The sequence below is a fragment of the Ictidomys tridecemlineatus genome, chromosome 8, assembly GCF_052094955.1.
Source record: "Ictidomys tridecemlineatus isolate mIctTri1 chromosome 8, mIctTri1.hap1, whole genome shotgun sequence".
NCBI lineage: Eukaryota > Metazoa > Chordata > Mammalia > Rodentia > Sciuridae > Ictidomys > Ictidomys tridecemlineatus.
In genome coordinates, this window is record NC_135484.1 from 126,610,389 (window position 1) to 126,682,477 (window position 72,089).

A 72,089-nucleotide genomic window follows, 5' to 3' on the forward strand; every position below is an offset into this window, starting at 1 on the left:
TCATTTAAGAACTCTGAACCAACCTCAAGCTGATAGACTATCCGGGCAAAACTCCAATTGACAGTACTTCCTATCTGTCCTACTTTAAACTAGTGAGAATGGAAGCCAAGACCATTCAGCCATTTTATGTTCAGGGCACTCCAGCATGCATGTTGATGAGCAACAGAAAAGGAGAAAGAGTTTGACAATCCCCAGTCCTTTGTCTTTCTAAGGGATACATAGCCCAGAAAATTTGGAAAGCAGAACAGTCTGGCACAGTCAGTGAACATCCATCCTGGTGAACAGTTTTGACAGCAGCAGTTTTGTTGTTAATTGCTGAACTCACCATTCCTGTTTCTTTGTTAAGTAGTATATTTGATTTCATAGTAGGCACCTGGTGTTTATTTGAATCTTGGATATTGTTTTTTCCCCTTCTTTTCACTGTTGTTGCTTCTGTTTATTTCCCCCTTTCTGTGTGGTGCTGGGAATTTACTGTTAATACTGAGTTCATAGAGTAGAAACTTTGCTGCTGAGCTACACTCATAACCAGATAAAACCACACCCCAGCCAAGTGACAGCACATCTTGATCTAGAAAAAACTAACCCCACTAAAATTTTAGCAATATTTCAACATGAACAATAGGGGAGAGAAAAACTCCAAACTTATGACCAGTTCTCAAGTTGGAATGGCTAGGGGGCCTTCATGTCCCACACTCATGGATACCCCATACTCCTAGAGCAAATAGAAAAAATTAACCTGAAGTCTGAGGGCACCACACTGATGAAGGGGACCCAGTCTAGATTGTTCCTATACCCTTTTGGAGTATACAGAGTTGTGCAGTCTAGAAGAATTGCAGAGTGTGCATCTCATATACCCTGCTGTATAGAACACAATTGCCTGATCTATAGGAAGGCCCCAATACTTGTGAGACATTAAAAAAAAGATCCCCAAGCTCTGACACAATACATACTGTATCAAGGTAAACTAATCATGAACTAGACTAAATTTGGGGCCCCTCTAAATGAAGAGAAACTTGTTCCTATTGAGAGTGAAACCAAGCCCCAAAGACCTGATGGATGCCAAGAAGCTGGGAGTGGAGATTGCACTCTGCCCCCACCCATCTACCACATGCTAATCATATCTCCATATGCATGCTGCCTACCTTCTCTCTCACTTTGCTGTAACTACTGCCTCTTCTCCTCTAAAAGTTCTGCTCATCTTTAAGGATTTTGAAGATGAAACCTTTAAAATAATAGTTTTATTTTGTCTTCTTTCAAAACTGGCTTTGAATAAAATCATTTTTCTACCAATTTAATTTCAAATATTTCTGGAGCAGTGAGCAATATATAGGTCCCTCACAAAGTCCATGCAAGGTTCAAGGACCACACCACTCACCAGAAACCCATGCAAGAGATTTATTGTCAGCAGATGGAGCAAACGGACAAACCTCTGGGGGGGTCGTTCTGAGGGGAGTAGCAGCCTGTTGGCACTCACAGAGCAGCTTGATAGCCCCCAAGAGGAATTTCACAAGCATGCCTAGGGGTTGTGTCATGAGCTGGGTGGGATTAACCTTTTAGCAGGCACATTCAGAAAAACAAACAGAAAGAAATAACCTGAAGGCTGAGGACACCACAGCCTGGGATCCCTGAACAAATGACTCTTAAATCAAAACTTAGTAGTTTCTACATAAAAATGGCTCCCAATCTAAAAATGGCAGATCTGATGAGAATATTGATCTGATGCTAATATTGATCTGAAGCCAATAATGGTAACCTAGCCTTTTCTTCCTCAGGCTGGTACTGATGCCACCCAGTAACAACCATTGCCTCAGAAAGAAGTAGAAATAAATTAAACTAAAGAGGCAAAAGACCTCTACAATAAAAATTATAGAACACATTCCCCTCACAACAACTTATATGTAGTTTTGTATAACAATGAGGGTCTCCCTCCATTTTCATGCAATTTCCCTTTTTTCTCCCTTGAGGGGAATGGGATAATAAACAAGGAGGGAAATGAATTACAGTAGATGGGATAGAGAGAGGAGATGGGAGGGGAGGGGAGGGGGGATAGTAGAGGATAGAAAAGGTAGCAGAATACAATAGTCACTAATATGGCAGTATATAAAAATGTGGATGTGTGACCGATGGGATACTGCAATCTCTATTTGGGGTAAAAATGGGAGTTCATAACACACTTGATTCTAATGTATGAAATATGATATGTCAAGAGATTTGTAATGTTGTGAACAACCAATAAAAAAATATAGAATACTGAAGAAACAAATGGAAAGACTTTTCATGTTTATGGATAGGTACAACTAATAATGCTAAAATGACCCAAATTTCGAAAATCGTCTACAGATTTAATGCAATCTCCATCAAGGTACCAATGACATTGTTCATAGAACTAGCAAAAACAGCCCTAAAATTCATGCTCAAGAATAAAAGACCAAGGTGATTCTAAGCAAAAAAAAAGCAATGCTGGAGGCATCACAACAGCTGATTTCAAATTATACTACAGAGTAATAGAAACAACAACTGCATGGAATGAAAAAAAAAAAACTTGGATCAATGGAATAGAACAGAAGACACAGAGACACACCCACACAAATACAGTAATCTGGCCCACAAAGCCACCAAAAATATACACTGGAGAAAAGGCAGGCTTTCTAACAAGTGGTGCTAGAGAAATTGGTTATCCATAGTAGAAGAATGAGTCCTATCTCTCACCCTGTATAAAAGTTAACTCAAGATGGATCAAAGACTTAGAAACTATGCAACTTTGGACAGGGTCAACACTCAATAGGCACAGGCCTACAGTTAAGGAAATAATGTCAAGAGTTAATCAATGGGAGGACATCAAATTAACAAGTTTCTAAATAGCAAAAAAGAAAAAAATCTTTACTAAGTACTATTCCAATGCAAATTAATATCCTTCATATAAACAAAACACCACACAAACCTCCAAATAACCTAATCAATAAATGGACAAAGGAACTACACTGACACTTCTTAAAAGAGGAAATACAAATGGTCAACAAATATATGAACAATGTTCAACATCTTTAGCAATCACAGAAGTGTAAATCAAAACTACACTGTGATTTTATCTCATCCCAATAGAATGGCAACCATCAAGAATACAAATGATAATAAATGCTGGAAAGGATGTGGAGAAAAAATACACTTACACATTGTTAGTGGAGTTGTAAATCACTTTGGAAATCCGTATGGTGACTCCTTGGAAGGGAAACACGGTATCCAGTTATACCTCTCCTCAGTATTTATTCTAAAGAATTAAAGTCAGCATCTGAACACAATTCTCAATAGCTAGGCATGCTTGTGTGTTTTATTCAGTCCTAAAGAACAATAAAATTATGCTATTTTCAGGAAAATGAATGGAATTTGAGAGCATTGTATTAAGCAAAGTAATCCATACCCAGAAAGTCATGGATCATATGCTTCCTTTCTCTCATAAGTGAAAGCCCGAGAGAAAAAAGAAAAGAGGAAAAAAAAAAAGGGTCAAGGGAAGAGCTCATAATAATAGAAATGACACAATTAGAGTAAAAGAAGAGGAGCAAGGGGTGTGAATGGAAAGGAGAGCACTGGGAAATGGAATTGACACGGTTATTTTGTTCTACTGTGTGCACATTTGAATATATAACAACAAATCTCACTATTGTATATATTTACATCAATAAAATAATATGTATAAATTGATAAAAGGGTATATGATTCTGGTCTCACATCTCATATAAAAATAAATTGTGGAATATTGTATGGCTGAATGAGTGAAAGCATTATAAAGGTCTTTTAAAAGTGACACAGGAAAATATCCTCATCATATTCTTTTAGGAAAATATTTCTTACTGAGGCCACAGAAAATACTGGTAGCCACTTTCCATTTATGAATTTTTCTTCACCAAGAGTTGTCACTAAGAAAGTGAAGAAATAAGCCAAATGGTGGGAGAAAGTATTTGCAGCATATATAATCAACAAAGAATAACGAAAATAAAGTCTAAAGAAATCCACATTACTCATCTCTAGAAGATCTGGAATCATAAATTCTGACAAAATTCAAGTGTTGACAAAGAGGTGGAGCACCAGCTAGCCTTACATAGTGCTATGAAAATTTAAGTGTAGCAAAGCAGCTTGGAAAAAAGTTCTTACTGGACACACACCTTTATTGTAAACTATTCTCTAAACACTCAGTTTGTACTATGAGCACAACATATATTGTAGAACATATAATATATATTACCTCTTTTTTGTTCATTACTATGACTTCCCTTAATTATAGATTTTCAGATTAAATATTTTAAAGACCTTGTATTTAATTGCTGTGTAACAAATTCTCCCCAAGTTTTACAGTTTAAAACAATAAATGTTTATTATCTCAAAATATCTAGGGATCAGAAATCTGAGTGCAACTTAGCTGTAAGCTTCTGACTCAGAGTTTTCTCACAAGCCTCAAAGGTTTTGGCTTTGTCTACATCATGTCAAAACTCAGTGGTGGAATACATTAGTGTCACTGGGCCTCAGACTCTCTGTTGATCAGAGACTCAGTTCCTTGTCATTTGTACCTCTCCAGAGGAAGGCCCACGACATAACAACTGAGTTCCTTCAGAATGATTGAGCAGGAAAATGTGCCCAAGATTGAAGCCATAGTCTTTGTAACTAACCTTTGAAATGACATTTCACTACTTCTGTCATATTCTATTTGCTAGAAGTTAAATAATAATAGTATCTTCTTGGCCTTTTGGCTAAGATCAAGTGTAGCATGTATTCTTATCAATTTAAAATATGATATGATAGTAATTGGAGTTTTAGAGCAGTAGGCACTTGCTTTGTGCACTCCATGCATAGACGTGATATTGCAGTACCTCCAGGAATGGTGCAACACACCCCACAAAAGAAGTTAAATTACAAATCCAGTCTATACTCAAAGTTTATACATTATAAAAAGTGATGAATGCTAGGAGGTGGGGATCATTGGGGAACAACTTAAAGTCTGTCTACCATACTACTTTTATGAGGAAAAGAAATACTATTGAGCTGAAATTATTTTTTAAGAATAAATTCATTTGATCAAATTATATGTATCTATAAATCTACCAGAGTGAAATCCACTATTCTGAATAATTAATGTGTACCTATATAAAATAATAAAAAACTTCTGTAAAGGAATCAGTCTTAGTTAAATTTATTTGCCATTCATAATAATTTATCATACATTTACTTAGTTTTTTCTAAACATATCAATTTATAAAAGGATATTTGATATTACTGATGTAGTATCAGAGGTAATTTATATGATGAATTATAATAGGAAAATTTTCTAGTTCACTAAAAATCAATTACATGAAAAATCAAATTTTCTCTCATATCCATAGTTTTCAAATGTATGTAAACAAATCTATGCAGAGATCCCTAAATTTGTAAACTATTTTTTTTTGTATCTGGCTATTTAATTTGTATACAATTACACAGTGTTTCATAAGTTCTTTTCCTAGACAAGTTGCTCTCTGCCTTTGTATTTTGTCATCTCATAACTATTCAAAATTCTGTGACTTCTCTTGTTTTGGATCATCTATTGCCCACCCAGTAATTAGATTAGGCTTTGCCCAAGGAGGAGTATTATTTTAATATCATTAGAATATGGTTATACCACATGCCAAGAAGGACAAAATGGGGATTATAAACCTGTAAAGGAGGATCAACATAAGTTGAGAGGCTTAGGGGAGATTTTGTACTGCTAATTCTCAACCTAGGGTAAGAATAAAGTTGAGGTTTCTGAAATTTATTCTTAGCCTTAGATAAAAGATCACTACTACTTTCGGTTAGTTTGCATTAAGAGGATCTTAAGGGCAATTTTTGGAAAAATGTTGTATTTGGGCAGCATTCTTGGCAGAAGTGAAACGAGGAAGGGAGGACAGTGAAGAAGAAATGATGTTGAGCAAGAATGGAGACTAACTTTGGTCTCACCCTATGGGAGTCCTGGAGCATACTGCATCTCAGAATTGGTTTCACCTTGAGGTACAGGAACTAGCCTTTATCACCCTCTCAGTCAGTCAGTCAGTCATTGGTCTCTCATTTATTGCCCTGGAGAAAGGGAAAAGCTCATTTTTTGAAAGTCCAGAGGAGGAGCAGCTATGATCAACATTTAAAAAAAATCTATCAACATACTAGTAGACTGCAAGGAAGAAGTCATAATTGATTTAATTGTCATAAAAAAGAATTGATAAAAATCAACACACGTTTAATATGACAAAAATTTTAGTAGAATAGAAAAGGAAACTTAACTATGATATTAAGTGTTTTATACCAAAGAAACTGAGCAACCATATGTAATGAGAAACCACAGAGACATGCCTTTGGACCAGTGAGAGTGAGAGGGTAAGAATGTCCACCACCATCGTTACCACTTCATGTACTTTGCAAGTATTACTCTGTTCTATAAGAAAGAACACAGAAATATACAATGTATGAATTAAAAAGAAATATATAAAATTCCTTTGTACATGCCATGAGGCTTTATGTAGAAAACAAAATAGAATTGGCAATAAACTATTCAAGTAAAAGGTGTTCACCAAAGTTGCTAGATAGTGATATAATAAATAAGATAAAATTTATAATAGCAACAAAAGTTATATACTATTCAGAATAAATTTAACAAAGATACATAGACCTCTGTTGTGAAATATTAAGTATTTTAAAGGCATAAAGGAAGATTTGAATAAATTAAGAGTAATGCCACAATTTTGGTCAGAAAGAAATTTAAATGTGTGAAATTCTCTTCCAAATAATTTATAAATTCCATGAAATAAGCTTTTAAAAATTTTATAAAAGCAATAGTTTTCATAATTTTCAACACTAATTTTGAAAAAAAATTTAAAATGATAAAATTTTTGATTATGATATTAACATTTTAAAAGCTATTAATATAAAGTCATGTTCAAGAAAAATAGATTTTAGAAAAGTGTAGAAATCATTGTTTAATAAGAAGGATATTACAATGAATGGTCAATGTTTAGGAGTAGCTAGGAGCAACCAGATCACTAAATACAGAAAAATAAAATTAGATTCTTGAGGGTTACGAATTAATCTTCATTCACTTAAAATAAACTCTAAAAGGATGAAGAAAAAAAGATCTTGAAATTTAAAACTATAAAGTTAAAATAAGACCAAAAAAGTATATATTTTAAATCTATTGTTAGGGATAATCTTTTAAACAAATTTTGAAGTATCACTCATAACCTGAGAAATTATGGATCTTATTATGACAAAATTAAGATTTTCTTTTTTATGAAAGACATTCTAGATAATACTCCTGCAAAAGAACAAGAAAAAACAGGGAATCCAAATAACTGAAAAAAAAATCTTCTGGATATATTCAAAATGTCTGGTAATCTGAACAAAGCAATAATGAGTCACTACTTCATATTCATTAGATTGACAAAAATTAGAAAATTAGATAATGCCAAGTAACTTTAGTAAACTTGTACATTACTGGGGATGCTACAGATACAGTTGAAGAAGATGATTAAATTTTCAAGATTAAATTTATATAAATCATCATTTGCTGAAAGCCAAATTTGATTTTTTCTGACTTTGTATCTGCTTTTGAAAAAGTGTCCTCTGACTCTGAGGCACTTCCAGGCCAGAAGATAGTTACAAAAATCCTAATATTATCTTTATCTTCATGTCATCTTTGGAGAAAAAGAGGACAATAAAATACCATATCCCAGGCTGGGGTTGTGGCTCAGAGGAAAAGTGCTCGCCCAGCATGATTGAGGAACTAGTTTTGATCCTCAGCCCACATAAAAATTTAAAGGTATTGTATCCACCTACAACTAAAGAATAAATGTTTTTAAAAAATACCATATCCCTGAAGTGCTCTTCTCTGGCTTTAAGAACCTAGCCAAATTAAGAAAGCCATAAGAATGAGCCTAGGCCACAATTTCTGGATAAATATTACCTTAAAGGACACTGGCTTTCCCTCAAGTATGCTAGAAATTAGGGCCAGTTGTGCTGTCTGGAGAAAGCTACATTCTTGCATATATTCCAAGTTCCTTGGGATGCTGGTCATAAAACTGGACAAAGCAATCAAACTGATTATATTACTGCTTCTGTAACCTAATAATTTAATGCATAACCTCCCTCCCCACCCCTGTGATAACTGGTGTGGAAAGGCACTGCGGACAGGAAAGCACTTGTCCAGTTAGCCATCGGATAATTGAGAGAGATTGGGACACTATTTTCAGGTGAAACACTGTGTGAAATGGAGATGCACCTGTCTAGCCTTTCACCTCTGGACTTTATGGAAAAGCTCCTGTCTAGCCCTTCACCAATGAATCTTCCTGGTGAGTATTTTTTGATAAATTTTATGTTTCACATCCCATTTCCTGTTGTCTTCCTTGGTCTCTTGGTAAGCTATTTCACTGCCCTAGCACAACTGAGCTGTAGATGGTGTAGCTTCCCAAGATAATAAACTTTCCCCAGTATATGCACTCAGATATAACAGAATTATATTCTAAAGCCATAAAGGTGGCATTAGAAGTTAAATTGTTCTGAAATGGCTTAAAATCATAGCAAGAAGATGGAGAGGGGAATTGATAGTGATGATGGAAGGATAAATGTCCAACAAACATTATGCTTCAGAATAACTTTTAGTTACATTTTTGCACCCCTTATCAATAAATTGAAAGTCTTACATGATGTTAAAAATATCACACCTCCATTTCAAGTGAGATTTCAAGAGATAGACATACTAGAAATTGTATCCAAAGGAAAGGTATTAGTTCACCAACCTACATGTAACTCATAAAGAGGTGGATATTTAGGAGTCCAATTTGGTTTCTGAAATACATCTCTCTCTCTCTCTCTCTCTCTCTCTCTCTATATATATATATATATATATATATATATATATATATATAATTAAATAAACTAGTGTGCTGTGTAATCTCTTCCCACTTCCAGAAGGAAATGAAAGTGATTCCAAAATAAAAAAGGAATGGGGATATAATTTAAGGTGGGAATAAAAAAAAACAGAGGTCTTGGCATCTATCCCTGGAAATTGAGAGTCCAAAGGTGAGTGCATTGTGTGAGTGCAAAGTAGCAAGAAGCCAGAGAACTGCCTTTGCTCTGTTGATGGAAAAAGGATGCAGGTTGCTTATCATTGGGCAGATATGGCCCAAAGAGGTGTGATCAACCTGGAATAGTTTTGATTTCACAGACTTCCTGAAACAGACCTATTTTAGTGAGGCTGAGTGTGTGAGCTATGTGGATTTGAGCTTAGTAAGGGACCGCTTTGACAGTGTGCTGCAAATGTGCCTTTCCTCTTCTCTGCTTGTGATCCCACACAGCACCTGAGATGGGTGTGACTTGCCAAGATGTCAATCAATCTGCTGACCACATGACATCACAAAGCAAGACTCCATCTTTGAAACCTTATTCCCTGCCTTATTTGGTGAAGAACATTCCATTGAACCTCCCTTGTGTTTGTCTCCCCCATAAAATAAAAAGAATACAGGGGCACACTCCTTTTCCAGCGCTGCCCAGCTGACCCTTGGTGTCACTGCGCACTTAGAAACTTAGAAACTCAGGTTCATGTGCTGCATGGTTTCTTCACCAACTTCTTAGTTATTGATATAGCCAGCTCCTTTGAACCCAGCTCATCCCACCAGCCTGGCCAGCTGCTGACAATCTATAATAGCAGCAAAGTGGCTGGTGATAAAATAAATTCTCAGGACTCAGCAGGAATCAGAGTTATCAGTTTCAGGACCTCTGTGCTCAGAGTTCCCAGAAGTGTGTCTTTAGGGTCTTTGAAAGATTCCCACAAGATATGGAGATCTTTCACATATATATGGCCTTGTCGTTGCTCAGCTCTAGTCCCACCCACTGGCATGCAGGGATTGAGAAGACTCTCTGTATTCAGATGGAAGTCAGCTGACAGAGACTCTGCAGAGAAAGTTATTATGTGCCACTCCTTGTATTCATAAAAGCAGTTCCACATCAGGCTCTAGGTCGCTGAATGGTAATCTTTGCTATGTAGTTTTGATCATAGGTAAGTAGTTTTTAATTCCTTAGTTATAGTTCATTGCTTTCAGAAATAATGTTTTGCCTTCCTTTTTGGATGACATACTAAGTATGTGTGTGGAGGGGAGATGGACATGTAATGATCCTTCCCAGGGAGGGAAAATTCAAACTTTATGTCCTATGCTCTGAATGACAGAAGTAGATTGAGAGTGTGGGAACCAGGGAGCTTCCTCCCTTTAGGGCAATTTCTGTATCTCAGAGTGGACATGTGCTAACTTACTGATTCTTTACTGGATAAAGGACAGTATTTATATATATATATATGAGATAAAATGCCACTGTATTTCAGAAAATAGTGTTAGGAAAACACTGTGTGGTTTTCTCACAAGAAAAAATCTTTCATAGGGATCTAAAATCATTGCATGCTTGCTATGCCTATTTTACGTGCTTACTATGTGATTTCAGATGTAAGTAAGGGATTGGACAATATACTTTTAGGAAATCCTTGCAATTTAAAGATTCTACATTTTTTATTATTTATTATTTTTTAATGAAGGGCACTGAGCTTTGATAGAGTGACTCATGCCTGTGACCCCAGGTACTTGGGAGGCTAAAGCTGGAGGATCACAAGTTCAATGTCAGTCTTAGCAACTTATCGAGATCTTTAGCAACTTATTAGTCCCTGTCTCATTGTAGAAAAAGGAGTAGGGATATAGCTCAGTGGTAAAGTGCCCCTGGATAAACATACTGCAAACAGTCAATAATTAAAAAAAAAAAACAGATGCACTTAGTCTCTTAGAAGTGAAAACATCAAGACTGAGACACTTCATGAATTTTCTGGGAATCTTTTCCTATGGGTCCTGAGTAGCCATCCTTGAGATCTTACGATGATGTAAACCCCTGAAAATATCCCCCCCATCATCCATTTGGCCTCAAATCCTATGATTTGTGGCAAAATAAATAAAATAATATAAGTTACAAAAATCAATATGTTTTGTTTAAGTGCCATAGTTGAGATCTAAACAAAAGCCTCAGAATTCCCCAAGGGAGAAACATCATTTTCAACTGATGAGAAAGGTAGATTTTAAGGTGAACTTTGAAAAAATACATGAAGATTGGAAGACAGAAATGGGGGCAGAAAGAAAAACTTGAAGGTTGAATGTAAAATTAAAAGGAATATTCTGAAAACAATGTATTTTGTCTCAAGGCAAATAACCTTAGAGAATTAATATATTAGTTGTTTTAATTATTCCATCTGGTCACTTTACAATGTGACAGCTCTCTAATAGATTAGGACACAGAAAAAAACATGTTTTGAACTGAGAAGGAATTATCTCAGGGCACAGTAGGCTTGGGAAGTATCCTAAATGGTAAAACAAAAGAATCAGGATATCCCTTGGAGAAAACAGTTCTTTCTCTGAATATGTAATACATGCAAAGAGGAAGGCAAACAGCTGGATCAGTGTTTCCTCTGTCTCTCACCTGACAGCTCATAATGACTGTGTTGGTGACAGAGGATTGTCATCAGCAGGATGTCTTCTTGTGAGTAACAAAGTAAGAAATTTTTTTTATATTTTTATATTTTGAACCATTATTCATATACTAACTGTGATTTGATGCTTCTTTGGATTTCTTCATATTATTATTTTACTTATCCATCTTCTTTTCTGGCATCTCCACATAGCAAATTAATTCTACAGAACTTAAGAATGTTCAATGTGTTCCCTTATTTCTTACTTTATTCACTCCCATCTACATGATAGTTTGAAACACCTTTTATTTACAGATGTGTTACAAATGTCTGTCTCTAGTATATACCTCTCTCCTGAGGTCCAAATTGCAACTGCTTTTTGAGACATTTTATTAGACATCTCAAATATGCCTCCAGTTAACTGAGATCACCAATGAACCTCTCTGATCCACCTCTAGATCTCTGCTGTTTTCTGCTTTCCTTATTTCAGTGACTCCACTAAGCATTTACTCATTCAAACTAGGACTCAGATTAGCACAGTGCACCAATTAGAGTTAAAATCTCTTTATTTAGTTTTGTTCTTGTAGTATGAGTATAATATTTGTACTTCATATTTGCTGTGTTTGTGTGTGTGTGTGTGTGTGTGTGTGTGTGTGTGTGTGTGAGAGAGAGAGAGAGAGAGAGAGAGAGAGAGAGAGAGAGAGAGAGAGAGAGAGAGAATTGGAAGAAATAAGATTTTTTCATAACAAGCATTTAATATATGTCAGTAATAATGATTATCCTTAATTCATCCCTCTTTCTCATTTCATACCAGAACTTTAAAGATTGTATCTCTTAACATCTCCTAATGCCTCTGATTATTTCCAACCCAGGTCTCACCACTCTGATGTGAAGTTCCATGACCATTTGTCTGACTGAAATAGAGAATTCAATGAGCTTGTCTTGCTCATTTTTGCTTCCTTCTATTTTATTGCCCACATATTTTCCAGAAAGACAATTTTTAGAACATGGACATCTTCCATTCTTGAAATATATTCCAATTACTCTTAGAGTCTAATAGAATATTTCACACTCTTGAGATAGATTCCAGTTGTTCTAGATGATTCTAACCTTATCAGAGCAGCCTCCTGCCCTTGCTCCTTTTCTTCCAGGCTTCTTGGATTTCCTTTAGGTCTCACATTACTCCAACCTCAGGACCTGTGCATATGTTCTTAATTGTGTATGGAAAGTTTTCTACATTCACCTTGCCTTAACTACTTAACTCCTGTTCATTATTGAGATTGCAAGGCACATTTTCTCTTGGAAATTTTTGGTAACTAGGTTCCATACTATTCTATCCCTTCTGTTTTCTACTTTAAAATAATTATTATAGTTTTTATTAGATATTTTAAAAATTATACATAATAGTCAATGTGCATATTCCTAGAGATAAAGTTAAATTCTGTTTATTTTATTTTGTCTTCAGTATACTTTGTCTTTAGCCATATAATTTGTACATTATATGGCTAAAATGTAAAGCATATAAATTTTATATACATCACATACATTATATGTAATTTATACATTAATACTTATTATTTTATTTTTGTAGCATACTGCCATATAATTGAATAAAATGAGCAGAAAGGGTTTCCTAGGAGTAGAAAGAAAAGTTAAAAAAATGAGAAAGGGGAGGAAGATATTAGGAAAAGAAAAGGAGATAGATTAGGGAACAGGAATTTTGGATTGAGAGAAAATTATACTAGAAAATTTATTTGGTTCTAGTAACAATGTGAGATACTATATTATGAAAATTTAAACCTTCATCTAATTTGTCATCTACTTCCACTGAAAATGTCCACAGTAGTTCACAAGCAGTGAGGACATCAATTAAAACAAAAGTACAAATGTACTACATTCCAAACTTGAAATTAAATGTATATTTTTTTCTGTAGGCCAGGATAATCAATAAAGCATATATTTTAATAAATATACAATATGTACTTTTATTTTTAAACATAGTATTTTATTTATGTTTTTGTTTTCTATAATTTGTATGAGAGCACAAACTACAAAATTAACTTTTTTCCTTGAGCTTGAAATTGAATATTTTTTTGTGTGTATTTTACTGGATATCAAACTCAGGGTTTTATGCATGCTAGGCAAGTGCTCAACCACTGAGCTATATTCCCAGCCAATAACTTGAACATTTTTTTAAAAATATTTTTCAATTATTATACATATTGATAGAATACAGTGTGGCAATTAGATACATTTACATAATAATTTTCCCCACAATTTTACCAAACATTTTAATTAACTGTCTTAAGCTAAACTGTGGAATAGCATCCTTAGTAACAAAAACACAAACATTTAATGTTCATTTGGGCAGGAAGGTGAACAACTGCACTGGATCTTTATTATTTAAACAAACACATTAAAGTAAAAGACGAAATATTTGGTAACAATTAGATTTAACCATCAAGATGGTGTGGCATAAATTATTAACATCTGGGAGCACAAGTCATAAAAGTTTGTGACTACATAGTTAAAATAATTTAATTGTATGAACTTAAGTTTCATTAAAACCAGAAAAGTATTTTTAAAGAGGATTCTGTTGTCATTAAAGGGAATCAAATTTTCTAACACTCAATGTATGTATATTAAGGTAAAAATGTATTTTCACCTAACTAGCTGCATAAACTCTGCCATATATCTTTCTTGCTGAAACTCTGTTTTCATCTGGAAAATGGCAATGATGATATTACTTATCTCACTGGATATTGTAGAGTAAATGAGAGGACATGTAGAAAGTGCTGAGAGATTATTGGTAACCTTCTCCACTCAGCACTTAAAATGATTTGTCTAAACAGCAACAGAATCTTGAATAAACCTAATGGCTCTTGAATTTTCCAGACAGATGACCTGCACCAGTGGGTCTCTTTGAAAATTTGTAGAAATGCAAGTAACCTGACCCCAAATTCAGAGAACCTAATTCAGCATGCTTATTATTGAAATTTATTATTACAGAAATAAGCAAATAAAAAATACAAATGTTCACCACTAATAACAGTGGCTTTTCTTAAACTACTTGTAACATTGAGCAATCTTGTTGATTATAATCTGAGATGTAGGTAACAAACAGGTAAAAATGATCCATAGTTGCATGTTAACTTATACTTTTAGACTACTGAAGATTTTCTGTTATACCTAATGTCAGACCAACTTTCCTGACTTATTTCAAAGTCAGGATGCTGTCACTCTAAAGATCATTAATCCCTTATCATTTATGTAAATTCTAAAGAATTAAGATAAATTATTTACAACTCAAAGGTCATGTTTCATAGGGTTTATTGCCCTAAAAATCTATTACAATGCAGTGCTTAAGGAAAAAGCAGGTTAAAATACATACTTTTCTGATCCTCATTTTGAATATTTACATATGGAAAACTGATCTGAAACACAGACAGAAAACATTTCTGTGAACATTAAGTATTATATTTATTAAAAATTACTTTTTGGGCTGGGGTTGTAGCTCAGTGGTAGAGCATTTGCCTAGCATGTCTAAGATCCTGGGTTCAATCCCTGGCACCATATAAAACTAAATAAACAAAATAAAGGTATCATGTCCATCTACAACTAAAAATATTTTTTTAAATTATTTTCTATATTTTCAACATATTCTAAAACAAACACATTAATTTGAATCAGAAGAAAAACAAGTTTTGTTCTGCATTTAAGGATGGAAAGGAGGAGCAGAGATAGCTTTGCAGAAGGTAATGAAGGCCAAAGAGGTTCTTCTGTAACTATTTCTGCTACACATGTCTACACATCACCAAGAAAATGTAAATAGGGTTGACAGAGGTATTATTAACAGAGAATCTTAGGATGTAATTTGCATTTTTGTGATTTGCTTTTATTTAAAGAGAAAGAGAGAGACAGAGAGAGAGAGAGAGAGAGAATTTTTTATTATTTTTTTTTTTAGTTTTTGGTGGACACAACATCTTTGTTTGTATGTGGTGCTGAGGATCTAACCCCGGCCACACGCAAGCCAGGCGAGCACGCTACCACTTGAGCCACATCCCCAGCCTGATTTGCTTTTTTTTTTAGGTGTTGATGGACCTTTATTTTATTTATTTATATGTGATGCTGAGAATCAAACCCATTACATGATGTGTGCTAGGTAAGTGCTCTACAAATGAGTTACAACACCAGCCCTTGTGATTTACTTTTAGTTAAAAATGTTCAGTACTGTTACACCTAAAATCTTATACAGGGAGATGATTTTCAAGTAAAACACTGTGTTGGGTGGCTGGTATGAGTCATAGTATATGAGTGTTGCTCCTGTGGTTTACTACCAGATATAGGTAGTAATATTTTATCTGTAACATTTTGCTTTCCTGTTTTTCAGGCCATTGCTACTGTAGCATATGATTATTGTAATCTATGCTTCTCTTTGCCCAACTCCTCAGAGGAAACCAGACAACATTATGGAAGGAAAGAATCAAACAGCTATATCTGAATTCATCATCTTGGGATTCTCTGAGCTGAATGAATTGCAGTTTTTACTATTTACCATCTTTTTTCTGACCTATATATGTACTTTGGGAGGAAATATATTCATCATCTTGGTGACAATGGCTGATCCGCACCTACATACACCCATGTACTATTTCCTAAGGAACCTGGCCTTTATTGATGTCTGCTACACCACCACCAATGTCCCACAGATGATGGTACATCTTGTATCAGAGAAGAAGAGCATTTCCTTTGGGGGATGTGTGGCTCAACTTTTTGCATTCATTTTCTTTGTAGGTTCAGAGTGTCTCCTCCTGGCAGCAATGGCATATGATCGATACATTGCCATCTGCAAACCCTTAAGGTATACAGTTATTATGAACAAGGCCCTGTATAGCCAGTTAGCAGCCTCATGTTGGATTGGTAGTTTCCTCAATTCAGTGGTGCATACGGTACTGACATTCCGTCTGCCATTCTGCAACAACCAGATTAATTACTTCTTTTGTGACATACCCCCATTGCTGATCTTGTCTTGTGGGGACACTTCTGTTAATGAACTGGTGTTGCTATCCATTGGAGTCTTCATTGGTTGGACTCCTTTACTGTGCATTGTCCTTTCCTATGTTTACATAATCTCCACCATCTTGAGGATCCACTCTTCAGAGGGGAGACACAAAGCCTTTTCTACATGTGCCTCCCACCTGGTCATTGTCCTTCTCTATTATGGTAGTGCCATTTTCACATATGTGCGGCCCATTTCATCTTACTCATTGGAGAAAGACAGACTGATTTCAGTATTGTATAGTGTTGTTACTCCCATGCTGAACCCTATAATTTACACATTGAGGAACAAGGATATCAAAGAAGCTATGAAGACAATAAGGAGAAGGTGGCAGCCACCAAGTCTTGGGATGTAATGTTAAGGATAAGATTAAGGATAATCATTATTTTGATATGTAATCTCAAAATAATAATCATATATTAGAATTTAAGTTTTTCACCAATCAGCTGTTTCTCCTGACACTCAAAAACTGCCTGAAATGCTGGGACAGAGATGAAAGAATTGGCACACTCCACCTCAAATGTACATGATCTTGAGCTTGCTTTCTTTTCCCCCTTGTTTTGGCACTAGAGATTGAACTCCTAAGTCCTTTAATTTTTTCTTTAATTTTATTTTGAGATAGGGTCTCACTAAGTTGCTAAGGGCCTCACTAAGTTGTTGAGGTTGACTTTAATCTTGCTATCCTGCCTCAGGCTTCCTAATTGTTGGGATTCCAGTTGTAGGCCATTCTACCTGGCATTCTTGAACTTTGCTAGTTCAACATGAGAGACATCAATCTATTCTTTTCAGATGTTTTCTTCTTATCCATGTTTTCCATTCTTTATCCTCTTATCAAAGATGGTGGCTCTCTTCCATGTAATATTTGTTTGATGAACTTCATCATTTGGTACATTATTTCCTATATGTGGAAGAATGTGAAAGAAGCTTCTCTTACCATATTTCTTTTTTCTTACTACTTAGCTCATGTTTTTGTCCTTTTTTTGGTTCTTTTTAATAAAACATCATCACCAATATATAAGTTCACATTATTCTCGTTTTGACAAAGAAATATAATCATGATGAAATGGTGTCTTATCTCCAGATCTGTTGGCAATTGATTTTAATTTTGTCACATGATGCATGGGCTAAAGCCAATTTACCTTCATATTAGAAAGAAGATATAGGTTCTTAATCCCAGTTTATATTCCTTACTCTATTCAAAAGGTGAAATATCCCGAAAAGAGTTTTCTAGCAATAAGTCCACATGGCAGATTACTTAACATAACATTAGGAACATTTTTATAAAAATTTAGAAAATATAATCAGATAAAAAATATAGAAAATTTATGTTTTATAGGAAGGAATAAAAATTTTAGTAAGATGGCAATTAAAGTTAAAAAAAATAGAAATTACATGTTTAAAGTATTCAATTACTGCTTTTATTTTTTATACTGTTTAAAAACACTTCTGGTTTGCACACCATTCCTTTAACTATGATTATTTGGTAATTGCTATATTAAGTATTCTGTGTATTACCTATCTTATAACCTATGTCCTGTAGAAACCCTAAGTAATCCTTCCCTAGGTAGGGCTTGGTTCCTGGCTATACACCACCACTATGACCATTTCCTTAATTTCCAACTTATATCCTACCAATCATTTAAACAAAAACTTCTCTATTATTTATAATTCTGTTCAAAACACACTTTCTCCCAATAACTCCATGTGGAAGTATTTTCTCTTCCTTTTTAAGTCACAGGATACTATGCAAGATGGTGGGGGTTGGAGTGGTAGCAAGAGTTCCCTGACTATGCCATTTAAATTGCATCTTTTTACCCCCTAGTAATTATTGATAACCCCAATTATCACAACTTATTAATAAAAATCATCAATTTATTATTATCTGATTTATGTGTTCTATTCACCTTTTGATTGTTAGGGTCAAGAGTAATTCCTGGCTTATAGGAGCTTTTAAAGAAATTCTATTGATAAAGATTAAAGTACCAGGCTATCATAACACATTTGTGCATGAAGTCTTTACTGTCTTACTGTAAACACACTTCTAAGGAGGCCACAGCTTATAGAAAGTATATATCTTGGTATTCCTCACAGTCCATAGTTTGATGGCTTATTCACTTTTGGGTAATATTACAGGATATTATGCTTTTTGGGTAGATGAATAAAGCAGTTAGTGATGGATATAATTTAGATAGTTATTTTATTGGATTTTTTTTCATTATTGAGCTTAGATTTTTAGTATTTTGTTGAGGATTTTTTGCAACTACATTCATCAGGGATATTGACTTACAACTTTCTTTTCTTGCAATGTCCTGGTATGGCTCAAAGCCAGTATACCAAGTATCAGGATAACACAAGCTCTTTAAATGAGTTAGGAAATATTCATTTTTCTTAAATATTTTGGAGGTGTTTGAGGATTGTTGTTAGTATTTCCTTTTGAAAGAGTTTAATAGAACTTAGCAGTAAACTATCAGGTCCTGGGCTTTTCTTTTATGGAATTCTTTTGATCACCTTATTTTTTATTGATCTGTTCCAATTTTCTATATCTTTATGATTCAGTATTTGTAGTTTGTATGATTTTTAGAAATTTATCTATTTTTTTGTTTTATAATTCCAGGTTTAAAATTATTCAGAATAATCTCATATGGTCCTTTGTATTTATGTACTATCAATTGTAATATTGCCTTTTTCATTTTCATCCTTTTTCTTAGTATATAAAAGAGTTCATGGATTCTATTTTCTATAATACCTATTCTTAGGGTTTTTTCTGGTATTTTAAACTTTCTTGTTTTTATTTTACTTATGTTTCCTCTGGTTTTTATTATTTATTTCCTTCTGAGAACTTTGAACATCTTTGTTACTGTTCTGTAGTTCTCTTAGTGATAATATTGTTTATTTGGATCTGTCTTTGATACATGTGTTCTTCGCTATGAATTTTCCTCTTAGAACTTCTTTTTCCCCTTTATCTCATAAATTTTGTTATGTTGTTCTTTGATTTTCATTCATTCTAATATTTTAAAAAATTTTTTTAAAAGTTTATTTGCCCATTGTTTTTATGAGAAGCATGCTAATTATTTTCCATGTATTTGTGAATTTTCTGAAATTCCTCTGTTGTAAGTATGTAGTTTTATCCCTCAAGAAATATATTTTTGTGATTTCAGTTTTCTTAAATTGTTGACTTGTTCTTAGGCCTAACATATAATGTATCTTGGAGAATTTTCCTTGTACACTTGAAAAGGATGTGTATTGTGCTGATGCTGAATAGAATGTACTTTATATTTTTGTTAGCTCCATTTTATCTAAAGTTTACTTTACTTCCTATGTTTCCTTATTCATTTTCTCTCTGTTGATATGTTCTTACTAAGATTTGCTACTGTTAATGTATTATAGCCTCTGTTTTCCTTTTAGTCTAATAATGTTTGCTTTACATATATGTAGGTGCTTTAATTTTGGGTGCATATAATTTTATAATTTTTAAATTATCTTGATGAATTGACCCTTTATCATTACTTTTTTTTCTCATTTGACAATTTTGACTTAGAGTCCATATGATCCAAGTAAAGCTACTCCTGCTCTCTTTTGATTCTTATTAGTATAAAATATCTTTTTTTATATATCCATGCACTTTCAGTCTACTTGTGCCCATATACATAAATTGAATCTCTTGTAGGCAGCATGTAGAAGGGTCTTATTTTTGTTGTTATGCATTCAACCACTCTTTATCTTTTAACTGGAAAATTTAATCTATTTATATTCAAGATTATCATTTGATAAGTATGAACCTACTTCAGCATTTTTTAAATTATTTTTTTCTGGTTTCTTGGCAGATACTTTATTTATTTTCCTTTTACCTTTTGCTTTTGTGATTAAGTGAATCACTCTAGAAGTATACTTTGACTCCTTGCTTTTCATATTTTGTGTTTATATCACAGATCTGTACATTCTTGATATCATGAGTCTTAAAAGAAATCTTCTATAACAGACTGTTTTAAGTTGATAGTAGCTTAAATTTGATTGCATAAAAAAACTATGCTTAAGAAAATCCTTTCAAAAATAAACTGTAGTTTTATTTCACTATCTTAGAAAGTTAATGAAAAACACTACTTTTTTATAGTTTTGCCTTTTAATGTTGATACTAAAACTATATGATTGAAACACCATGATGACATTATTAGGCTATTCTGAGTTTTTATTTATTTTTATACTTTCCTATATTTTCATATCATTCATTAATTAAAAACATAAAACAATGGGCAAATAAAATTAATTAATTAATTCAACTAGCAGTACTACCTTTAGAATTTTTCATCAGGAAAGTCTGGAGGTAATGAACTCCACCCACTTTTGTTTTTCTGAAAGACAGCTTTGAAGACACAGTAATCACAGTATTTTTTTTCTGTTAGCACTTCAAATGTGTTGTCACATTCTTTTTTTGACCTATTTTTCTTATGAAAAATCCATGCTAGAATTACTCGAACTTCCTGACATGTCATTGGAGTCTCTACTCTTGCTTTCAGAATCCTCTCTTTATGCTTGATTTTTGATAATTTGCTTATTACATGTCTTGGTTAGTTTAGTGTGGATTGAATCTGATTGGAGAATTTTTTTCTTTATGTACTTGGATATTTAGCTTTCCCCCCAAATTTGGAACATTACTATTATTTAATTTTCTTGAGGTTCATAGAGCTTTCTTAAAGAAAGTATTTCAGATTATTGTTAGGCTGTTCATATATGTCCATGTTTTAGGGTCAGCTACTGTGAGATTACTATAGGTTTTTTTTTTTTTGGTGGCATTTTATCTCTTTGATGTGTGTATGTGTGTGTGTGTGTGTGTGTGTGTGTGTGTGTGTGTGTGTGTGTGTGTGTGTGCTTCTTGTTTCCTTACAATGATTTTTGCACATTTGAAGATTAAGTAACTCATTCTAGTTTTTGCAGGTTGACTTTGCCTGGGACATCCTTTAGCAGTCAGCCTGTCCAGAGGTATTGACCCAGCCTTCTGACTTTGTCCCAAGTTTGGAATTGCTTCTGGAGTCCTTGGGCAGGATGGCCTGGTGCCTGGGTTAGCAGGTACATGGATCCTCTGGGGTGAACCTGATGTATGAGTGTGTAGGGATGGCCCTGGAGCCTGGTTTCAGGGGACCTCAGACTGAAGCCTGGTATTGAGGTGGGCATTAAGACTGAATCTTCAGAATATTGCCAAGCTGCTGGGATGGATCTGGTGCCTGAGTCCATTGAGCTGGGTCTGGACTCTGAGTTTATGGGGGCTGAATTGGTATAGGGGTAGACCTGGAGATTGAGTCTACAGGGGTGGATGTGTTTCCTGAGCCCACGGTGGCTGGCCTGGAGACTAATCTGCTAAAACATACCTGGACTCTAATTCCTCTGGTGCCCATGACCATGGCACCAAGCTGTACCTGTTGGAGCAGGTACAGAACTTAAGATCATCAGGGTTTGACCTGGTCTTGGGATCCTCACACTCCTAAGAATGTTATACGGTGCTAAGAAAAGGCTTGATCCCAAGGCCACTGAGGTTGGCTGGTAGTGGACAAGCATGGAGACTGAATTCACTGCACAATTCTGGAGGCCAGGATCTGGCCTGGCACTAGTGCTTCTCTGTGGCCTCCACAGGAGTCCACAGACACTGGTCTGGAATTTGTAGCCAGATGGATCTGCCTAGTCCAGAGCAAAGTCTGGTGCTCACTTTCTTCTCTTTCACCATATATATGGTAACTCTGTCCAGGTCTCAGGGGTGTGGTCAGCCATGTGATGAAAATTTGTTTTTCCTATACTTTTAAAACCCATCTTTTCTTATTTCTGCACTAAACCCAAGTGCTCTATTCTCTCACCCACTTTTCTTTCATGGAGTTATTTTATATATGCAAAACCATTTAAATTGATATTTATATGAGCATTGGAAAGTCCTATTCTATCATCTTGCTGACATCTCTTGATGTCCTATTTTTCTGTAGCAAAAAAAAAAAACTGATTGTACTCTTCTTTAACAATCACGCTCAGTTGATCATGTCTTCTATTAATGATTAGGCACCATTAACTACTGGGATTTAATTAGTACACTGCTTCCCTTTTCACCCCACTTTTATAACTCTGTATCATTTCTCTTCTTTAAAAAAAATCAAGTTCATTGTGGTATCATTTGAATACCACAAAATTCAGCATTTTAAACACATATTAAGCTGGTATTGACAAATATTTATTGGGTATTACTGTTTTCATGTTTCTGTACCTTTCCCTAACTCAAAATGACTTTCTCATACCTCTTTCAAATAACTTCCCTTGGCATCACTCCCAGCAACTGGCAACTGTTACCTTCCTGTTAGCAATAATTATTTTTCCTACAATATTACATGAATGAAATCATGAAGTGTGTGTATTATTTGTTTCTGGATTCTTTCATTCAGTGTGACACTTTTGGAATTTATCCTAATTATGAAATATGTAAATAATTTTTGCATCTCCACTAGTGAGTACTATTTCATTGTATGGATACATCATCATTTGTTTATCCATTCATTAATCTGTGGACATTTAGATTGTTTGAATTTCAGCTATTCTAAATAAAATTGATATATTCTTGTGCAGAAATTATCTCTTTATTCCTCTTTAGTAAATATATAAAATTATGTTTCTTGGTTCAAAGCTATTAGCAAACCAAATATGTTTTTGCTCTTTCTAATTTCACTTTAAACAATTGTTGTTTTATACAGAATTTAATTTAAGACAATAAGCCATACCCTACAGGACAAGTGGATATGATGCTGACTTCCAGTGCTAATACTGATCCTAATTAAATGGAAGGGATAAGTGTAAACTTATAAGCATTAAAATTAAAACTCATAATTCACAATTCAAGACTAATAAAACTGGCCTGCTGGATATTTAAACCCCAAATCTGGAGCCCAAAGTCAAGGAAGTAAAAGGAATAAGGAAAAAGCATCCAGTATTTTAACCCTGCTGTCTAAGATTTAGTCATGACCCAAAAAAAGATAGCACCCCTCTTAGTGTCCTGTGACTCTTGTGAGTCACCTGATCTCCCAATCACAGGGATCCCCAGGCTCCTAGAGAACAATAGGAAGAAAACCAGTACATATTCAGTGGCTTGTTTTTTAAAAATATGAATTTGATAAACTCATTCATCCATGTATTTCTTAGTAATTCAGTAATTCTACAGGTGGTCATTTTTATTAACATAATTAATTTATTTATTAGTTTATGTCTTACGATTGTACCAGGCAGATGGTGGTTGCTTGCTTATACAAAGTGAAAAGTCATTCTGCCTGAGCACTTAAACTCAAAATCGAGTAGCTTATGACAAATGACTGCTTTACAAGATGGTGTAACTCAGGTTTAGACACAGCCTGAAAACTGCTGTTCAAAGAGTAACTCAGAGCAGAGCGTAGTCTACTCTCCACACCTATACTGAAATTTTGAAATCTGTCTTGAAATGAAGAATGAGTAAAGCAGGATTTCCCCTTACACAGAGATATGGCACACACTATACAAAAATAACTTTAAATAATATATAAGTTATTATTATTAGAGAGCTTAGCAACTTAGCAAAACAGTTTAGTTACTTCTACAATATTCTAAGACAACAATTATGATTAACAGTATTATATCCAGACTATCAGATATTTAAAGCTTTAGAGTAAAACATATGATATCATTGCAAAAGAATAGTTATTTTAACTAGAAGTGAAGAACAAACAAACAACAACAACAAATCAAACAAAGAAAAACAACAAAACAGACTTTAGGACAAATGAAAATTTGAATGAGCCAGGTGGGGTTGTTCATGCCTATAATCCCAGTGGCTCAGGATTCCAAATTTAAAGTTAGCTCAGTAACTTAGTGAGATCCTAAGCAAGTTAGACAAACCCTGTCTCAAAATAAAAATTAAAAAGATAAAAAGAGTTGGGGATGTGGCTCAGTGCTTAAATATTCCTAGGTTTAAACCCTGGTACCAAAAAAAAATTTTTTTAAATAAATCTAGTTACTGTAGGATTTTTTAAACAATGAAAAATATAACCAAATCAGCAAAATGATAAAGCATAAAATCTTTATTCTTTAAACCAGTTCTTTGTAAACTTTACTAAGAGCAGATCAGCCCTTGTCACTATTAGATCCTGTAACAAGGATTTACATTTTCCACTTTTGCCTGCAAATGTCCAATGCATGGCTAAAAGTAGGATTAAAAACCTGGCATTTTTTCCTCTATTTTACATCCATCCCCTTTGCCCCTTAGTCCTTTGACCCTGGATTTCAGGAACCTTGTCTTATCTGATCAACACCTTTTGATTGTGAAATTTATCTTCCAGGCAACAGCAACTTTGCTATCAGGGATAAGACCCCACCTGACCAATCTTGAGTTAAGGATGGACAGGGAATACCTGATCAAGATCACCTACTTTGGCAGTCATGGAATGTCTCCAGCTGTGCTGTAATCAAAAGTTCTCTAAGGATCTTTAAGATGGAATTAGTGCTTTTCATTTACACAACAAATCTCCCAGACAGACATTCTATGTCTCTATATCAATTGAGAAGAGCTGTCTCCAAAGAAGAGTTTGAGGAGTTCCTGGAGAGAAGGGAAAACTCACCAGCAGGGTTCTTGGTATAAGTAATGGGAACAGAGTTGCAGCTCAAGCCAGTCAAAGGCATAGACAGAGGCTTATTTAGGGAAGCAGATAAAAATTCAAATAAGAATGGGAAAAAGTAAAGATAGATTCCTTTGGGGTAAAGCAAGGGAGAATATGGGCCATCTCAAGAGTGAGAGATGCTGTTTTGGGGTTCTAGTGGATGTGGGAAAATATGTAGGAATGATATGAATCTGGTGATCTCAAGATGGGTTCTGGTGGTCTGGTCAATCTCTGGATCCTCAGGCTGGCATACTCTGTATAATCCATTCAATAGATAGCACTGGAAATGATAACACAGAAAAGCAGATTCCTGAAAGAAGATCCTACTGAAGCCAGAATTAGGCAGATAGGCAAGAGACAGACCCAGAGAATGGAAGAAATAAAATGTTAATTCCTTCAGAGCCTTTTTTCCACTTTTATCAAGGTAACCTGCTCCCACTCTAACCTGTTGCTAAGGTAACCTGTCTCAATAATTGTCCCTCCCTATAGAGAATTGTTAATTATGCCCACTTCCTGGCCAGATCACTCTAACTTTGCCTCTCCAACCCAGCTGCTTCTCTCCTCTTGGCCATCCCACCTGAGCATCTCCTGTACTTAGTAACATACAGAGGAAGGAGAGAAATAAGGGAAAGAGAGCAGAAGAACAAAGGAAGCCTAGGACATATAAAAAGGCAAAAACAGCCTCACTCCTTGGGATACCAGGATACCAGTTATTGCACCTCCTCCCTCCATAGGGAAGTCTATGTTACCCCTTTTAATAAATTACACTTTATATACTTGCCCCTGCGTGCTTCTCTAATGTCATACTTCAACTTATGAGGGAGCAGAACTGGTCATCAATAACTGGCAGTATCACTACCAAAGACTGGGTTGTGTTTTCAGCTCCTGTGTCTTCATATGAGAGGATTTCAATGTGCACACATGCTAAGTAAAAGTATAGCAAAATTTATTAGAAGAGAAAGAAGAAGGGGGAACACCCTCATGGGAGATGGTGGATCCTCTCAGAAAGAAAATCAACAACTCACTTCTTTGTGTCCCAGCTTTTACTTAAGTAGAAGAGAGATTGTTAGAAAGTCTTTCCAAATACCACCTCTTGACTATAAATTGAAAGACACATTAGCTAAAAACCTAAGGGCCACTCTTGGTCATTTGGCTGACAGGTCTTAATCGGAACTGGTTTTATAGAATTTGTGGTCACTGAGTTCCTATATTAATCATCCTGTTTTCTTAGTTCTGGAACTCTCTTGTCCAGGTTGTTTTTTTCAGAATCTTATTTAATATGATTTAGCAATTAGGTCCTCCTGAGAAAGCATAAGCTTATCTTTTTTCAAATTTATCTATCTTCTTCCTTTTGAAAGAGGAATAGTTTATAGAGCTGACTGAGATCAGTCAAGGGTCCTAAAATAGCTATATTGTTAAATCCTGGGGGTATCACCGAGGCAGGACTATTCAGTAAGGGATTCACTCAGTACTAAGAATTTTCTTAAACTTCTGACCCACTGCTCATGTCTAACAACTAGCTAACAGAAAGTTTCTTGAATTACATATTCCATAAGATATCACACCTTCCTTTACTAAATTGATTTATTGGGGGTTTAATTAACTGTACACAGGTAGATATATGGATTTCTCAGAAATTTGTGAGAAATAGGCCTGGGGGAGATACTGTTTGGGGGAGTTACAGGAGTGGAAAAGTATGAGAAGCTTCTGAATTAAAATCTTTCCCTTCTCCTTTCTTTTTGTCTCCTTTTTATCTATTTCTTTTTAAATTTCTTATACCTCATCTATTCTTCTTAATGTCTCTTCCAAACAAATTGGCACAAAATAATCCCTGGAAAGGGAAAATTTTCCTGTTCAACAAATAGTTTAAGAACTCTAAATTGATTGTAGAGAAACTCCAAATTGGCTGAAAATCCCTGGACAACAGCAAAAAAACAGAACTTTATATTGGTTTTATTGAAATTCCAAATAGACTAAAAGTCCCATTTGACAAGATATGAATTACAAGGGTCAACATGTGCTGCCAATGATACTAGGGGACAACTAAACTTTGGGCCCAAGGATTTTTAAAATTTAAATTTCCCATGTCATTAAAAGTGGCAAAGGGAAGTGAATTCTGGCTTCAAGGTAAAAGGAGAGTCTTAAAGCTTAAATTCAGTTTCACTGCTGCAGGTACATTCCTAACCATTTACCTCCCTACAGTCATTCATCCAAGAATGTGTTTGCTCTTCTGTTATTAGAACCCAGGTAGTGTCCCTAGGCTAGGTTTCTGGTGATGTTATTGAGGGGAATTGAGATAATTAGCAATTATAATTATAATTATGAGATATTGGCTGCACCCCCAGACTTGCCATTGGAAGACATGGTTTTGAGGTTGTACATTACTGTTAAATATTAGCACAACATTAGTTGAGTCCATTATATTTCTATTGATTGAATTTTCTCTTTTAAAATTTGTTCCACATTTTTTGGTGCATTATAGTTGTACATAATCATATGATTTTTTGCTAAGTATTTGTACATGTGCATAGTGTAACAGTATAATTTGGCCAGTATCACTCCCCAGCATATCACCTCTCCTTCCCTGCCTCTCATCCCTTGGCCTCTTTCCTCTATTGATCTCCCTTTGATTTTCATGAGATCTGCCATGCCCCTGCCTTCCTTTTCCTTTTTCTTCTCAGCTTATATCTGAGAAAAATATACAACCTTTGATTTCCTGAGTTTGACTTACTTATTTCTCTTAACATGATGGTTTATAGTTGCAATCATTTTCCTGCAAATGACATAATCTCATTTTTGTTTATGTCTGAATAAAACTCTTTTTATGTATATATACCACAGTTTTTTATCTATTTATCTATTGATGGACACCTAGGCTGGCTTCACAGTTTGACTATTGTTAATTGTGCTTCTATAAACATGGTTATGCAAGTATCACTTTAGTATGATGATTTTAACTCTTCAGGATAATTATTGAGGAGTGGTGTAGGTGTGTCACATGGTGGCTCCATGCCTAGTCATTAAGGAAACTCCATTCCTATTTCCATAGTGGTTTTTATCATATACAGTCCCATCAACAGTATAAAAGTGTTCTTTTTGTCCACATCCTTTATAGCATTTATTATTATTTGTATTCGTGATGACTGCCATTCTGATTGGTGTGAGATGAAATCTCAATGTAGTTTTGATTTACATTTTCCTAATTGCCACTGATGTTGAACATTTTTCACATATTTGTTTGAAATTTATATTTTTTCTTTTGAGAAAGGTCTGTTTAATTTATTTGACCAGTTATTTACTGTTTTTAATTTTTTTGAGTTCTTTATTTATTCTAGATATTAATCCTCAGTCAAAAGAGTAGCTAACAAAGATTTTCTCCTATTCTGTGAGTATTTTCTTCACATTTCTATTTTTTTTTGCTGTACAAAAAAACTTTTTAATTTGATACCATTACATTTATTAATTCTTGATATTATTTTCTGTGCTTCAGGGATTTTGTTGAGAAAGTTGTTGCCTGACATATATGCTGGCATGTTTACCCTATGTTTTATTCTAGGAGTTTCATTGTTTCTGATCTAATTTCTAGGTCTTTGATCCATTTTGAATTGATTTTATGTTCAGGATGAGCGATAAAGCTTTAGTTTCAGTCTTCTGTAAACAGATAATTAGTTCTTCCACACTGAATTTCTTTTTATTCTTATAAAATGAATGTAACTGAAAAACATAAGTGGCTGGGTTCAGTGGCACATACCTGTAATCCCAGCAATGAGGAGGTTGAGGCACTAAGATCTCAAGTTCAAGGCCAGCCTGGAGAAATTAGCAAGACCCTGTCTCAGAATAAAAAATGGAAAAGGCTGGGGAACACTCCTGGGTTTCATCCCATGCCCCCCCAAAAAAAAATAGAGTGTGAAAATGATATTTGAAATTACTATTGAAAAAAAACACATTGTAATTAGGGTGGATGAATGATTAAAGCTATTTTTGATACTTATTACATGTGATGCTATTTGATATGCTTCATATGTATCAAGTTGTCATGATAGAAGAGGGTCTTTGAAGAGGGTTTAAAGAGAGAAGACGGAACTTGACTCAAGACCAGTGGGGTTCTTAACATATGTAGTGGAAAAGAATTTATAGCACAGGTCATTCAGAGGAATAGGCAGAGTTTCTTGTTAGGAAAGTAGATACCTATACAAGCAAAATTGAGGACAATCTTGAAAAAGACACTTTGGGGCTAGAGTAAGGAATACACATTCAAGAGAGGATGTGGGCTATTTTGAGAGTGATACGTGGTTTCAGAGATCCCAACTCTTCTTTTTACATAAACTTGGTGAGCATTGGTTATGAAAAGGTATATGGTAATGATTTCCAGACAAATTCTGGTGGTCTGGTAAATCTCTGTATCTTCAGGATGATGTGTTGTTTATTATTATTATTATTATTATTATTATTATTATTATTATTATTATTATTTGACCAGTAGATAGTGCCAGAAAGTTCCCTAAATTATAGTTTATTGAAATTTTATCTCTCTCTTACCTGGTCAGTTTAATTAACAGTGTGCAGATAAAGTTACAAATTTTCCTGTAATTTGGGTGTAAGTGACTTGAAGAAGAGACTCATTTGTAGAATGACATGAAAATTTTATGGAACTTCTGAATTAAAATTGTATTTCCTTCTGAACATCAAGAAATGAGGTTTCTGTAATTTCTTTGTTCACCTACAATCCTTGCCTGACTTGTTGAAAGTTGAGGGATTTTTCTCCAATTAAAATATGAAATAAATGCAGAAATTTCCAGAAATAAATCTTATTTCCCTCTCCTTCCTTTATATATCTTTTCTACCAGTGATTTCTTCTATCCTATCTCAAACTTATTTGACATCCACAACAGCCATATGAAAGAGGTGTTGTTGTTAAAAAGGTTCCATCTATTTTACAGGTCAGCAATTGCACACCAGAATTATTTCCTCATTCTCCTAAGTTAAACATAATGTAATAATTATTGAAACATTATTCAAACTCAAATCAAATTTTAATTCTATATTCTTATCTGCCACATATCCATATACACTACTGTATATTGCAAATCAGCAGCAGATTTTACCATTTTCATGGACTATTTAAAAAGAATAAAAAACTGAATCAGTCTCTTTAAAATATTTTGATTATTTTTGTCAATATAAACGCAAAACAAGAAAAATTTGAAATTTTGGACTTAAGAATTCTTTCTCCCAATCTAAAGAACATAAAATAGAATAACTTTGGAAGCCCCTACAGTATTTATTTTCTCTCCAGAATGAGTGGTTTCAGCAATTCCTAATCTTCAGACATGTTGCTTATTGAGACCTTTACCAGAAAGGGTTCTCTTGTTATACACAGAAAAAACATGAGCTGATTAAAGCCATCATTTTGCATTTTAATGCAATTACAAGTAGTCTCCTGTAAACTGCCTTTGTTAAGAAAGTTCTTGTTCTACAATAAGTCACTTGGGGCTCATTATAAAGATTACAGATAATTACATTAGTAAAATGTTATAAAGGTTTTTACCAAGTCAGTAACCACATAATTGTTTAGGGAGTTCAAAACTCTTTTCTCTGAAGAGCAAGATGACTCATCAGAGTGTATACACTCAATATTTTCAGAGTTGTCTCCAGAGGTGCCAGCTTTGTTAGGAAGTCACTCCTGCTTCCATCTCAATTGTGCCTCCTGACTTTTACAATTGCTTATGAAAGAGGCCTTTTGGGGCAAGCCATTTATACAGCACACTGAGATAAACTTTCTCCACATTTAAGGCATCCCACAGGTGTGGGAGAAATAAGTGGCTGCACACAAAGCACCATTCAATTGTCAAGTCATTACTATTGAAAAAGGAAGACACATTAGGAAAATTCAAGGGTGTTTACTTTTTCTCTAATAGTCACTAAACTCAGAATAAATAAAAATTAGAAAGTTATTAACACCAACTGTAGACACACATATTTCTACATGCACATATATACACACAAACATATATTTAATCGTATATATGCATATATAGACACATACTACATAGTCAATCACTTATTCATTACTCTTATGGACTTGTTATTCTGATATTCTGAAACACTGATATAATTGTGGGGAGCTGCCACATAGGAGCTGTGTGTCCTCTAGCATTGAGCAATGGAAATGTGGAGACTTGTTTTTACTGTGCAGGAAGCAGGTGGATCCCCATCTCGGCTCAGCAGGGGAGTGGACATTACCTAATGGAAGTATTACCTCCTTGTTCTTTTGTAATACTACTCCTTACATTTTTTTTGGATTGAATGTTCTATGGAACAGCTCCTCTCAATAAATAGAATGATTTCTGGCATATGTGTTCTTTTTTTTCTCCCTCTCTTGCTTTCCTTGTGGGAGGTGGGGCTGGGCAGCCACCTCTGAATGCCAAGGAAAAGGTATTTTCTCTATCTCTGTGTGATTATTTAGTGCCAACCCAATCCATCTGGAGTGACCCTGACTGATTTAGTTGCCTGTTGCGTTATATAAGAACCTATCATATATTAAGTTCCAATTAAACTACAGAATGAATAATAATTCAGGTAAATATGATTTTAAAGAAAGTTTATAATTTTGTAACATGGAATAGTTTTTCCACTTGATATTTATTTTGTGGCATTTTAAATAATTTTGTTCATTTTTATAATGTAACATCATGTTTTTCTACAATTTATTATTATCCCTAAATTATGACATAAATTTGTCATATATGAATGAAATTTATCGGGTATATAGACTTATGTTTAACATTTGTTACTAGATCACAACTTTTTTCATCTACCTCTGAAAAGCTTGATATATATTATTGATATATATTATATGTATATATATATGATATATATATTATATATATACATACATACATAAACACACCTAGAAAGCTATGTAAAAATTACGAACTCTACAAACTCTTCAACTCCAGGGCTATAATCATACCAACATACTATTTACTAATTCAAAGAAAAGAACTTGGAGGACTCAACAGACATGATTTTGAACATGTTATTACTTACATGTTTTTGGCAGTGGCTGGCTAGATACAATGTAAGGTCACATCATGCCTACAAGAAGTGAGGGTCATAGGATAGTGTGCATACCCAGTGAGCAATTGAATTTCTTCAGATATTTTCATGAGTATACTCTTACTTTACAGTCAAGCTCACTCTGCTTTGATCTTCACCTGAAAATTGGAGTCAAGAAAGTGACCTCTTCATTTCCTTTGTATCAAATTCTATCCCCCTTATCTCAGCCCAGAACAACAAGCTTTTCCTAGGCAATCACTAGGGTTTACCCCAATGCAATCAATGCAGATATATGTAATAAAATGGTATATTTCAAATATTTTATTATGTTATTCTAGCCCATGAAACATGAATTATCACACTTTAGAACTGACAGAGAGCAAGATTCTGAACAAGACAAGGAAAAAAATAGATGAGAACAGGACAAAGATAATAGTTCCATGAGAAATTAACTTCCTCTTCTATTGCTGCATCTTTTCTTTACAAATTCACAACTAAGTTGCCCTGCTCTACAGAGTCTTTTATGATTGTGTTTGGAAGAAGCAAGTTAACAATGGTGATTCTCTTTTTTTATATCAAAATTAAATAAAAGTATTTGCATAGGGGAAATGCATGGATGTGTTAAAGTTATGAGAAGAAGATAATTCCATGACATAACTTTCATATATTTTACAAAGTATAGTTTAATTTTCTTTCTAAATAATATGTAAGTACCTATTCGGTTAACCTAAATTACATATGTAAATAAATGATTGAGTGGGGCAGAGGCATATTATGAAAGAACATTCTCATGTTACTAATATAGTCCAGGACATATGCTTTAGCACCTTTCAAAATAGCAGAGGATACATTTTAAGATAGTGTGAAATGTTATAGCTTGAATGTGAGGTGTCCCCCAAAAGCTCATGCATGAGACAATGCAAGAAGATTCAGAGGAGAAATGACTGGTATGTGAGAGTCTTAACCCAATTGGTGAATTAATCCACTGAAAGAGGTAAACTGGGTGGTATCTGAAGTGGCTGGAGGAGGTTGGAATTGGGGAAATGACTTTGGGTTATATATTTAGTTATCTGGAAAGTGGAGACTCTCTTTATCTGCTTGCTGATCAACATGTGAGATGCTTCCCTCTGCTACACTGTTTGCCTCACCTTGAGCTCCAAAGAATGGAGCCTGCTCCGTGAAGATTGAGATCTCTTAAAGTGAGCTCCTAAATCAACTTTTCCTCCGTTAAAATGTTAAAATTGTTATAGTCAGATATTATAGTCACAGCCAAAAAAAAAAAAAAAAACCTAAAACAGTGCTGAAATGAGCTCATTTATAAATAAAGTTGTTTTTTTTTAATTTTAATATTGTTTAGTTTAGAAATCATAAATCAAAAAAATAGTATTATATCATTTGTCAGTTTTATTCCCCACAACAGAACACTCTTATAGTTAAACAGATTTGATAGTAGTATTGTTTTAGTCAGTTTTTGTTGGCTTTTCTGTTTGTTTAAATCACTGTGACCAAAAGATTTGACAAGAACAAAGTAGAGGACAAAAAGTTTATTTGGGGCTGGTTTTCAGAAATCTCAGTCCACAGATGGCCATTTTCATAGCTATGGGCCCAAGGTGAGGCAGAAAATTATAGTGAAAGGAAGTGCAGAGGAAAGCAGTTCAGGACATGACAATTAGGCAGGGAGAGAGAGAGAGAGAGAGAGAGAGAGAGAGAGAGAGAGAGAGAGAGAGAGAGAGAGAGAGAGAGAGAAACTGTTCTACTCACCTGTGACAGAATATATATACCCAAAAATATATGTCCCAATGACCTATCTCTCCAAGTTACACCCTACCTGCCTATGGTTACCACCAAGTTAATCCTTATCAGTGGATTAATGCACCAATTGGATTTAATATTTCACAACCAAATCATTTCACCTATAAAATTTCTTACATGCATATATGGTATGTATTTGTATCTATGTATTATAATATGCCTCTATATATTACCTATGTATGTAATACTTATATGGGTATCTAAAAAATGCAGGACTTAGAGGAATTTAGGACTTAAAATAGATTGTGGGCAAAATGTTACTATATAATATATATGAGATATATGTGTACATATATACCACATATACATATATACATGTATATATGATATATATGTGTACCTATATACACACATTTATATACATATATACTATATAATAGCAGAGAATGCAAGAGTGGTAACCAGTTTGTCATGGAAGGAAATGTGTAGTGGTTGTTTAATAGGTATAACGTTTCAGTGATACTAATAGAATAATTTCTGGAGATTAGCTGCACAGCAAAGTGCTTGTGGTTAAAAATAAAATATTTTCCACTTCAAAATTTGTAAGAGGGAATAGGAATCAAGATGGTAGACTAGAAGTGCTTCTGCACTTTTCAACTTCTCCATTGCTTGAAATTTAATGTTGGAGAGCAGTTACTCAGTGAGCTGGGTGACTGAGGAAATATGTTGAAATTCAATATTTAATGTTCAGAGACTTGGAGAGACTCAGAGATGCTGATTTGAAAACAGAGGACAAGAAACAGTGCATTAGCACTAATATTGAAAATCATGCTTGAACTTGCTGCTTTGGGAAACATAAGTTTCTACATTTACCTTTCCCCTGAAAATCATAGAAAATATTGTCATGTTGTCCTGGCTAGTATCTACCTTGTGACTTGGTGTGGCCCTATCAGAATGCTATTGAAACAAGTCCTTTGAACAATATATACCAAAACAATATATAGCCAAAAGTGGCATCTACCAGCAGGAGCAGAGTGAAAGCTTTAAGAATCAAGTGTCTTTTAATGCCTGGGCATGTGGTGCTTCTCCCCAAGGACCAAGAACTCCCCAGGCACACAGAGAACCTGGGCAGTCCCAGAAGTAACAGAGCTGGTGAAATATTGTGGTTGTGTAGCAAGAGAGTTCCTCTAGTCCCAGGAGCTATGTGCCTTAGATCAAGGTCAAAGCTGATAAGACTCTTGCACAGAGCCTCCTCATGAAGGGCATTATCACAGCACCTAAGCATCCTGTGCCCTTGCATAGGAATATTCCCAGGCACCATGCATGCCACAGCCATGAGGTCATCAGAGACCCCAATGTCAGGCACTGCTCTCCCATTCTCTGCCACCACTCCCCACACACTCTATTGATCTGTCTTCAATTTATTTATAGTTGAAAATTAGTTCATTATGGGTACATATATAAAGGTAACTTCACTGTGGTATATTCATACAAGTACATAGGAAAGTTTGGTCAGATTCAGTCCACTGTTTCTCCCTTTTCCCATTCTTCTTTTCACACTCTCAATCCCCTTTGCACTGCTCCACTGATCTTTCTTCTATTTCCATGTGATTCCCCCACAGCTTTTTCTTCTTTCCTCCCTTATTTTGTTCTAGTTTCTGTATAGAAGAGAAGATATATGACCCTTAACTTTTTGGGTCTGGCTTATTTCACTTATCATGTTTTTTTGGATAGACAAAAACAGGTTAATGTTCTCCAGTTTCATCTACTTACCAGCAAATGTCATGATTTCATTTTCTTTATGGTTAAGAAAAACTGCATTTTGTGTATGTATGTATGTATGCGTGATATATATATATATATATATATTTTTTTTTTCACAGTTTTTAATCCATTCACCTTTAGATGGACACTTAGGCTGCTTTCATACCTTGGCTGTTGTGAATTGGCTACTAAAAATGGATGTGGCTGCATTCTGATGGTATGCTGATTTTGAGTGTTTGGAAATGTATCAAGGGATAGAATAATAGCTGGGTTACAGGGTAGTCCATTTCTAGTTTTTTTTTTTTTTTTTGAGGGCTCTCCATACTTCTTTCCAGAATGGTTGCATTAATTTGCAGCCCTTCCAATAAAGTACAAGTGTGCCTTTCCCCCACATCCTTTCCAATATTTATTATTATGTGTGTTCTTGATACTTGCCATTCTAACGATATTGAGATAAAATCTCAGTGTAAGGTTTTGAATTGTTAATCATATTGAACATTTTTTCACACATTTGTTGGCCATTTGTGTTTCCTCTTTTGAGAAGTGTCTATCTATTTAGTTTCTTTGCCAATTTATTAATTGGTTTGTAGTGTTCAGTTTTTGAGGTTCTTTCTATATTCTGGACATTAATGACTTATATGAGGAGCAGGTAGCAAAGTTCTTTCATTGTGTAGGCTCTCTCTTCATGCTTTAAATTATTTGCTTTTATGTGAAGAACCTTTTAATTTCGGCTTATCTAACTTACTAATTCTTAGGTTCATTTCTTGCCCTTTAGGAGACTTGTTAAGGAACATGATATGTGTGCCAATGTGTTGGGAGTGTTGAACCTAGTTTTCTTCTAACAGTTGCAGGGATTATGGTTTAATCCCTAAATTTCATCCTCTTTAATTTTGTGCAGGGTGGAAATATAGGGTCTAGTTTTGTTCTTCTACATATGCATACTCAGAACTATTTGTTTAAAAAGCTATATTTTCTTCAATATAAGTTTTTGGCACCTTTGTTGAATATTTGATGACTGTAATTCATGGGGGTTTGTCACTGTGTCTATTCTGTTCCATTATTCTTCATGTCTGTTTTGGGTGCCAATGCTATGGTAATTTTGTTACTATAGTTCTTGTAGAGTTTGAAGTCAGGTATTGTTATTTCTCCAGCATTGCTTGTCTTGCTCAAGATTGTTTTGTTTATTCTGGGTCTCTTATGCTTCCAAATGAATTTTAGAACTGTCTTCTTTAGTTCTGTCATGAATGTCATTGGTAATTCTATGGGGGTTGCATTGAATCTGTATGACATTTTAGGTAGTATAGTCATTTTGACAATATTAATTCTGTCTATCCAAAAACATGGGAGATCTTTCTGTCTTCTAAGATATTCATCAATCTACTTTGTCCATGTTGTATAGTTTTTACTACAGCTGCCATTCACCTCCTTGGTTAGATTAATTTCCAAGTACTTTTTTTTAGGTTATAGTGAATAGAATAGTTTTCATAATTCCTTTTTTAATCAGATTAATTATTAGAGTACAGGAAAGTGGTTGATTTACATATGTTTATTTTGTGTACTGCTACTTTGCTAAATTTAACTAGTACTTCTAGAATTCTTCAGATAAAGTTTTGGGTCTTCTAAATATAAGATGAAGTAATCAGCAGAGATAATTTGATCTCCTGTTTTTCCATTTTATTCATTTAATTTTCCTTCCACAACCCCACTTCTCTCTCTCTCTCTCTCTCTCTCCTCTCTTTTCCTGATTGTGTTAGCTAGAGTTTCAGGGTCTATGTTAAATAGTAGTGGTAGGAGTGAACATCCTTGTCTTGTTCTTGTTTTAGAGGAAATGCTTTTCATTTTTCCCTATTCGGTATGATATTGGCCTTCTGTTTGTCATATATAGCTTTTAGAGTGTTGAGGTAATTTTTAAAATATGAATGGGTACTGTATTTAAAAAATGCTTTTATTTTATTTTATTATTTTTGCATCTATTGATATAATCATGTGATTATTTTTCTTAACCTCATTTATGTGGTGAATTTTATTTATTGATTTGTGTACATTGAACCAATCTTGCATCTCTAGGATAAAACCCACTTGATCATCATGTATTATCATTTAATGTGTTTGTGAATGTGGTTTTCCAATATTTTATTTTATTTTATTTTATTTTATTGAATTTGTGTTCATTAAGAATATTGGTTTGAAGTTTTATTTCCTTGATGTGTCTTTATCTGGTCTTGGTATTAGGGTGATATTGGCTTCATAGAGTAATTTGGCAGTATTCCCTCATTTTCTACTTCATGGAATAATTTGAGGAGAATTGGTATTAGATTTTCTTCAAAGGTCTGTTAGAGCTCAGCTCAGGTTTTCTTTGTTCAAAAGCTTTTGCAGTAGCTTCAATTTTATTACTTGATATTGGTCTGTTTAACTTTTCTATATTCTCATGATTCAATTTGGGAAGGTCATATGTCTCTGGGAATGGGTCAATATCTTTGTGATAACCTAGCTTATTGGAGTATAATTCTTAAAAATAATTTCTAAAGATATTCAGAATTAGTGTCTGTGGTGATATCTCCTTTTGCATCTCTAATTTCTTTAATTTGAGTCTTCTTTCTCTTTCTTTTGGTGAGTTTGGCTAAAGGTTTTTCAATCTTGTTCATCCTTTCAAAGAACCAACTCTTTGTTTCATTGATTTTTTTTTAATTCTCAGTTTTATTGATTTCAGCTTTGATTTTATTTTTTTTCCTGTCTTCTACTGATTTTGGCATTAGTTTGTTCTTATTTTTAATAGCTTTGAGGTTAATGTTACATTATTTATTTGGTATGTTTTTATATTTTAATCTAGTAACTCAGTGATATAGACATTCCTTTTGTAAATACCTTCATATTGTGCCAGAGATTTTGATATGTTGTATCTCTATTTTCATTTGTTTCTAATAATTATTTTTTCTTCCCTGATTTATTCTGATTTAGTCCTCTTTCAAAATTATATTTAATCTTCAGGTGTTAGAATTGTTTCTTTTTTATCTTGTTGCCAAATTCAAGTTTTATTCCATTATGATCTGATAGTATACAAGGTATTATCTCAATTTTTGTGCTTCCTGAGATTTGCTTTCAGACCTAGACAATGACCTATTTATAAAATATTCCATGTGCCACTGAGAGAAAAGTGAATCCAGTTTATGTATGGAATTTTCTATGTTCTCTATATATCATATATATTATTCTACATTTCACATTCTGATGAACAGATATATTATACATTTCTATATTATATATTCCATATTTTTATACTATGTCCATTTGATTAATGAAAATTTTAGTTCTGAATAATCTTTAATTAGTTTGTGTCTAGAGACCTATATAATGTTGATAGAAGTGTGTTAAAATTACCCAGTATTATTGTATTGTGGTCTATTTGATTCCTTATATTGGAAAGTTTTGTTTTATGTTTGTAGATGGAATGTTGTTTGGAACATAAATATTTGTAAGCATTACAAATATGCTGTTGGATGATTCCCTTAACTACTCTGAAGTGACCTTCTTTGTCTCTTCTAATTTATTTTGGCTAGAAGTCTACTTTGTCTGATGAGAGTATTTACCCATATATACTTTTGGTTTTTGTTTGCAAGAGCATATTTTTTTCTTATCTTTTCACCCTTAGTTGATGTATGTATTTGTGTATAAGATTAGTCTCTTGTAAACAACATATGGCTATGTCTTGCTTTTTAATCAAATGTGCCAATCTATGTCTTCTAATTAATGAGTTTAGACCATTTTCATTCAATTTCTTATTAAGAGCTCATTTTTTGTTTCCTGATATTCTGATTTGTTTCTAATGCTTGATTCTCCTTTAATTGATGGTTCTTCCAGTGATATCCTTCCCTATGCTGGTTTTCAAAGTGGCATAGAACGTAGTAGGTAGTAGGCTATTGCAAGCATAGGACCTGTGGTTGTGATTCTTCATGGGTGGTCTATGGTGCAGAAGTGTTGGAATAACTTTCAGATGCAGCTAGCAGCTCCAAGCAGCTCCAAAGTGCTTGAAATATCCACATTAGTTCAGGCCTGACAGGAGCACATGCAGGCTGGGGTGAAACCACACACTCAGCACTTGTGGTTAGCATTGTGAAACTACCAGGCCAGGAAACTGAGAGTCAGGGACTTCAGGGCATGAAATCCCTGACTCAGTAAGCTCCCACCCTGAGGGACAAAGACCCTTCCAGATTGCTTTCCACCAGGACAGTAATATTTAGAGTTTCCTCCACAGTGCAGTTACATTAGGCAGAAGATGACTGGCTTATGGATATTGTCTTGCTTATGTATGATTAATGGGCACGCCCACTGGAACCCTATAACAGTTGTGTGCATTCCAAAAATAAACTGAGCTACTGGATGACTACTTGAGGCTTCTCTCCAGCCAGTTCTCTCACCAGCTCCCAGAGTCTGTGTGTTGATTCCAGTTCTCTACCCCTGTGACTGAGGTAGCTGAGCAACTAATTGACCATGCCAGTGACAGGAACGTATGCACAGAAGCATTCCCCTTGATTGATACAGATCAACAAGCCACTCTCCCTGCTACCCTGAGATTCAGTTTGTTCATGGATTCTAGTTCTCATTACCCAAGATTGGAAACTGTGGGTGTTGCTGACCTCTGCTAACTGGAACAGAGACAACCATCCCATCCATGTCCCAGCTTCTGCTTGCTGCTGCTGCAGCTATAAATAACACCAATTCACCACAGTGAATTGCGACTTCCACTAAGTGTTTGCAGGCTGTGTGGAGTGCTGGGTCTAGCTAGCACTTCCTACAAGTGCACTGATGTTTGGTCTGATCCACACCACTTTCCATGTTTGTGGGAACGGGGAGGGCTTCATCAACTTTAATTTAGTAGCAGTCACTCTACAACTTCCTTTTAAATGACTTATTGAATACCCTCTGCAGGGCTATTCCCTCTTGCTATCTGAATTTCTTGCTATCTGAATGTGTGAAGATGGCGTTTCATTTAATTTCTTCTAGTTTGGCTGGCCACTTGTGGGCTCCAGGAAATGTCTGCCATGCCTAGCCTAGCACAGGTTCAGTTTTTTTTTTTTTTCAATGAACCTGTCACTCCAGTGTATTTTAATTTGGTCTGCTTTCCTAAGCTGTTGCCGCTAAGGGTGTGAGCTCATGTCCTCCTCCCCTCTATGTGTATGTGTGTGTGTGTGTGTGTGTGTGTGTGTGTGTGTGTGTGTGTTTGCTCAAGGTCATCTGCAGACAGTGTGGAGTGCTGCATAAGTGCACTTACTTCCTGTGAGTGCACTTATGTTTGTTCTGATCCACACCACTTCCTGTGTTTGTGGAAAGGGGGAGAGCCTTCAGCAACTTTAATTTAGTAGTGATTATATATATCTTATCTTCCCCCTCCAACATCATGGTGAAGCCAAAATTAAACAGTCAGTATAGATAGGTAAATTGAATCAGGTCAGGTCAAGGAGGCCCATTTGAGTGAGTCCAGGAAGTTGAACTGCTTCCTGAGGGACTGAATGACTTCAGAGACCTTCCTCTACCCTATCAAGATAACCTGCCCTACTTCAACCTTTTGCTAAGGTAACCTGTCCAGGGAATTGCTCCTCCCTACATTGAGGTGTAAAAGTTGAAAATTAATGTGTTTTGGGCTGCTCTCTCTTGCCCTTCCCCCTTTAGCCCATCTGTTTCCCACCTTTTGGCCATCCCACTGAGCATTCCTGGACCTTGTCACTTATGCAGGAAGAAGAACGATAAGAGGAACAGAGCCAAGAAGAGAGGAAGCCTAGGACATATAAAAAAGGGCAGAATGCCAGGATACCAGCTATGGCCCTCTTCTCCTTCCCAGGAGAAATCTATGTGACCCCTTTATAAATAAACCCTGCTTTATATGCTTGCCTCAGCGTGCTTCTCTAATGTTATAATTCAACATGTGAAGAAGCAGAACCCGTCACTGGTAACCAGTGGTATCAATGGCAGAGGTAAAGGGATGAGGACTTTGTCCTTATATTTTACTCTGGTAGCCAAAATTGAAGTCTCTCCAAGTCTCAGACTATCTTACATTGGTCTCCCTCCTGCCCTTCCCCCTTCAGCCCACCTGAAGCATTTATTCTATCATCCACCTCTCCAAAAAGCTGTTCTTTATGGATTTCTTTCTCTACTGTGGAGGGGAGAGGGGTTACTGCCTGGCTCTGCTTCACCACCTTCTCAACTCCTGTATATATCTCTCTAAAATAACGATTGATTGAAATGGTCTTAATTATGCAATTAAGGCACATGTTAGAAAACTTAATTAACAAAAATCTCAAATATATGTTACTTACACAAGACAAACATAACTGGCAAAATATACTGATTAAAAGTAAAGGAATAAAAATGATGTTCTATGCAAGTAGGATTAGTAACACTCCTATCCAACAAAGCAGACTTCAGGTCAAAATTAATCAGAAGAGGCAAAGAAGGACACTGTAATGGCACTCCCCCCCCCCACACACACAGAAAATCTTACTTAAGCTTCTCCATAAATATTCATCATAATTAATTTTAGAACTATCGGATTCTCTACAAAAAAGTTCAGTGTAGCTAAACTTCCTATTTTCCTGTTGCTATAGTTTACTTAGCCACTGGCCTGGAAGAGATCAGCACTCCAAGTGCCAAATGCCCCTTTTCCTAGTTTTTCATAAACATTTATCCAATATAGTAGTTTGTAAAATATGTGTTTATGAATGCAAAATGTGATTTAAAAAGATAGATCCTTTAATAAGGCCTCTGGCCTTTTGCTGGAGCTTCATAGAGATGTCTACATTTCTAAGAGAAGAGAAGTTACCAATTGTGCTCCATGGCAGCAGCTGACAGGGGGAGGGAAAAAAGGGGAGAAGAAGCTCTCCCCTTCTCAGGCACTGTCCTTGAAGAGTTAACTTGCCCAGAACAGTGAAAGAAAAAGCTACTTTTATGTGAACTTCTGGAGACTGTGAACTTCTGAGCCCCCTCCTTTCTTCTCCCACCCCTCTACCCTATCTAGAGTTTATATAAAAAATCCTCCCATGCTCCTCCTCCCTACCCCCTATGAATCAGCCTGGGTGTAAGTTTCTGAAACTACCTGAACTCAGGGTTCAAGGGATTAATTTATTTCAGTGAAAGCTGTACCCTCTGAACCTGGCTGCAACCAAATAAAACTGTTTCCTGCTATCATAGTGCCCTGCCTCATTTGTCCCCTACAACAGTACTACCTATTGCTAAAAAGAATAATTCACCAAGAATATATAACCAATGTAAATATATATGTACTGAACATAAGCTCACCCAATTTATTTCCTTTTTCTTAAGGTCACCAGTCATGTTGGATTGTGATTATCTTCATGACTTAACTTTATTACCCTAATGACTTAACTTTATTGCCTCTTTAATTTTTTTGTTCTTTTTAGTTATACATCACAGTAGAATGTATTCTGACGTATTATACATATGTGAAGTGAAAGCTTATATCAGCTCAAACAACAACTAAGCTATGGAACCAACCTAATTGCCCTTCAACAAGTGAAGGGATTAAAAAACATGTGATATATATAAATATATACACACACACACACACACACACACACACACACACACACACACACAATAGAATATTACTCCATCATAAAGAAGAATGAAATTATGGCATTTGCCAGTAAATAGATAAAACTGGAGACTATCATGCTAAGTGAAATAAACCAATTCCAAAAAACCAAAGGCTGAATATTCTCTCTGATGTGTGGCAGCTGACTCACAATAAGGTGTATGGAAAGAAGAATAGAAGTACTTTAGATTAGACAAATGGTAATGAAGGAAAGGGAGGATGGATGGATGGAAATAAGAAGCACACCCAATTATTTTTAATATTTTTTATATGTGAAAGTGGAATGCATTACAATTCATATTACACATATTGAGCACAATTTTTTTATATCTCTGGCTTTATACAATGTATATTCACACCAATTTGTGTTTTCATATATGTCCTTTGGATAATAATATCCATCACATTCCACCATCATTTCTTACTCTATGCCCCCTCCCTTCCCTTCCCACCTCTCTGCCCTATCTAGAGTTCATCTATTCCTCCCATGCTTCCCCTCCCTACCTCACTATGAATCAGCCTCCTTGTATCAGAGAAAATATTTGGCATTTGTTTTTTGGGGATTGGCTAACTTCATTATTTTCTCCAACTCTGCCCATTTGCCTGCAAATGCCATGATTTTATTCTTTTTTGTTGTTGAGAAATATTCCATTGTATATATGCCACATTTTTAAATCAATTCATCTACTGAAAGGCATCTAGGTTGGCTCCACAGTTTAGCTATTGTGAATTGTGCTGCTATAAACATTGATGGAAGCACACCCAATTTCATTGAACAATGAATACTCAGCATAAAGGGATTAGTAGGCCCCGATATAATAATAATGGATGAATTCACTACCTCACTCATGATAATAGAAAAGTCATCCAGTTAAAATATCAACAAAACATATCAGAGTTAAAACTACATTATAGATCAAATAGACATAAATATTTTATTTACAGAATATTCTATCCAACAGCAGCATAATACACATTATTTTCAGCTACTCATGAAACATTCTCAAATGTAGACTATATTTTAGGCAATGAAGGAAATCATATCAAATACAAAAAATGAATGTTTTTTGCATTTGTCAGATCATAATGGAATGAAACTAGAAATCAATAGCAAGTGACACTATAGGAACTATGCAAACAAATAGTAGAGATTGGACAATAAGCTTTTGAATAACCCGTGGGTTATTGAAGAAATCAGGGAAATTTTAAAAATTCATAGAATTAAGTAAAAATAAAATCACACCATAGCAGAATCTGTGGGATACAGTGAAGGCAGTTCTAAGAGGAAATTATGCATCCCAAGGTCTTAGAAATAACAGGAACAAGTATCTATGTATTAGGTACACTCATACATAGTTGGTGGGACTGCAAATTAGTATGACCTTCTGGAAAGCAGTATGGAGATTCTTCAAAAAATCTAAGATAGAACCACCATATGACCCACCTATCCCAGTTCTCAATATATATACAAAAGACTTAAGATCAGCATACTTTAATGATGTTGTCACATCAATGTTTTATAGTAGCCAATTCACAATAACCAAGCTATGAAATCAGACTAGGTGCCGTTCAAAAGATGAATGAACAAGGGAAATGTGGTATATATACACAATTAAGTCCTACTCAGTCATAAAGAAGAATAAAATTATGGCATCTGCTGATAAGTGAATGGAACTGGTGACCATCATGCTAAGTGACATAAAAAGTCAAAGCTTAAATATTTCCTCTGATATACAGATGTTAGTTCAAAATAAGAAAAAAAGAAAGAAAGAAAATGACGGGGAATCAAATGAAAATAGAAGAGAGATCAGTGGAGTAGAGGAAAGAGATTGAAGGGGAGGATGGAGGGGGATGGAATAAGGAAAGAAAGTGGAGTGGAATGAATGGACCTATCTTTTCTATGTACATATTTAGATATTTCAAAAAACTATAAGTAAACTATAAGTAAATAGTAGAAAGATCAATAGAGGGAAGGGAACAGAACAGGGTAAAGGGTAGTACTGGGAACTAAATTAGAGCAGATTATATTATATGCTTCTGTAATTATGCCCAAATGAATCCTAATGTTATGTATAAGTAAAATGAATTAATAAAAAGTGATATACAGATTCAATGCAATCCTCAACAAATTACCAATGACAGTATTTACAGATAGTAAAAACAATCCTAAATACACAAGATATACCAAAGAACCAGAATAACCAAAGAAATTCTGAGAAATAAAAGAATAAATCTAGAGATTTCACAATAGCCAATTTCAAAATATAACACAGAGCCATAATAGCAAAAACTGCATGGTACTGGCATAATAGGAGACAAGTAGACCAGTGGAATAGAATAGAGAACACAGAAATGAACCCACACAACTAGAGTCATCTGACTCTGAATGAAGATATTAAATGCATGCATTGGAGAAAAGATAGCCTCTTAAACAAATAGTACTGGGAAAACTAGATACCTGTTTGTAGAAACCTAAAACTATCCCTATATCTCAAAATACAACTCAAAATAGATCAAAGACATAAGATCCATCAATTTGAAACTCCTAGAGGATAACATGGGGGGAACAGTTTAAGATATAGGCATAGGCAAAGATTTTCTGAATAGGACCCATATAGTTCAGGAAATAATAGGAAGAATAAAAAAAATATATTGCATAAAATTAAAAACTTCTACAAAGCAGAAGAAACAATTAACAGATTGAAGAGGGAGCCTACAGAATGGGAAAAAAATTTACCACTTACTCTTCTGAACCAGAATTGATATCCAGAATATAGAAAGAACTTTTAAAAAAACCCTCCAAACCCAAATAACACAGTCAGTAAATGGGCAAATGAATCAAATAGTCACTTCTCAAAAGAAATATAAATGGCTAAAAATTACATAAAAACTCTTCAATAATTTTAGCAATCAGGGATATGCAAATCAAAACAGCATTGAGATTCCATCCCACCCCAATCAATGACAATCATCAAGAATGTGAATAAAAGTAAATGCTGGTGAGAATGCAGAGAAAAGGAACTATTATACACTGTTGATGGTAACATGAAGTAGTACAAACACTCTGGAAATCAGTATGGACTTTCCTCAAAAAGCTAATGAAACAACTACAGAACTACAATATTATCTAGCTATGCCACTACTTGGTATTTATCCATAAGAATAAAAGTCAGCATACTTTAGTGTTATATATAAATCCATACTTATAACAGCACAATTCAAAATAGCTAAGTTATAGAACTAGCCTAAGTATCTGTTAACAAATGAATGGATAAAGAAAATATTATATGTATGAACATAATATTATATATATCAAGTCTTATTCAGCCATAAAGAAGAATTAAATTAAAACATCTGCAGGAAAATGGATGGAATTGGCTAGTATTATGTTAAATGAAATAAACCAGACTACAAAGGACAGGTATTTCATGTTCTCTCTCATATGTGAAAGAAAAAGATGATCTGAAAGTGTAGGGAGTCTATGAGAGAAGAGAAAGGGAATCAGGGAAGAAGAAAGGGGGTGGAAAAGGAGGGTAATGGAGGGAAGTAAATGACAAATATGCTGCAAGGAACTCATTATTCTGTGTTATTAACGTGCACTAATACAAATATTAAAAAAAATTAAGAGGTTCAATCTCACGTTAAGTACTCACACATGCACACACACACACACACAAAAAAAAAAAACAAGCAAACACAAACTTAAAGGGACATAGGAAACTTCTGAAAGTAATGGATACATCTATTAACTTAATTATGGTGATGATACCATAGGTATTTATATATGTGCAGTTGCATCAAATTGTGCACATGAAATATGTGTGTTTCTTTATATTTTAATTGTACTTCAACAAAACTGTCAAAGAAAATGTGATCAAATTAAATTCAAGAGAAGACTGTCAAAATATCAGGTTATATATTCCTAATATTTCTCTTTAGTCATGTTTAAAGATAACCTTCTCCAGAAAAATCAGATTAACTCACATTTAGAATAAATATATTAACATGGAAACACACATCCTAGTGACCTGTGTTTGATTTGATCTTGTTATTTTTGTCTTCTTTGTAATCATAGTATTTTTCATGTGACAATTAGTCTCACAATTATATCAAATATCTGAGGGGTAAAATTATTTTATTTTTATCCAAAAAAAAGTCAATACAAACATATTTCCTTTATCCACTTTACAAAATAATTTATAACAAAAGAGTTGCTTTTATTTTATTTTTTTACAGATTTTGAGGCTTTTCTATTTTAAAATATTTCATTATAAAAGTAACATAAGTAAAAGCTAAAATATTAAGGAAAGATAAAGTTTTCCATTCATTGCTCTGCCATGCTACTATAACCAATTAGTAATTTCATCCACTTTGTCACATTCTAACATGTACTTGGTGTGTTACTTGCAACCAGGATCGCATAATTTTAATGAGTACAGAATATACCCTTCATAGATCTGTTTATTGACTATTTACTTTGACCAGAGGATGACAAAGGACAGCCCCATATTTGACTCCTGCTCTAAACTTCAAGTGATTCATGATTTAAGTTATAAAACAATACTGTTTGGAAAGTCTTTGTGCATATTATTTTCATATTTGGACAAATCAATAGGAGGATATTAACAAAAGAGGAATAAGTGGGTCTAATTAACAGAGATATTTTTAATGCTGAAACTGTCCCTCACTCTCTTATAATATTCAAGCTATGATATAATAAGGATGGTGGTGACAGGATGGAAAGGAAGGCCCAACACTCTCGTAAGCACTTCTCTGGCCCCTATTAATTCTGACATATGAATTTACACTCATGACAAGCATATTTTCAATTCTGATTTAAAATCAACCCAAAAGGAAAATAACAGTAAGTGCAAACGAAAAACAAACCCACTCAAATAAATCTTTTACTTTATACAAAAGATGGAAAAGCAGGCAGAAATAAACTCTCCACATTTCACAATGTACATGAAGTACCAGCTCAAGCTAGCTACAGAGGTCAGAAGGCCCTGGAATAGCAGAATAAGGGAAGAGGTGGTGGTTTCAACAAGGAGCCAGCAGCAGCAGGTGAGTGTGGGTGATGAAGAGGTACAGTGCTTCCACCCCTCTGAACACATCCTCAACATAAAAGTGAGTAAAACTGTCTCTAATAAGAGTTCTAGAGCAACAACGCTATGGTTTTAAGCAATACAAATTTTTTTATCTGAAAAAGTTTTATTCTTCAGAAAGAAAACTTATGGATTGAGAAAAGCTAAATTGACTCTGACTATCTCTGAGATAAAGGATAAAGCAGTTAAATGGGTCTCAAAACCAATATTTTATGAATAAAGTGTTGAGAAGTACAGATGTCATCTTCTAAGGGTAATATTCTGAGGGTCTGGCAGCATAAACCCTTCAGTGAGTTTATAATAGACTATTGTAGAATTAAACTCCAGGATGGCCAGAGTGAAAGACATCGGTAAATCCGGATTCCCTCGTAGTTTTTGAGATGCCTTCAAGATGTTCCTTATCCTTTGAGAGCTGAGGGAAGCAGAGATGGGTGTAGGCAACACAGTCTGTAACCCTTCCCCTTCTATCTCAGTATCAATCAGGCACATAAGCTGAAGTTCAGGTAATCCCACACAAATTACATCATACCAACTTTTACTCTCCATGAGGTCCAGATAAACCAAGAATGCTATATAAACTTGAGTGGCATCTCCAATATTTAATTCTATCATTTCTAAATCCTTAGGGTGGGTGCTCATCCAGGCGTCCGCCAGAGTCCACTTGTGAGCGCCGCCACCATCCAGAACACCGCCCAAGTCCAGACCCCACTACAGCCTGGGGTCAGCTCAGAATCACCACTCTCCTCCAAGCCCGCCCACGCGGCCTCCCTTGGTGCACTAAGAGTTGCTTTTAATGTATAATGTTATAGTAGTGCATGGTGACCATAATTTGGTTTTTAAATAATTCAAACACCACTTTCCAAGACTATTTTGAAAAATAAAACAAGGTGAAATTTTACATTCTTAATTTAAAAATAGCTTTTTTAATTTTGGATCTTGCCAGGTTCTCCCTTCATGAATAAATAGTACTAGTTTGCATAAAACTCAACCTAAAATGTTAGTTAATCTTTTCCTTCTTCTCTAGGACCAAGGTGTACATATTTTAAGGTAGGCAAAAAGTAGACAAATCATATTGGGAAACATAGTGTATGTTTTTTTTTTCTCTTCATCTTAGGATAGGTTACTTCTTCTATGCCATGCTGTTATTCTAATTCTATTGTGGGGGAATACTTCTCTTTGAATCATCTCCTCACTAATAAAATTCCTTAGCACCTCTGAAATATTTTTGAAAAGTTCTCTTATACCACTACAAGTGTTGATTCACTGCATTGATTGACACAGAACACTCTGTGTCAAGGTTTTCTCCCAACACTTTCTCTTATCATTCTTCACTTCAAAGCTACTCCTTCTTTCCCAGTTTGGAGTGGCAGGTGAGGGACAATGTCTGTATTCTAAGTTCCTTATTTTTCTTCTGAACTTTTAATTCTTCCCTATTATAGAAAAATCAATTTGCCCTTTGTTGTCTAAATCTCCTTTACTGAAAAATTCTCTACATATTGTTTTTCTCCTCTATTTGTTTTCCAGGCAAGTTCTTAACTATTGGACAGCTACATCTGTGTTTTCTTCCCAGCACCAAATTTGGTTGTCATCAGGGATCTATGTCCAGATGACCCAGGTTTTATACTGGTTTTCATATTGGCACAATCAATACCAAGTGGATAACTCTTCTGCCCCATTGGCCTTAAACCTCCATGATTTTACTCATTCATTATTGTCCTTAAATTACTGTTGATCACCAACCTACTATGAGACAACCTACTATGATTTTGGGGTTATCTGGAACTCAGAAAATACAAATGTGTGTAAGGTCAAGTCTCATTCTTCCACCTTCAAATAATTTATCACACAAGGAGAGAAACCAGCAAGTAGGAGACAATTAACACAGACTGTAGTAAGTACAACCATTGATCTGAAAAAGACTTCCAAAAACATCGGAGATTTTGTTCACAGCATGAATGTCACCTATGCTTCTACTATGGAACTCTATTCCACTTTCACAGATGTTGGATCTTGGAGTGCACTTATATAATTCTCTGTTTCAAATTCTCCCACTATGTCTCTTATTTCCAATTTATTTCTTAATGTAACATTCTATCTTTTGATATATAATTATGTGGATTCTTTTGTGAAACACAGTCACATAACCATAGCCATTGTCAAGGTATAGAATAATTACATTGCCTTCAAAGTTCTCCCATGCTTCTTTCTAATGAAACCCTCCTTCTGCCGAGCTTCTAGTGACAATGGATAATTTTTTCCCTTAAGCTTTCCTTTTCTAGAAAGTGTATTTAGGTGGAATCATATAATATGTAGCCCTTTTCTTTAATTTCTTTGGCTTCAAAGAAGGTCTATCTTGGTGCTGGGGATGTGGCTCAAGCAGTAGCATGCTCGCTTGGCATACTCACGGCACTGGGTTAGATCCTCAGCACTACAAAGAAATAAAGATGTTGTGTCCGCCAAAAACTAAAAAATAAATATTAAACTCTCTCTCTCTCTCTCTCTCTCTCTCTCTCTCTGTCTCTCTCTCTCTCTCTCTTTAAAAATAAAAGAAGGTCTCTCAAAGGTATTCTTCCATATATTTGTTGGACATTTGTATTTCTTCTTTTGAGAAATGTATGTTTAGTTTATTTGTTCATTTATTGCTTAGATTGTAATTTTGGTGCTAAGTTTTTTTAGTTTCTTTTATATTCTGGATAAAAATCCCCTGTTGCAAGAACATTTGGCAAAGATGTTTCTCCCATTTTTGAGGTTCATTCTTCATGTTCCTAATTATTTCCTTTGCTGTGTAGAAGCTTTTTAATTTGATGTTACCACACTTATTGATTTTTCATTTTATTTCTTGAGCTTTAGGAGTCATACCGCCAAGTTGATGTCTGCACCAATAAGCTGGATTGTTGACCCTGTGTTTTTTTCTAGTAGTTACATAGTTTTTCATCTAAGTCCTCTGTCTTTGACCTATTTTGAGCTGATTTTTGTGCAAGATGAGAGATAGGAATCTAGTTTCATTCTTCTACATATGGATCTCCAGTTTTCCCAGTTCCATTATTAGAAAGGCTTTCTTTTCTTCAACATATGTCTTAGTCAGCTTTTCAAGGATCAGATGACTCGATCTATGTGGATTTGTCTCTGTCTGCATCTTCAATTCTATTCCATTGGTCTTCATGTCTAATCATCCTACTATAGTTCGGTAGTATAATTTGAGATAAGATATTGTGATGCCTCTAGCATTACTTGTATTGCTCAGAATTTCTTTGGATATTATGGGGTTTTTATTGTTCCATAAGAATTTTAGGACTGTTTTTTTCTAGTTCTGTGAGAATGTCATTTGCATGTTGATGGGGATCACATTGAATATACTGAATGCTTTTGGAAATATTAGCCATTTTAACAATATTAATTCTACCTACTCAAGAACATGTGGGGCCTTCCACCTTTGTAAAGTCTATTTTCTTTGTTGAATCTTCTATAGTTTTAATTGTAGAGATTTTTCAATGTATTGGTTACATTTATTCTTAGGTATTTAATGTTTGGGGAGATTAGAAAACATTATCAACAACTGTAGCAATTAGGAAAAAGCAAATCAAATCTACACTAAGATTTTATCTCGCTCCAGTTAGAATGAAAATCATCAGGAATAAATGACAGTAAGTGCTCTAAAAGATGTGGGGGCCAAGGTACACTTATACATTGTTGGTCAGACTAAAAATTAATATAACCACTTTGAAAATCAGTATGGAGATTCTTCAAAAGTGTGGAATGGAACCACCATATATCCCAGCTATTCCACTCCTTGGTGTTTGTCCAAAACAGTTAAAATTAGCATGCTTTATTGATCCCTAGATACCAATTTTTATAGCAGCCAAGTTGTGGGACCAGCCAACTTATCCATGTATCCACAGAAGAATAAATAAAGAAAATGTAGCATATAAACACAAAGGAGTTTCACTCAATTATAAAGAAGAATTAAATAATGTTATTTGCTCTTAAATGGGTAGAACAGGAGAATATAATGCTAAGTGAGAGTGATGGGACAAATGTTTTCTCTTGTATGTGTGCCTATGTGCATGAGAGAGATTAGAATAAAAAAGAGACCTCACTGAAATAGAAGGGAGACCAATAGGGTAGAGGAAGAAAATTGAGAAGGAGGGACAATGGGCAACAGGATAAGGTACTGGGAAATAAAATTGACCAAACTATACTCTGTTGTATCTCCTTGTATGGCCATACCTCTAAACTCCAACTTTTATATATATATAATTATAATATACTGATTAAAAAATAATGCTAGAAGAGGGTCCAATAAAGTACGGGAGAGAAATTAGGTATAGGGTGAAGGAGAGGGGAACAGGAAATACTGGGAAATGAGTTTGATCAGATTTTGTCATGTGCATGTAGAAATATGTCACAATGAATTTCAGTATTATGTATAATAATAATCTTCAAAGTGTTTGTGCATGTTTTTAATTCTTAAAATAACTTGGCAAATATTTTATGTGTAAGAAAACAGAAAACCAAAAAATCTAATTTAAAGATCTAGGAAAGAATTAGGAAATTTGAACAAAAAGCTAGAGTGGATCTTATTATTATTGTTATTTTTATAGTTTATTATTTTGGGAGAAGGAAGGATAAACAACTTGAAACCTAGGGATAGCCAATATTTAATTTAACTTTTATTTTTTCTAATTAATTTTCATGACTTATTTAATACTGAATACATTCATCTATTTGGACTGATTTTTATTTTTTATTTTAATATTAATAGTAAAATATACTTAAAATAATGTACATTGTTAATTTTATCTTTTCTAAAGGTATAATTTTTTTCCCTGTAAATGAACTCACAAATCAGGAAATCTTGAGTACAGAAAAAGTAGCAATTAGTTTTGGCCTTTTGAATGGCAAAGAGTTGGGAAGAATTGTCTGACTTCATGTGTTTAACTCAGTGGATCCAAGAAACTTAAATCAAAGAACAAATCCTTGGAAGAAAGTGGTTGGTTTCTAGTTGCGATGTATATGGGCGATGGGAAGAGCAATGAGTGACATTTTATGGAAAATAGTCCAAGTAGTATATCTGAACTCCTTCTTGATTGGGGCTAAGCTTTTAGTTATGCTTTAAAAATATTTTGAAAAAAATAAATTTGCCTGCTTATTGGCTGTTCCCCAACTGCAAGACAGAACAAGGGATGTCAAGCTCTGGTAAGATTAGTGGAATGAACTCAGGGAATACCTACACTTGTGTGTTGATGTTGGTATCAGCAGTTGCCTGGTGCAGATACCTGCCCTGGATTTTTGTTTTTACTTTTATTTCACAAATGCTATGGTATAGGTAATAGAAATTAAGGAAGGAACCTCTAAAAAGAAAAAAGAGCAATGGACCTTTGGAGGTACTGAACCAGTATAGTGTAACTACTCTATCCCAGGCAGATTGATTGATGATTTAGGCAGATTGAAGAAAATACACCAGGCTGTAGGGAGATATGAAATATCTTTACTGATGGATAGGAGAGAAGAAAGTCCTGTTCATCTTATGTACAGGATTGTAACAAAGTCTGCAGCATGCAGACTTCATGGGTTATATAAGACTACACAGGGAGTGTTGCTTCTGACTTCCATAAGACAGTGCTCCATAGACATCTGGGTGAGGGAGCCTGATAAACTCCATTTTCCTTACAGCCAATGTTTCTTGAATCCAGGGTTCCCAGGGTCAGCATTACCTGGTAAGAGAAATTAAATGGAATGTGATTAGGTCCAAGTTTTAGCAGCAGCAATTCTCTTCTCTGCATTGTGTAATCCCCATCACTCCCTAAAATCAGCAAGAGACATAAAAAAGGGGTACTTTTGGTCCCTGTTTTAAATATCTGAGTAGTCAAAATAACTAATCCTTCCAGAGTAGTATGAATTTACTGAAGGCAATAATATATTTGATAAATGAAGCCATTAATAAAAAGAAAAATAAGTTGACTTGATTATAAAAGATGAGGCAGAATCAATGCACTAGGAAATGAAAATGACTTAAAATAAGCTTGATACATATACCCAGTGGGTGAGATAATGTGAAATAAGGCAAACATTTATAACAAATAACAGTAGACGAAGGCAATCAAGAGAAAAATCTACTCATCTGGAATATATGTTCACTTTCAGAAAATGTTTGAAAACAAATGAAGAAGTGGAAAATGTGAAGACCAACACTAAGATATGTTGTGAGAAGAAACAATGATAGTGTATAATAATAGAAAAATCTAGAAAGAAGACAAAACAGTAGACAGTAATCAAAGAAACAATTGAGAATTCACAGAAAAAAATGTAGTGCAAGATATGTTCCCTGAGAAGAAGACTATAACCTGAAATTTAGTTTGAAGGGTGTTTACTAGGGCATGACTGATGTACTGTAGAAGTGAGGATCAGAAAGCAGGACTGGGAGGGAATGAGCCACAGTCTACTCAGTATCAGTCTCAGGGAGTTCTGGAGCTATATGGGTAATTTGGCATTGTCTTCAATTATACTGCCTGTGGTTAGACCTTTATAGTGACATTGGTTGGCACTGGGTGAAGGCACCCATGAGATGGGTGTGATCATAAGTGAGACAGCTTTCTGGAGCTGAGGTAATCCCCAATGCAGACTGGAAACTGAGGAATTTTTGTCAACAGCATTTCCAAATTCCATCATAAAAATACTCTTGGAATGGATTCATGGACCCAGTGGTCTCACAGAAAACAGAACCAGTCCAGATTCCCATTTCAAATGAGAGAGCTTACTTGTGTGTTACTTAGGTAGCACACTGGCTTTCAAATTAGCTTTCAATAAACCTTTGTAACTTCCAATTTTATTAAACAAAATGTATTTTCATTAGTAATGGAGACACAATTACATTTTCTGTTTTGTTATTATTTGTTCCTATAACCGTCTGTCAGATGAGGAGGTGAGAAAAGCTCACACAGAAATTTTATTTTAACAGGGAAATTTTAACATAAGAATTATAAAACAATTGTGATAAACTGGTGATTTGCCTTGGTCCATAGTTTTATTATGAACTATTGTATGTCCCTAAATTGAATAACCTAGAAAAATGAATAAATTCCTTGACCCATTCAACTTATAACATTAAATTATGAGAAATAGACAAGGTAAATATAGCAATAAGCAGTTAGGGGATAGAATCAGTGATAAAAAGCCTCCCACCAAAGAAAAGCCCAGGACCTGATGGCTTCACTGCTGAGTTCTGTAAAACATTTTAAAATATTAATTCTTTTCTAACTTATCTAAAAAACTTAACAGAAAGGAACACCTTCAAACACATTTTAGAAGGACAGGATTAGCCTGACACAGAGCCAGATGCAGGAGGAGGAAGAGAAGAAGGAAGAGGAGGAGAAGGAGGAGGAGGAGAAGGAGAGCAAAAGGAAGGGGAAGGGGAGAAGATCGAGGGGGAAGAGGGGGGAAACAAGAAGACAAAAACAACTGTGTAGGCCCATTTCCCAGATGAACATAGACACAAAAATCTTCTACAAAATAATAGAAAACTAAAGTAAAGAGCACATTAAAGATCATTCAAGCCCCACGTGGTAGTGAATGCTGGTAATCCCAGAGACTTGGGAGACTGAGGCTGGAGGATCAAAAGTTCCAGGCCAGCCTCAGTGACTTAGAGAGGCCTCAAAATTAAAAAAAGAGAGAGAGCTGGTAATGCATCTGAGTGGTAAAGCACCCCTGAGTTCAATCTCCAGTATAAAAAAAATCATTCACCAACCTCTATTCAATATAGTTCTGGAAATCCTAACCAGAGATATTAGGCAAAAGAAGGAAACAAGAGACATCCATATATGAAATGCAGTTAAATTGACTCTATTTCATAAGTTGAATTGATTGTGTCCAATAGAGGTAACCTTTCTTTTTATATGAGAATAAAATATTTTATTTAATGCTATAGCTACATCTGCCTAACAAAACAAATATTTGTTAAATGAATAAATTAACAAATGGATGAAGTAATGTGGAGGACTCAGTTCTCTCAAAACCCAATTATGTTATTTTTTCATCTTAACCAATTAGGGGAAGGGTCTTTTAATATAATAATACAACAAAACTGTTCATGTGATGTTGCCAAACAACAATGGAGTTCTGTGGCAGAACACAAGTAAACCTGGTAGTAAAATGTATCTTCTTACCTAAGAAACTGAAAACAGAGAAGAAAATGTGGGGAAAAAATTGCTTCTTCCTTTCCTTAACTATAATATAAGAAAGCTAAGACTGAGCTAATTGACAAGTAACATGTAGAAAGTGAATTTAAGACATTTTATTTGGGACTCCAGTTGTTCTCACCTCCTGCTTGGCCATAAATGGCAACCCCAAATCCTCAAATTATAAGGTTATACAATTCAATCCTACCTTTTTGGCCCCTTCTTTCTATCTCCATCAAATTAATAAAATTTATAATTATAATTATAAGTCCTTATTTCCTTTCCCTATTTTTAATTTTAAAAAAAATGAGCTTATTACAGAAATTTGGGTGAATCCCGAGCCTCTTGGAAGGGTAGATTATTAAGCTTATTATCCCAGATCCATGTGCTGAGCTCTGGATTTTCTCCTGCTGATGCTGAGACTGGATTCCAGGCTCTATTGTGATTGCTCCCCAAAGCTGAATAACTTGGCCATTGACTTGGGTAGAAAAGGATGCCACAAAATGCAAGCTTGCTCAGACTGCTCTTGTGTAAGGTGAACTTTCAAGTTGGAGCATCTAGTGCTACAACCAGATTCAATGCTTGCATTCTAGGTGTAAGGGAGCCTGAGGAAGTGGGCTTTTTGTATTCTCACATGGGAGGTAGCAGTAGCAATGCAGAAATCCTCATAGTTCAAAGTCCCTTGGTAGTTGCATTGTATGCTTATCTTGAATAGAAAGTGAGTCAGTCAGGTTTTGAAAATCACACAAATTAGGGAATGTTTTATTTTCATAAAGAGAACTAGCAGAAATTTTATTTAGAGAAAACAACAGAACTTTTGGTATTTATTGGAAACAAAAAACAAGTTTCACAGAGCACAACATTTTCCAAGTTAATTTGTATATTTTGAATGACTAGTGGTCTCAAGACAGACAATAATTACTGAAATGAATGAAGACATTAAAAATGTATCTATGAAAGTAATAGAAGACACAAAAATGTAAAGAGTAGCTCTTCTACTCAAATCATGCAGTAAAATCAATACAATATTATTTAATTTACTATATATATATATATATATATATATATATCAGAATTGAAAAAGTAGAATGGAAATTGAAACATATACGTATTTTATAATTCAGTGGGCTTATTAAAATAATAGGTCAGAGAAAGAAAATTTCAGAAAATTATGTTAAAATATTTCGCTGGGGTGAAAATCAAAAAGAAACAAATATAATTCACATGTTATTGTTGTCTGTTTGAATGGCCTGAGAACAGAGGAGGTAAAATATCTAATTATGCATCATTTATGATTATGTCTTGATTACCTGGACTTGTTAAGCTTTGTTTCCACAACATTAAAAGCTCATATTCAGCTTACTTGATATAAGGTTTGAATTTATAAAATGGCCTGAGAATTTGAAAGAAGAAGAACTTGAGAAAATGATTTTGCCATCATAAAACAGAATTGTAATACTTTTCATAAAATAGGAAATGTTTAAAGCCAAAATGAATAATATGAAAAATAAGTATTGTGAATATATTTAATTTCTTGAGATATCACACATTTGAAAATAATTACAAAAGGTAAAATATTGTTATTATTTTTAAAAGACCCCACAATTTAAATGCTGTATCTGTATTTTTGTGTTGCAGGCACTTGATATGACTTCAAACAGCTAATAGTTCTCTCTGAATATTTTCTGCATGAATTAACATAATCATGTAAGACATAGAGTAGAAATGACTTGGCCATATATTGCTAATTGTAACATAAAATATCTAATATTTTTGAAAAGAAATATTGTCTAAAGAACGCTGAACAATTTGTACACTGACTCCACAACCAATACTTTGAAATTATGAAAACTTCAACTTTCAGCATTACTTATAAGAGTGAAAAATCGAAAATAACTAGTATATGTGAAAAAAGATAAATGATTATTTGTATCTTCAGATGAGTTTAATTGATTATGTTGCATTAAAGAAAATTAGCATAGTAAAACTATGTGGTTAAACATAGTAATGGCCTATAAATTTAAACCAATATGCAAAATTGGTATATATTAAGATAAAAATTAAGATGAATATTTAAACTTAAATAGATTAAAATGAAAATGGTTGACTTGTTTGGTGGGTGAAACTGTGGGTACATATTATCACTTTTTATTTTTATTTTTGTAATATAATTTACACACAAGTGTTTAAAACATGCTATGATTGTTACTGTGTCTGTGTAAGTATGTGTTTGTGTGTATATGTACTGCGATGAAAAAAGAAGTAGTGGAACTATATTACAAGGTTATATGTGTTTACAATTTTTATTAATTAAAAAAAGCAAAAAAATATTTCAATGAATACAATGTTCAATAAATTAGGAAAAAAGTTTCTTCAATGATGACGATTATTTTACATAGTTTATCTATACAAAGTAATGCTATTTCTTCATTAACTTTACAAATTGATGGATCCAATTACCAAAAATATTCCTTGCATATAATATTGAAGAACCACTAACAACAGGACAAAAATGTATTTTTCCCAGAGAATTATCTGTCCTAAAGTAAGTTTCTAAGCGCACCTTTCATGGCCTCATTCCTCAGACTACAGATAATAGGGTTGAGTGTTGGGGGTATCACTGTGTAAAAAATAGATACCATAAAGTCAAACACAGATGGAGAATCTGTAGTTTGGTTTAGATATGCACAGATGCCTGTAGAGAGATAAAATGAGACAACAAAGAGGTGGGGCAGGCAGGTGGAGAATACCTTAGAGAGGCCTTCAGCAGAGGGTATTCTTAGAACTGTGGAGAATATGTGAACATAAGAGAGGGCAATGGAGACAAAGCAGGCTAAAGCTACCACAGACATGAAAGCAGCTACTCCAATTACTCCTAGGTAATCATTCGAACAGGAGAGCTTCAGTAATTGGGGGACATCACAGAAAAATTGATGGATTATTTTCACCCTACAGAATGTGATAGAAAATGTGGCTGCTATGTATAAGATTCCTGAGATGCCTCCACTCACCCACACAGCTATCATAGCCCACTGACAATTTCTGGGATCCATGATGACCTCGTAGTGCAGTGGGAAGCAAATGGCTGTATAAAGGTCATAAGACATAACTGTAAGAATAGCTATCTCAGTCCAGGCCAAAGATGTGAAGAAGAAAACCTGCAGTATGCACTGGCCATATGAAACATAGTTATCATCCATCAGTGAATTGTCAATGGCCTGGGGGACTGTGACAGAAGTGAAGGAGAGGTCCAGAAGGGAAAGTTGCTTCAAGAAGTAATACATTGGAGATTGGAGGTGCTGATCCAGTGTTGTGATGGTGATAATGATGAAGTTTCCTGTCAAAGCCACTAGGTACAACACCAAGAAGAGCAAAGCATACAAGATCTGCATTTTTTGATCATCAGAAAACCCCAAGAGTAGGAATCCATTCCTCCTGGTTATGTTTGTCATAATAATTTGGAAAATGCAAATCTGGTAGCAGCTGGAAAATAAAAGAATATGGGAAATGTAATAGAAAGACACTAAAATAATTATTAATCTGTTCATTATAGTTTATTTCAATCATTTAAGGACCTGTTATTTATCAGCTGTGTCCTAGATGTTGGGAAATCAAAGGTGATAACACATGTTTCTGAAGTAAATAGAGCTTACAGTTTACCCTAGTAAACTAGTAGTTAGAATACAAAACAGGTCCTATCAAGAAAAAGTCATTGTGTTTGCCCCAGGGATAAATGCTATTCCATTGTCACAGGTGAAAACTTTTGCTTTGTTTTTCACCAAAAGAAACACAATAATGAGCTCTTAAGAGTTTTTGAGTTGTGGATGAGTTATATTTGAGCACACTGGCTTATTTTAGTAAATGAAATGGCCCTTTTTAAAGGAAATTTTGGAAATTAAAACATGGGCTTGTTGTGGACCGGTGATCCCTGTTTTCATTCTAGCAAACAATATGGTCATTACAATGAGAAGCCAAGAGCCAAAATGGACAGTGTTATTGCTCTTCCAATTAATATTGTATCTAATGGACATGTTGAAATCAAGAGCAAAAATACTTTTACAAAGTAAATACTTAAATACCACTCACAGATTAAGTGTCTAAATTGATTACATGAGATATTTTCTGATTCTAACAACTGCTATTTATTTCTTCATTTTATTGAATTTTTTGAAGCTATCAAATAGTTATTGATCACTTACTACAAGCAAAGACACTTGTAAAGAAAGAGACTGAATACCCTGAGGTGGTTTCTAAACATGGAAGGAAAAATACTCTAATACACAACTTCAGAAAGAGATTTGTGGAATAAAGCAGTCTTCATTTCAGAGAAGGGATAAACCAAGTTTGGGTTCATGACCTGGGCTTTTGATCTTTATGAGATGGAACTATCCAAGCATTCAAGCATTCATTCTCCCCTTAACAAAATGTACATTGGTATGTGAGGACTGATGAGACATTAGTAATGATTCTCTTATATTCCTGCACATTTTTCCTTTCATATGCAACAACTGAAGAAATTGCTGTATTAGTTTTTTTTTTTTACTTTATTCTAAACCACATGAAATCTCACTGAGTGTGTGTGTAAGTGTGTGTTTATGTGTGTGTGTGTGTGTGTGTGCTCGAGTACACACACAAATGAAATTCACCTTAGATATATCTTGGAGAATGCAAAAACTTGTGGTGAGCACTCCCTCCCCATTCCTTATCAGTCTTTTATTAAGCCATCTAATGCCAATCTCTCTTGCTGACCACCCAGACTTCTGCTGCCTGCGTTTCATGAAACTTCTCTTTCAAAAAGAATGCATCTAAGGATCATATTTCTATTTCCTACTGCTTTTAGACTATAATAAAAATGGCTGTTAAATTAACTAAATATTTTAAACTTGTTTTAGTTGTCACAGTTGAAAGCCTCTTTTATCTTACTCTGTGAACATGAATTCCAAATTTAATTTAATCTACCAATAATGTCCTCAAACTTATTGATTTCTGTTAACATTTCATACCACATAATAGCAGAGAAAATTAAGAGTGAAGTTATACTTCTAACATAATTTCTCTAGTCCAAGTTCTGTTTTATTGTTCCATTTTGCCCTGTAATGATAAAATTATAAACAGCATGTTTAACCATACTTAATTTTGATTCATTTATTATTTTAATCTGCCAAAAGCACATACGTGGTTATCAACACACTGGGAATCAAAAAAATAATAACAATCTTGAGCATTCATTTTAATAAGACAGACACCATACTAGAGTTTATCATAAAAATATATATCATTTAATTCACACAGGTATTTTTATCTTTTTGGAGATAAGCATCTTAATCTTTATTTATACAGGAAAATCTTAATGCCCAGAATGCTTAAATAACAGAATTGATGTTGAGTTCCAAACCCTTGACCTTTGTAGCTCATACTGTTTATTCTTACATGTAAAAATATATAAAACTTAATCAAAGGCATGAAGAAATATTGGGGGAAAAGCCACAATTACATTCAGGCTTGTTATTCCTACAGACACCAAAGATTATTTGAAGAAGTTTTTTACAATGCTTTATTTATGTAAACAGATAAAATATTAACCTTTCCCAATTTACTGGTTTTCCTTAAGTGGCTCATTATTTTAACACATTTATGTGAAATGAATATATGGATTTTATTAATTTGCTTATTTTCTGGGAACAAAAATTCATTCCCTGAAAGAATGAATACTCTTGCTTTTTCTAAAGTCAATTTGAAGAACATAAGGTTCTGTCAAAAATTTCATAAAAGCTTACTCTCTTTTCTTATCCAAGATTGGAAAACTCACCACAGGTGTCTTTTGTATGCAGTAGCTCTTAAAATTGATCAGCAACTTCTGACACTTCTCATCTCTAATCACACAGATTTTAAATATATGTCATTTCCCTCGAGAATGTGTGTGTGTGTGTGTGTGTGTGTGTGTGTGTGTGTTGTTTTTGTTTTTGGAGGGGGAGCGGGGAGGGAGCATCTTTCAAAATGGAAACTTGAACTAAATAATAAATCTTCATTTTCTCTACCCCTCTAGCACCTGGGACTTGGAGTCGTAACATTTCCACACAAAGAAATGGTTTAGCAAGTGGTGGTAGATGTTTGTTGTCCCTGCATCAGTGGTTCTCAAACTTTAATAGGCATGTGAATCACCTGGAGAGCTTATTAAGATACAGGAACCTAAGAACTACACTCAGAAATTCTGATTCAGAAAGGCTCAAGTGATCCCCAGGAATTTGAGTGCCTACCATGCTTCCAGGTGTTGCCGCAGATCTGAGTACCATGCTTGGAGAACCACTTTACCAGCTAAATCATGTATTTCTAAGACGAACAGGAAATCTTGAACTTTAAAAAAAATGAATATTTAATGTCAGTCCTCCTGAAAAACTAAAAATAAATGTTTATGTTTGAAATTGAGACCTACCTACCAAATCTCTGTTTTTTGAACAACTATTTTGGTCATTCATTATGATTAGTAACAATAGAAAAAATAGTTAAAAAAAAAAACGTCTACAAGGCCATCCTACAAGGCCATCCTAAAACAAATGTAGCAACTACCTGAAATCCTCTCAGGTGCCCCAGTCTATTAAAATTTATTATTGCAATCTTTACAATACCTTTACAAGTAATTGAAAATAAATGTAAGCCCACAATATACTTTTGTTTTTTTCTGAGATCTCTTACCATCATTTATGGACATCGGTAATATTTTTTAGTAATGATCATGTGACCAAAGATTTTCTCTAAAGCTATGTGGATACTTATTTGTTATATTTTAAAGGGTGCATAGCATTCTGCTCAGATTACAAATCACAGCTTGCAGGGTTTTTTTCCTTTTTTAAAAAAAGTTTTATTGAGTGCCTGTTTTGTAGCATGCACTATTCTATTTTGTGTCATAAATAACATTTTCCATGTTATTTTAATGCAACCATTATTCAATTCATGTAAACATATAAATGGCTCTGTTAAAATTTTCTTTATTATAAATAAAGACTTGTGGGCTGGGGATGTGGCTCAAGCTGTAGCACACTCTCGTGCCATGCGCGGCACTGGGTTCGATCCTCAGCACCACATACAAATAAAGATGTTTTGTCTGCAGAAAACTAAAAAATGAATATTAAAAAATTCTCTCTCTCTCTCTCTCTCTCTCTCTCTCTCTTTAAACAAAAATAAAGACTTGTGCTAGCATGATCAGTCTTATAAATATTACATTTTCTACAGTTGATCTTTCCTTAAATTTAAATTGAGATGAGGTTGTTGTTGAAAAAATTAATAAATTTCAAATATTGAGAATTCTTTTTAAAAATTATCATGAGATGTTATATTGCTTGCAACATTATTTTCCCTGATCTCACTAACACAAGGAATATATCATTTGTTATTTTTTGTGCTAGATTACATAAAACATATTGCGTAATAGTATTCATGTAGCAATTAAAAAATTAAAATCAGATTGCTAAAGTTTGGATTATGGTTCTACCATTTACTTTTTATGAGGAAACTTTGAATAATTCATCTTTCTGCATCTTTGATTTCTTATCTGAAAAAATGAGCATATTGATTAGATAATTCATGAAGAACATTCAGCAGACTCATAATTAATTAGGCACTTAAGAATAAGTGTTATGACCATTAATATTTTATTTAAAATGTTACCACCCAAAATTTTTACAAAAAAAAGAATATAGGAAACACTTTCTATTTTTTTTGTTTTGTTTTGAAAAAAAAGTTAGACAAAAACAGTGTACACATACATATAAAAGGGAAAAATAACTTTGTATCAATGCATACAGAAAAATTTGATAAAATTCAACAGCCATCCATAATAAAATGATTAAATTACTGAAAATGAAGAGGGAAACTTTGATCTGACAAAGAGAATCCTAACAGAAGCTATGGTATTGATCATACTTAATAAGGAAATATTTAATATTTTCCTCGTGATTATAGAAATAAGAATGACCACTAACAACATTTCTACTGGACAGTTCAATAGTGTAAAAAAAGTCACAAAGAATTTATAAAATTTGGAAACAAATTACATGATTTTTTACATAAAAATGCAAAAAGAAAATATGTGTAAGCTATTAGAATTAATTAGTAGTACAGTATAGTCAATGAAAATATACAATTATAATAACATATGTTTTGGTATCTTTAAAAAGCACCTAGTGTTAAGAATAAATCTCGGGGCTGGGGTTGTGGTTCAAGTGGTAGCGCGCTACCTGACATGTGTGAGGCACTGGGTTCAATCCTAAGTTCCATATAAAAATAAAATAAAGACACTGTGTCCACCTAAAATTAAAAAATAAATATTTATTTAAAAGAATAAATCTAATTAAATATTTTGAAAGACTTTACATTGAAAAACCAGAAAATTTTGCTGATAAAAATTAAGGCAGACAAATAAATTTGGGGTCACAGTATTTTAATAAATTGGAAGTTTTAATAATGTTGAGATGCCAATTATCCCCAAATTGATCTGTAAATTCAATGTGGTTGTCATTAAAATTCAACTGGCTCATATGTTTATGAAAGTTGATGATTCTATAATTAATATAAAAATACATAGAATAAAGTTCACAACAAAGTCAAAGAACTTACATCAGTGGATAGCAAAACTTACTATAAAGCTGTGATATCTAGAACAATCATTTAGAATAGAGGATCCCTGATCAAATTCATACAGCCATTGCTCAAATTTAAGATAAATATTCCACTGCAATGAATTGGGAAGAGAATAGTGCTATCATTTGGATCTTAAATATTCCTTAAAGGCCATGTGGTGAAGGATTGAATTACAGCCTGAATTCAAATTGGGAGGTGGTGGAACTTTTAAAAAGATAGAACCTTGTGGAAGGAAGTTAAGTAATTTGTGACTTGTACTCCTTAAAGGGGATATTGGGACTCTATCCCCTTTTTCTCTTCCTTAATATTTCTTGTCTGCCATAGGTGAGAAGCTCCACATATTCCCTGTGATGATGTTTTGCCCCACTTTAGGCCAAGAGCAATAGAGTCCTTGGACTATGAAGTGAAGAAACCTGTGAAACTGTGAGCCAAAATCTCTCCTCTTCATTAGTTGATTATCTCAGGAATTATGTCACAGTGATAGAAAACTGACTAATAAAAATGATCTTTCCAATAAACTTTGCTTGGACAACTGAATATCTATATGGAAAGAAGCCATGTTCTCTATCTCATGTTCTTCATAAAAGGCAATTTCAGTGTAGTGAGAACTAAAACAATAAATCCTCCTAAAAAAATTATCAAACTGAATAATCATAGAGTAGAAAAAAATTTGTTTAAGGCACAAAATACATGAAACAGAAAGATGAAGATAAATAAATTATATTTCATTAAAATTGAGAACTTATAATATTGGGTCATAATTTTAAAACTTATTGATGACTACTAATTTTAAATGTTCAGAACTTTTTAAAGTAAACCTTAATTGCAATTAAATATTTCAAATTGTTTATCTTTTTTTTATTGTTGGCCGTTCAAAACATTACATAGTTCTTAATACATAATATTTCACAGTTTGATTCAAGCGGGTTATGAACTCCCAGATTTACCCCGTATACAGATTGCTGTATCACATCAGTTACCCTTCCATTGATTGACATATTGCCTTTCTAGTGTCTGATGTATTCTGCTGTCTGTCCTATTTTCTACTATCCCCCCTCCCCTCCCCTCCCCTCCCCTTTTTTCTCTCCACCCCTTCTAATGTAAATCATTTCTTCCATTTATATTATCTTGTCTTACCCCTCCTTTCCTCTTATATATCATTTTGTATAACCCTGAGGATCGCCTTCCATTTCCATGCGATTTCCCTTCTCACTCCCTTTCCCTCCCACCTCTCATCCCTGTTTAATGTAAATCTTCTTCTCAAGCTCTTCGTCCCTACCCTGTCCTTGTTTACTCCCCTTATATCAAAGGGGTCATTTGGTATTTGTTTTTTAAAGATTGACTAGCTTCACTTAGCATAATCTACTCTAATGCCATCCATTTCCCTCCAAATTCTATGATTTTGTCATTTTTTAATGCAGAGTAGTACTCCATTGTGTATAAATGCCACATTTTTTTTTATCCATTCATCTATTGAAGGACATCTAGGCTGATTCTATAATCTTGCTATAGTGAATTGTGCTGCTATGAACATCGATGTAGCAGTGTCCCTGTAGCATGCTCTTATGAGGTCTTTAGGGAATAGACCGAGAAGGGGAATAGCTGGGTCAAATGGTGGTTCCATTCCCAGCTTTCCAAGAAATCTCCATACTGCTTTCCAAATTGGCTGCACCAATTTGCAGTCCGACCAGCAATGAACAAGAGTGCCCTTTTCCCCGCATCCTCTCCAGCACTTATTGTTGTTTGACTTCCTAATGGCTGCCAATCTTACTGGAGTGAGATGGTATCTTAGGGTAGTTTTGATTTGCATTTCTCTGACTGCTATCGATAGTGAGCATTTTTTCATGTACTTATTGATTGATTGTATGTTCTCCTCTGAGAAGTGTCTGTTCAGGTCCTTGGCCCATTTATTGATTGGGTTATTTGTTATCTTATTGTCTAATTTTTTGAGTTCTTTGTATATTCTGGTTATTAGGGCTCTATCTGAAGTGTGTGGATTAAAGATTTGTTCCCAGGATGTAGGCTCCCTGTTTATCTCTCTTATTGTTTCTTTTGCTGAGAAAAAACTTTTTAGTTTGAGTAAGTCCCATTTGTTGATTCTAGTTGTTAACTCTTGCGCTATGGGTGTCCTATTGAGGAATTTGGGGCCCGATCCCACAGTATGTAGATCATAACCAACTTTTTCTTCTATCAGATGCCGTGTCTCTGATTTAATATCAAGCTCCTTGATCCATTTTGAGTTAACTTTTGTGCATGGCCAAGAGACAGGGATTCAGATTCATTTTGATGCAAATGGATTTCCAGTTTTCCCAGCACCATTTGTTGAAGATGCTATCCTTCCTCCATTGCATGCTTTTAGCCCCTTTATCAAATATAAGATAGTTGTAGTTTTGTGGATTGGTTACTGTATCCTCTGTTCTGTACCATTGGTCCACCCGCCTGTTTTGGTACCAGTACCATGCTGTTTTTGTTACTATTGCTCTGTAGTATAGTTTGAAGTCTGGTTATCGCTATACCACCTGATTCACACTTCCTGCTTAGCATTGTTTTTGCTATTCTGGGTCTTTTATTATTCCATATGAATTTCATGATTCTTTTATCTATTTCTACAAGAAATGCCGTTGGGATTTTGATTGGCATCGCATTGAACTTATAGAGAACTTTTGGTAATATCGCCATTTTGATGATGTTAGTTCTGCCTATCCATGAGCAGGGTATATTTTTCCATCTTCTAAGGTCTTCTTCTATATCTTTCTTTAGGGTTCTGTAATTTTCATTATATAAATCTTTCACCTCTTTTGTTAGGTTGATTCCCAAGTATTTTATTTTTTGGGGGGATATTGTGAATGGAGTAATTGTCCTCATTTCCGTTTCAGAGGATTTGTCGCTGATATACAGGAATGCCTTTGATTTATGCGTGTTGATCTTATATCCTGCCACTTTGCTGAATTCATTTATTAGCTCTAATAGCTTCTTTGTAGACCCTTTTGGGTCTACTAGGTATAGGATCATATCATCTGCAAATAGTGATAATTTAAGTTCTTCTTTTCCTATTTTTATGCCTTTAATTTCTTTCGTCTGTCTAATTGCTCTGGCCAGTGTTTCGAGGACTATGTTGAACAGAAGTGGTGAGAGAGGGCATCCCTGTCTTGTACCAGATCTTAGAGGGAATGCCTTCAATTTTTCTCCATCCAGAATGATGCTGGCCTGTGGCTCATCGTAGATTGCTTTTACAATGTTGAGGTATGTTCCAGTTATGCCTAATTTTTCTAGAGTTTTGAACATAAAGGGATGCTGTACTTTGTCGAATGCTTTTTCTGCATCTATCGAGATGATCATATGGTTCTTATTTTTAAGTCTATTGATATGGTGAATAACATTTATTGATTTCCGTATATTGAACCAGCCATGCATCCCAGGGATGAATCCTACTTGATCATGGTGTATAATTTTTTTGATATGTATTTGAATCCGATTCGCCAGAATTTTATTGAGGATTTTTGCATCAAGGTTCATTAGAGATATTGGTCTGTAGTTTTCTTTCTTTGAAGTGTCTTTGTCTGGTTTCAGAATCAGGGTGATGTTGGCCTCGTAGAATGAATTTGGAAGTTCTCCCTCTTTTTCTATTTCCTGAAATAGCTTGAAAAGTATTGGTGTTAGTTCCTCTTTAAAGGTTTTGTAAAACTCTGCTGTATACCCATCCGTTCCTGGGATTTTCTTAGTTGGTAATCTTTTGATGGTTTCTTCTATTTCCTCTATTGTTATTGGTCTGTTTAGGTTGTCTATATCCTCCTGACTCAATCTGGGCAGATCATAAGACTTAAGGAATTTATCTATGCCTTCACTATCTTCTATTTTATTGGAGTATAAGGATTCAAAATAATTTCTGATTATCTTCTGTATTTCTGAAGTGTCTGTTGTGATATTACCTTTTTCATCCTGTATGTTAGTAATTTGAGTTTTCTCTCTTCTTTTCTTCGTTAGCATGGCTAAGGGTCTGTCGATTTTATTTATTTTTTCAAAGAACCAACTTTTAGTCTTGTCAATTTTTTCGATTGTTTCTTTTGTTTCAATTTCATTTATTTCAGCTCTGATTTTAATTATTTCTTGCCTTCTACTTCTTTTGCTGTTGTTTTGCTCTTCTTTTTCTAGGATTTTGAGATGAAGTATGAAATCATTTATTTGTTGTTTTTTTCTTTTTTTGAGGAATGAACTCCAAGCAATGAATTCTCCTCTTAGAACTGCTTTCAATGTGTCCCATAGATTCCGATATGTTGTGTCTGTGTTTTCATTTAACTCTAGGAAGTTTTTAATTTCCTCCTTGATGTCTTCTAAAACCCATTGATCATTCAGCAACCTATTGTTCATTCTCCAAGTGATACTTGATTTTTCCTTCCTTCTTTTATCATTGATTTTCAGTTTTATTCCATTATGATCAGATAAGATGCATGGTATTATCTCTACCCGTTTATATTGTCTAAGAGTTGCCCTGTGACATAATATATGGTCTATTTTTGAGAAGGTTCCATGTGCTGCTGAGAAAAAAGTGTAACTACTTGATTTTGGGTGGTATAGTCTATATATGTCAATTAAGTCTAGGTTGTTAATTGTGTTATTGAGTTCTATAGTTTCCTTATTTAACTTTTGTTTGTAAGATCTGTCCAGTGGTGAGAGAGGTGTGTTGAAATCTCCCATGATTATTGTATGGTGGTCTATTAGACTCTTGAACTTGAGAAGAGTTTGCTTGATGAACACAGCTGCACCATTATTTGGGGCATATATATTTATGATTGTTATGTCTTGTTGGTGTATGGTTCCGTTGAGCAGTATGAAGTGTCCTTCTTTATCCCTTTTGATTAACTTTGGCTTGAAATCTATTTTATTAGATATGAGTATGGACACTCCTGCTTGTTTCCGCATTCCATATGAGTGGTATGATTTTTCCCAACCTTTCACCTTCAGTCTATGAATATCTTTTTCTATCAGATGCGTCTCTTGTAGGCAGCATATTGTTGGGTCTTGTTTTGTGATCCATTCTACTAGCCTGTGTCTCTTAATTGGTGAGTTTAAGCCATTAACATTTAGGGTTATTATTGAGATATGATTTGTTCTTCTAGCCATATTTGTTTATTGATGTTACTAAACCTGATTTGTTATCCTCTTTGACTACTTTCCCCCCTTTACTGTCCTATCTCCCATTGTTGGTTTTCAATGTTATTTTCCATTTCCTATTCCTGTAATGTTTTGCCAAGGATTTTTTGAAGAGATGGTTTTCTAGCTGCGAATTCTTTTAACTTTTGTTTATCATGGAAGGTTTTAATTTCATCTTCTATCCTCAAGCTTAATTTCGCCGGATACACAATTCTTGGTTTGAACCCATTTTCTTTCAGTGTTTGAAATATGTTATTCCAGGATCTTCTAGCTTTCAGAGTCTGTGTTGAGAGATCAGCTGTTATCCTGATTGGTTTGCCCCTAAATGTAATCTGCTTTCTTTCTCTTGCAGCTTTTAAAATTCTCTCCTTATTCTGTATGTTGGACATCTTCATTATAATGTGTCTAGGTGTGGATCTCTTATGATTTTGCACATTCGGCGTCCTGTAGGCTTCTAGGATTTGTGATTCTGTCTCATTCTTCAAGTCTGGGAAGTTTTCTCGTATAATTTCACTGAATAGTCTGTTTATTCCTTTGGTTTGGAGCTCTGTGCCTTCCTGTATCCCAATGACTCTTAAATTTGGTCTTTTGATATTGTCCCATAATTCTTGGATGTTCTGCTCATGGTTTCTTAGCAGACTTGCTGAGCTGTCTATGTCCTTTTCCAGTTGAAATACGTTGTCTTCATTGTCTGATGTTCTCTCCTGTAAGTGATCTACTCTTCTGGTAGTATTCTCAATTGAGTTTTTAAGTTGGTTTATTGTTTCCTGCATTTCTAGGATTTCTATTTGTTTGTTTTTTATTACCTCTATCTCCCTGTGAAATTGATCTTTTACTTCCTGGATTTGTTTGTCAATGTGATCTTTCATTGTCTGATTTTGCTGTCTCATGTCTTCCTTGAGACTCCAGATCATCTGAAGCATATATATCCTGTACTCTTTATCTGACATTCCATCTGTTGCAGCTATTACCTCTTCTAAAGTTGAGTTGACCTGCATTGCTTGTGGTCCTTTCTTTCCTTGTCTTTTCATACTGCTCGTGTTTCTTTCTGCTTGGTGCAACTGTTGTGTTTTTGAAATTTACCCTCTATTTATTTATATTGCTCTTGTATAGTTGGGAAGTCTCCCTTGCAGGGCGGGTAGTGGCTGTGCTCCTCCTCTAATTAGAGTGGTCTGTCTACCATGCTAATCGGTCGCAGGTCTGCCCCCACTGCGGGCACGGGTGGCTGTTCTGCTCTGACCCTACTCCAATTGTGGTAACGTAACTACCACACCCTGGGGTCGTTGGTCCTGATCTGGATGTGGGTGGCGGCTCTGCTGGGTCCCCACTCCAATTGGTGTGACGTGTCTACCACGCTGGCAGGCCTCTAGGCCAGTGGGTCGCAGTTCTGCACAGCCCCCACTCCCAATGGGGGTACCTGACTACCTCTCCAACGGGTCGCTGAGCCCCCTCCAGACCCGGGCGGCGACCCTGCTCCACCCCCACTCCAACCAGTGTGACGCGACTGCCTCAGTGTTACGTGTCCACCACGTTGGCAAGCTACCTGGCCTGTCTTGCCAGTGGGCCGCTGGTCTGCCTGCCCTGCTTGCTCAGATGGCAGCTCTGCACAGCCCCTACTTCAAATGAGGTTACTTGGCTAC

General features: G+C 34.6%; 2 protein-coding genes and 2 pseudogenes across 2 annotated transcripts; 2 read left to right on the plus strand and 2 right to left on the minus strand.

Moving 5' to 3' along the window:
• Positions 1-4,722: 4,722 nt before the first annotated feature.
• LOC120889383 (U2 spliceosomal RNA) lies at positions 4,723-4,884 on the plus strand (annotated as a pseudogene).
• Positions 4,885-15,960: 11,076 nt separating this feature from the next.
• LOC144365805 (olfactory receptor 5V1-like) lies at positions 15,961-16,905 on the plus strand. Its single transcript, XM_078018553.1, has one exon. The coding sequence runs from the start codon at positions 15,961-15,963 to the stop codon at positions 16,903-16,905; it is 945 nt and encodes a 314-aa protein (XP_077874679.1).
• Positions 16,906-48,683: 31,778 nt separating this feature from the next.
• LOC144365806 (tRNA-splicing endonuclease subunit Sen15 pseudogene) lies at positions 48,684-50,163 on the minus strand (annotated as a pseudogene).
• A 9,038-nt stretch (positions 50,164-59,201) lies between these two features.
• Positions 59,202-60,113, minus strand: LOC106145553 (olfactory receptor 14J1). The gene has a single exon (XM_013366387.2). It carries the CDS (start codon positions 60,111-60,113, stop codon positions 59,202-59,204), a length of 912 nt encoding a protein of 303 aa, XP_013221841.2.
• Between the last annotated feature and the right edge of the window lie 11,976 nt (positions 60,114-72,089).

Coding starts and splice junctions, on each gene's coding strand:
- LOC144365805 (XM_078018553.1), top strand. CDS start 15,961: ATGGAAGGAAAGAATCAAACAGCTATATCTGAATTCATCATCTTGGGA.
- LOC106145553 (XM_013366387.2), bottom strand. CDS start 60,113: ATGACAAACATAACCAGGAGGAATGGATTCCTACTCTTGGGGTTTTCT.